General features: G+C 41.2%; 1 protein-coding gene and 1 long non-coding RNA gene across 9 annotated transcripts; one reads left to right on the top strand and one right to left on the bottom strand.

Annotated features, from left to right (window-relative positions):
• Window positions 1-34,899: 34,899 nt before the first annotated feature.
• LOC119031266 (zinc finger protein 862-like) lies at window positions 34,900-44,534 on the top strand. Of its 8 annotated transcripts, XM_037119625.1 has the most exons (14): window positions 35,471-35,509; window positions 36,945-37,016; window positions 39,925-40,015; window positions 40,111-40,197; window positions 40,522-40,692; window positions 40,814-40,989; window positions 41,077-41,252; window positions 41,525-41,694; window positions 41,788-42,026; window positions 42,132-42,389; window positions 42,530-42,739; window positions 43,083-43,316; window positions 43,735-43,887; window positions 44,044-44,534. In XM_037119625.1, the coding sequence occupies exons 2-14, from the start codon at window positions 36,948-36,950 to the stop codon at window positions 44,215-44,217; spliced, it is 2,208 nt and encodes a 735-aa protein (XP_036975520.1). In that variant the 5' UTR covers window positions 35,471-35,509; window positions 36,945-36,947; the 3' UTR covers window positions 44,218-44,534. The 8 variants fall into 8 exon arrangements, with proteins under 8 accessions (XP_036975521.1, XP_036975525.1, XP_036975520.1 ...); XM_037119626.1 differs by lacking the exons at window positions 35,471-35,509; window positions 36,945-37,016 and adding an exon at window positions 34,900-34,968; XM_037119630.1 differs by lacking the exon at window positions 36,945-37,016 and having other exon boundaries at window positions 35,427-35,509.
• Window positions 37,051-39,507, bottom strand: LOC119031267. The gene is made up of 3 exons (XR_005078560.1): window positions 39,444-39,507; window positions 37,997-38,149; window positions 37,051-37,842 (listed from the first exon to the last, which is right to left on the bottom strand). It is a non-coding gene; the product is annotated as an uncharacterized LOC119031267 (long non-coding RNA).
• Window positions 44,535-53,410: the final 8,876 nt, after the last annotated feature.

Genomic DNA, 53,410 nt, shown 5'->3' on the forward strand with positions numbered 1-53,410 from the left:
ATGTTCGATAAGTCTCTCTTTCTCTCGATAGATAGATAGATAGATAGATAGATAGATAGATAGATAGATAGATAGATAGATAGATAGATAGATAGATAGATAGATAGATAGATAGATAGATGGGAGGATTTCTCAGCACCGCTAGATCAGCAAGCAGCAGGTGTTTTGAGTTTGTTATGAGTTTGTCACACCACAGAAACATGTGTCATTGACCACTGAGCCAAATTTGAATGATTAAAAAAAATCTCTAAGTATATAAAATTAGGTCTCAAAATCATTGAAAAACAAGCACTTCTCTCTGCTGTGAAATGCTGGGGACGTGTCGGTTAGAGGCGCTGGAACCACGCCCACGCGCAGGAGGGAAGCCTCTTCTGTGTACTTACTTTCCGTACTTCTTTCATACAGTTGCTTTTCAGATAGTTACTGTATTACCTAAAGCTCCCCAGTGACTCCATCTGCCCAATTTTTATCAGTTGTGAGGGATAAAACCAGCTGTGGAGTAGCTTTAGTTATGAAATAACTGAATCACATATGCTGCATGTGCACAGAAAATGATAACTCACAAATTGACTCCATCTGAGCTAGCTGCTCCTGTCACTCTCCCGGTGGCTGGCACATAATGCCGGTGGCCATGATGGTGGCACCCGCTGTCGGCGCGACGGAGAGGGTCGGTGGCGGGCACATATTGACAGTGGCCGTGATGGTGGCACCTGCTGTCAGTGGGACAGAGAGGGTCGGCGGCGGGCACATATTGCCAGTGGCCGTGATGGAAGCACCCACTGTCGGTGTGACGGAGAGGGCCGGCGGCGGGCACATGTTGCCGGTGGCCGTGATGCTGGCAGACGCTGTCAGTGTGACGGAGAGGGTCGGCGGTGGGCATATATTGCCAGTGGCTGTGATGGAAGCACCCACTGTCGGTGCGACGGAGAGGGCCGGCGGCGGGCACATGTTGCCGGTGGCCATGATGGAAGCACCCACTGTCGGTGCGACGGAGAGGGCCGGCGGCGGGCACATGTTGCCGGTGGCCATGATGGAAGCACCCACTGTCGGCGTGACACAGGGGGTTGACAGTGGGCACATATTGCCAGTGGCCTTGATGGAAGTAGCTCCTCTTGACAAAATTGATCCACTGTTTCCTTATGTTGTAGTCCATACTAAACTTAAATAAGCTAACGGCACCATTATTCTGCACACTGTGGCATCCAGGAAAGATGCACGAGCGACGTGGAGGAGACATGACTGGTTAGCTGACTGGCTGACTGGTTAGCTAGATGCAAGCTATCGTAAGAGATGCTATCCGATACTGGAGAGCGAGCAGAAAACCACTGATGCTAATGTGCGCTGAACGTATTTATACTGTTTCCACAGCAGGGTGGGGTTTATGCTAATCATAGCCGCATTACGTAATGTGGCTATGATTTCTGACCCGCCCATTAAATCCTGAACACAGAAATTTTGAAACACAGTTTGTGAACCTAGCTCCACAACTGAATTCTAAATGGTTGAAAGGCTTTTTACATGTTTTAAAGAAATACATTTATGACCTATTTCATGTGTTTAGGAGAAAATGGCTGAATTTGCTTTACACAGACTTTAAGGAGTGTAGTGTGGTTCAGGCCGAGAACCTCTCAAGATGCCTCAAAACTTCCGTTTGGTTGCTGACTTGAGTTGCAAACACATGCACAGATTTGACCTCAGGGTCACCAACTAACAGCTCCGAAGAAGGTTTGAGCATAGGGAGCAACTCTTGCTCCAGAAGGACCCGATAACCAGCCTGATGACGTATAATATCTATAGGACCAAGACCCCTGGAGGTGAGGTCTGCAGGATTTTGTGTTGTATCAACGTAGCGCCAGTCATTTGGAGCTGAACTCTATTTGCAACAAACACATGAAATCTTCATGCTTCATTGTTTATGTATGAAGACATGATCTGAGAGTCTGTCCACAAGTACTCTTTATCAGTTTCCATCTGAAGTTCTTCCTTTAACGAAGCACTCATTCTGGCTGAAGTCACTGCAGCTGAGAGTTCTCTAATCTTGGGATGCGTGCTATCTTTGCAAGTGCAACCCATGCCTTTGCCATGACCGGACTACAATGGATCTCATTCTGATTGCTTTTGTACCTCAGGCAAGAGCAAGAACCACATCTGGTGGTGCTTGCATCAGAAAAATGATGCAATTCAATACTCACAACCTTCCCAAAAGTTTCAGGGTGGTAACATCAGGGAAAAGTGATATCCTTTGATGCATGAAGGCCATTTTTCCACTCTTCCCACTGTGAACGTAACTGCTCAGGAACTGGATCGTCCCATCCAATGCCTTTGTGGCACAGCTCCTAAAGAATCTGCTTTCCACTTAGGGTGATGGAGGCAATAAAGCCAAGTGGGTCATACATGGAGATGGCTTAGGAAAGGCCACTGAGGTGCTGTAGCTTTTGTTGGGATGTGGGACTTGTCAACTGGGATGAAGTTACATGTGTAAGCGTGCTGAATTTTTACGTATGATTCAGCCTGAAGACTTCAAACTTGAAGACCACTGGCTATTTTGCTGGTTGTGTTTGTGTCTTGTGCTTACCTTCAGCTGGACGGGATGAGTACTTACATTTAACTCTGAAATTAAGATTTCCAAAATGAAGTTGAAGTCACTTTGTGTATTGAGAAGTGTGTAGGTAAGCATTTCTCTATGGGGCTCTGTTGCTGAGGACACCAAGACTGAAACAATGCTGGATGTACCAGAGACATTTTGTGTCAAAGCATGGGACATGGCTATATGGACCTAACTATCAACATGATCTCCTGAGGCAGTAGGTCTTGTGTTTCCCTAGTGCAAACAGGTGGGATGACACTGACCATAGGTGTCACAGGTGTGTCGCTTTCTACAATCCTTGCTGCCATGGCCTTTCCTAAGGCATCCAAAGCACAGATGATGTTCAAATACAAAGGCTCTTTTCTTGTCCATTGGCTTTGCTGCAAAGTATGGACATTTAGCAACTCCATGTACTTCATTTTTGCAAAATAAACAAGGTGGCTACGGCTTTTCTTGTGTCACCAGGTTGAAGTCTTCTAATTGAGTACTTGTGTTCAATATTTTAGCTCTCTTTGGAAATGTCCATCTGTTGTTTTCATATTAATCAAAAAAGGGGAGGCAATGGGATTACACGCAATTCAGGCTCCTCTTTTCATGAAAGCTTGGGTAATTACCAGATTGATCTGGCTCCTCAACAACAATCCAACTCCATCTACGCACCATCCACTCAGGCAGCTTCTTCAGATGTTTGTGCTTTTCTTCACAGTCATTGGGAATCGATAGACCTTCAATAGCTTCTGCATAGCCTTGGAGAAAATCTGCAAACTCTCTCAGTGATTTGGGATCATTAGCGATTATTTCGCGCCATTTCATCAATCTCTCTTTGAAGGCTCTTTGAACAATGAATGGACTTCCACACCTGTCATCCAAAGCCCAAGCTCTCTGATATGCATCCTCTGAGTTCCGATGGAAAAACCCATCCACCGCCTTACGTATCTCCTGCCAGATAACTTTTCAAATAAAACATTTTCTCACTTACTGGGAGAGGCTTCTGGTCAATCAAGACCTTTACAGGTCCTATATTATACTGATTTTCATCAATTTCACACAGCTGTCAGAGGTCCAACAACACTGTATTTTATACACTGTACAGTTTTTATATGCATTGTCCCAAACCCATGGTCCTAAATTTCAGCTGTCTAAAAGTCACTCAAGTGAGCTCTACTGACAGCAGGCTGTTTCTGTGCCTGCACCATTAAATGCTAATGAGCTCCATCTGTCAACGCCTACTTGCCTGCTACAGGCCCCTCTCTGGGAGTCGATGGCGCTTATGCTAGCGGTAGCATGCGCTAACATTATGGCGGATGCATATATATGTATCGCTATGGCTCACTGAGATGCTTTCGTTCAACCATACCAGTTTGGCCCAGAATCGGACCCAGAAAGAGAGGCTTCTGAAGAAGTACAGACTCTGTGGCTGCGGCAGGACGTTTCAGAATTGTTGGTATGTCTAAATACTGTTTGTTTGTTAGTTTGTTAATATGTGTTGTTACAGTTACTACCATGTAGCTAATGGCTAACAGCTAGCGAAAGCTGTGTTTGTCTCCAACACAATCTCCAAACTTGTGGACACTGTTCGCATCGTCTCTGTCTCCAGTCTGCACGTTTCAAGCCAGATGTGAGAGGATGCTGGCGTGAATATTGCTGCTTCTCAATCCGTGACAAAACAGCTTTCCTCTGTTGAAAGAAGAAAGCCAAGTTGTCTTTACAAGCTCTGAGGTTGTGCTACTATCTTTGAAGTCTGCACACCTGAAGAATTGGCTCCGTGGACTCACTTTTCTCCGCTGATCAGCTGTTAGCCTCAACGATCAGCTGTTAGCATAGCAACGCTAACTTATAAGCAGACATACTCAATGCTCTGTGGACTGTCCATCGCTGCTCCACTGGTCCTCCCTCCACCACAACCTCTGGGTTGTTCACCGCTGCTGGCATAAAGTCTTTACTTTAGCTCGTACGCCTTTGGCAGTTGATTTCCAAGTTTCATAGGCTTTGCAGAATGTCCTTTACTTCTTCTTTGCTTCCTGGTTTTGAAGCTCTTGCAGCTTTGTGTTAAAGTTTGCTCCCATAAACTGGACCTTATTTGTTTAGCCTCTAGGGTATTCTTTATTTCCTCAGCAGATGCTAACAGCGGCCTATGAGACATACAGTATGAAGTGTTCTGGTTGGGATGCCTATACGGGAGGCTGAAGTGGCAGCTCTGATCCTGAAGGAGTGTCCGGAGTAGTTATCAGGTAAAATACCAGACAACGAGAGCACGTGGCGAAAGTGATTGTGGAACCAGAATCAAGTAGCCACTTGTCTGGATTCGGAGATGAAGAGAGGATCCGTCATTGTTATGCTCTGAGATTTGCGGAATTGCAAGTTAGCGAGGGTTTCGAAAGGATTCATTGGTGATTGGACCTTGAAGAGGAAGACGGGTGTAGGCGAACCAGATTGATTGGTTTTAGTTCGATTTAAATAGAATACCATGGTGTTGTCTGAAAAGTGAGACAAGTCTGAAATGCATGCATGGTGGCTTGAGTCGAAGTGAATGGTTGAGGTGGTGAATTCGGAGAATCTGAGGAACCCGAAAAAAGCAAGCAAGAACATGGCTTCCAGGGTTCGGGCAACTTGAGGAGTGCGATACCCAGAACGGATGGTGTGGAGGCAGATTAACGGCAAGTAAGCAGCAAGAGGAAGACGGCAAGGGCTTTTGGTTGGCTCTTGACGTAGGTGTCCTTTCAGAAGGGAAGTTATCTGGGGATGGCTGGAGGCCAGGCCCTAACTGCCGGTTATTAGCTTGGAAAAGGAGCTGATACTGCCAAGGTAAGCTTTGATGGTGGGTGTTTTAATTGTTGTGATGGAATGGATGTAAGTGATGAAAGAAGTCAAGGTGATGAGATCGACTGACGGCTAGGTTATGTTTTATGGTCATGGAAGTAATGGAAGCTTTTCCAATCTGTCCAGTAGGAAGAGAGGGTTGAGTGTGATAGGCTGTTGATGATGGAGCTCTGGGAGTCACCAATCAGGGGTATTAGTGCAGGATTTACAAGTTGAATGTCAGTGCTGAATATGGAGGAACTGGAGTTGGGAAGGTATCTGCGTGAGGTGCCAAGCTTCTGAACTTCTGAAACGTGAAACAGGCAAGAGAGTCAGCAATGATGTTGGCGTAACCGGGAATGTGAGCTGCGTGGAGAACATATTGGTGTGTAATGGAGTGCCAGATTAGGCATCATGTGAATGGCATGATGGATGAGGCGTTGGAGCGTCCTTTGTTAATTATATCTACGACTGCAAGGTTGTCTGAGTATATGAGGATGGACTTGCGGGACCATTCATGTCCCCACAGGATAGCAGCAGCTAGTATGGAGTAGATTTCGAAGACTGCAGAGGAAGCAACCGAGCATTCATCTGAGAGCTCTGGGGGCCATTCTGCTGCAAACCATCTTCCATTGTAGAAACCCCCAAAACTGACAGAAGGAGCAGCATTGGTGTACAAATGGATGTTGTGCGGGTGAGTCAGTTGGTCGTCGTAAAAGAGAGTGATTCCATTCCAATTTGTGAGAAGACTGAGCCATAGACGGAGTTTGGCATGGCTTGAGCTATCCAGGGAGATGGAAGCTTTTCGAGTGAAGCCTGGAACTTGTTTGTGTTGAGGGTGATTCAGAGAAACTCGAGGGATGTGGAGAGGCCCTCTGTTTTCTCTGCAGACAATGGAAAGATAGATGATGATGATGCGTTTCTTTCCGCAGTATTTCCTGGTTGCAATTCTGAGGGGGCTGATGTGGAAGTTAGGAAATGGAGGACGGGTGAACGGTCCGATCATGAAACCTTCCTTAACTTCCTTAGCAAGCACGCGGTTGACTGACTCTGGCTCAGTTATGGCCTACTGAAGATTTTTTATTTTGAAAGAGATGGATGGTTGTGTGGAAAGTCCGGGGTGGAAACTTTCTTCAAATCCACTGATAAGAAACTGAACAAAAGCTGGATCAGGGTGGTTACGAAGTGCCTCTGCTAAAACTGCAATGTTAATGGGTGTTAATAAGCGCTCACCTAGCTTCAGCGAGGTAGGGTTGTATGGGCATGCAGGGCCGGCATGGCCCCCGCCACATATAGAGCAGACATGGAGAAAGCTGCACTGGGACATGGTACACCGAGTATTGTTGAAGTTGTTGCAGATCGAAAGACCTCCTTGGTGCATGATGGGCCTGCCTTTCTTATCTATGCCATTGGTTGCAGGAAAGATGACAGAAGGGGCAGATGACACCTGTTTTGGAGGTATGGGTGCTGGTGGAACTGCCGTTGACAGACGAGAAAAGGCTGAAGCTCTTGTTCGGTTTTGATGCAGCTCAGTGTTGGTGGGGATGGAGCAGCAAGAGGCTGGGTGGGATGGGGTGCCACAAAGGGAGCATGTTAGGGCTGCACAGGCGGTGAAGATACAACAGTAAATTTCTTTGTTGAGAGTGCCCCAGTATGTGGCCTCATTGAACTGTGTAAGGCAGGCTGCAGCTTTGGAGGCGAAGTGTGTATGGTATTGGTAGAAACCATTAACACCAGAACAGAGGGTCAGCTTGAGAGCGATGGACAAGTAATCATCCCATACCCATATTCATACCCATATTTATTATATATATTTAAAATCTGTATATAAACATTTATTTACTGTCCATTCTTGCACTATATCTTGTAAATATGTATATACTTCGATTCTATTTTCTTTCCTTTTTAAATTATATTGTCTATTTTGTATTGTCTATTTTGCTATTGTTCTTGTTCTTGTAATATTCTGAAGCTGCTATGACAAAAAAAAGTCCCCATGTGCGGGACATTAAATGATTGCTGAAAATCCTGATGGGAGCTGGAGGGTCCTGAAATCCATCTGGGTGCTCCCTCTGCAGTGGCGTGATGACGAGAGTGATGACATCACCCGGAAGAGAGCTGGTGTTGATGGAACAAGCTGACGTGAGTGTTTGAGGGTGTTCTGAGGGTTTCTAAGGCTTGCTAAGGCCAGATATGAATGGTTGTTAAGCCATCTGGGGAGAGTAATTAATGAGTAAGTAATGTCTTAGGCCACCTCTTCTGTTCAAAGATTGTCGTTCCAGTTTGACATAGATGAATTCCTTTACTCATCTTTCAAACCATCTGTCTTCTCTGGCCAAGATGCTTATGTTGTTGTCCTCAAAGGAATGATTTTTCTCCTTCAAATGTAAGTGGACAACAGAGTCTTTCCACTTATGACATTGTCCACATCACTATCACAACAATACAAAAGCAACATCATGAGGCCTTCATTGTGATTTCTGGAGACTTCAATCACGCTTCACTAGACTCTGCCCCCTCTGACTTTGTCAGTTTATAAATTGTTCCACCAGAAAAAACACAACAGTTGTCCCTCAGCATGCCAATGTGAGAGCAAATCAGCTCAACTTCTTCTTCAACATTCCTGCTCTTGCTGCTGAAGCCTGCCAAGCTACCACCCCATGACCCCCAACCTGATGTCTGCCTTGTTCTCACATCACTATCACTTCAGATCAGGTTAGAGGACAGCTGGTGAGCCTCCATCCTTGCAAGACAACTGGCCTGGACAGGGTGTGTGATGGGAGCCCCATCAGCATCTCAAACTGAGTCCACAAACATAAGGGGTCTGTGTAGTTATACTGTATGTTGTTAATACATTAATGGAAACCGTTCAGCTTTACATTGTTTTTTCTGATTTGTTTGACCAGATTTCTGATCAGATTTGACACCTTCACTAGCATGGCTTACATCTGCTTATATAAGGGTCCACAAGTCCCAGCACCATCAAAGCAGAGTCAGCACTTTAACCTCACAGGCATAGTTTCATTCCAGTTTATGTACATGAATAAGGAGCCAAAGCCACAAACATGTATCTCTGTTCATCACCAATGACTGTTCAGTAGGTTCCCAATGAATACCAACCTTGATTTGATAGATAGAACACGCCTGGTCAGGTCAAACATTAATACTGACTCTTTTCTTGCGGCAAATAACAAAGAAAAAAGGCGTCTACATGATCAAATGTGGGTTGAAAATCCTCCTGAAATAGCAGGGAGCTGAACAAAGACAGGCTCATTAAAAATGTATCAAGGGTAGAACAGCCCCTGTGTTTCTTCTTGCTCAGGGATTCTTCATGGCTCAATAAAGGCTGAGAACATTATCATCACACCCAACCTTGCCTTTCATTCTCTACTTCATTACCACTATTGTTTCTAACTCCTTGGGGGATGAATTTTGCCAACTACTTTCTTTCATATCCAATACTATACACCCAACAAGCCCTAAACAAACATAAAGAAAGAAACCAACCACTTGCAACTGCTCTATTAAAATCCATGCTTTACACATGTATGTCTACCATACTAGCTGGATTATACTGTACTAATGGCATAACATAACTGAAAATGTTCAAACATGTCATCAACCTCTAATTTAGCTTTACTCAGCTTCGAATATGAGATATGCAAAAACATTTTGATATTTATCACTGATGATTAGTGTGCATTAACACAATAGTGTTGAAGCTGTGATTTTATAACAACTGCTGTCAAATGTCATCAGTTTGCTCCCGTGGGTTTGAGTTGGCACATGTCAATAATTAATTAGACAAGCTCTAGAAATCTTCCCAAAAGCACATCTTAAGGTAGTCTACATTTGCTATGTGGTTCAGACACTCCTCTTTTAACATTTTGTTTGTTTTTGTTTAGTCCTGTAACCTACTATGCAAACTGCACTGGATGCAAAATGATTCTGCTCATCTGCCTGTATGGTTTTGGCCAGCAAAACTCAAAGATTTTAAATTAATGGTTTAGATTTTCATTACATAAATATGAACTTGATGATGTTTGATGTGGAAATATTACTGTGAAATAAATATTTAAATGGCACTGACTTCAATTCAATACCCTGGTAAAACTTTCACAAAAGACATACTTTAAATATAAATTATTAATTGCAACTAAATGCTTCACTAGGTCTCGATCACCAAATGGGTTTATTAATATGTATAATATAAACAATATCACAACTGTCTGTCACCGTACAAACTCAGATACTAAAATATCATTGCACTGGCCCATATTCACATTTAGCAATGATGTTAAATGTGTGAGGCTTCCTCACCTTTTCCAAAAATATCTGTTTTTGCCCATCCACACTGAAAACAGCATTTCAGAATAACTTAATTCTGAAAGGAGTGTTGGCAGTGATCTAAAACAATGTTTACATGTGTACAAAATGCCAATATGCATAGAAACGCATGTTCTTTGTTCAAAAAACACCAACTGACATGAGGACAGGGCCCAAGACTATAGATGCATACGTTTTATACATTATTTAACTTGATTTGATTTGTTAATTCCTAATGTCAGGATATTTTGTAGCCATCTTTGTGTTAACAAAACCAGGTATTTTAAGACAAAAATATATATTTTCCTAACCCCAAGCAAGTGTTTTTTGTGCCTAAACCTAAGCAGACCTTAACCTTAACATTAAAACATAAAAACTGAAATGCAAAGAAATTTTAAACATAGCCCTATGATATGTTTTGTGGGCATGCTGGTAGTATCTGTATGAAACTTACAAACATATGAAATGTACAAATCTGAGATCCACTAGGGGTGTAAAGATTCACTGTTAGGAATCTCATGTCATTATATATGCAAGTATGTGGATATGCAGGCCCTTCATTGACATAAACTAGTGCACTGCCCGTAAGAAACATGTATTCCTAAATACATAAAATCTGAGTGGGAAAAAGTTTGATTTTTTCATGTGAAAACCACAAATATGTTTAATGAACCATTTTTATTACTTATAATGCAAATATAAATTGTTGTTTGCTAAATTTGTGCATCAGTTTCTGAAATTTACAAAGTTTTATGTAATTATTTACATCTAAATGCAGGTACTGCCTGCCCTACATTTAGCTGTCTCATCCTTGTTTTGACTCACACAAACACAAAAAAACGACTACACTACACAGTAAACCCACTATACCAAACACTACATAACACACTAACTATACACTCCAAACACGCTTAATGTCACAAATCTCTCAACTCTCAAAAATCGCTACCTATCACTGTCTCTCTCACTGTCACCGCTGCTGTCAATCTTTCGCGCCGTCCCTCCCACAACTCCCTCCTGTTCTTCAGCAACCAAATCACACGGTTTGCCATATAATTTTGTGATTGGTTGGTGAGGTGCCTTTTTCCACCAATAAGATTGTCTTCTCTTGCTTGCAAGCACTTGCTGCTTGAGAACACTTTCGTGACAAAAGCCTGTTTTTACTGTTTCTTCCTGCACCAGACACAAAGCAAACGTGACGGCAATGTTCGCGAAAAAGCATGGCGGACGTTATTTATCGTGAATCTGATTTTGGACGTGCCAGCCCATCCATCGAGTCAGGAGGTGTGGTGTTGGGGTGGGCTAGCAGCTAGCTACACGCGAACATCCACAGAGTCCAGTTTATTGTCCTCGCATATCCGGATCTCCTCAGACCCGAACAGACTCAGTCCAGACTAGTTTAGTCTCATTAATCCACAACAGTCAGTTCAGATGCACAGAACGGGACTGAACCGCCGGCAAAATCTCGGTCCAGCTCGCCCCACTGCAGGTAGAAATCCGCTTGTTTCTTAAGGTGTGTCATGGGGAAGAGCTCCGCAGTGATTAGCTATGTTGCGCACGTGGCTATGGTGTGCAGTGATTGGCTCTGGTGTGGTGGCTATGGTTGACAATGCTAGCGGAATTCGTAAAGCATTTATGAAATAATTTATTAACGATATCATTGTAGTCCAAACAAATCTGACATTGCACACCCTTAAACCACACAGCAACCATGTTGAAAATCTCAGGTCAGTCTAATCCTGATCCTGCATAGATATTTGTGGCACACACACACAGACAGACAGACAGACAGAGATTCCTTGCTTTTATAGAGAGATGTACGATGTATGAATTGGTCGACTGCCCAATCTTAAAGTTGATTATTGGTTGACTTAGGCACAACATAGCTGCTAAGTCTGCAAAGCATCCTGTAGGGTAAGGCTTACAGGGAGACTCTCACATAACTCTTATGTTAGTGCACTGCCTCCGCTGCCATTGGATCTATGCTTGGGAGGGATAAACAAAAACATCATGTCTACCAATGGCGACACGGTTCACTGTATACCATCAAGTTCAGAAGACATTTGGATTATAAAAGAAAGAAGAAAAACTAGACAAAGGTAATTTGTGAGTTCCTATATTTAGTTCACCAGTACCAGGATTGTAACACTTACCTGGAGAGATGGTGTGACTAAACGCGAGCCATGAGGAGGAATTATGTGGACACTAGTACAGCTTGCGCAAACCAGAAAACACAAGACAAAGACACCGACATGAGATCACTTTCTCCACCCTAACTGCCAGTGAGGCTAACTGGGTGTTACAGTGACAGTGTTACCTGTCCTTTTTGTCAACCTGACCTCAGGGAGGTTTCAAACTGACATTTGTCTGCCATTTTTCCCCATGCCATAAAGTAACAAAAACTCTTGAGGTACCGTGGTCCTCTGAAGTATATCAGACATACTTTATAAAAGACTAGGAAACCACACATGCTTCTACTTTTTAGAAGCTCACTGTGATGACTACATCAAACCAATAAGAACTGTATTAGATTAAATCGTATTGCATCAAATCGTACCAAATCACCCTGTGTTGAAAATGGATGAATATGTGTATAATTGTGTCGGAGCTCCTGTATCTTGATGGGAGATGTATTTACAAGGGAGCGTGGGGGATGAATTGTGCCACCTATTTTCTTTCATATCCAAAACTATAAATCCAACAAGCCCTACACAAACATATAGACACCCCACCCTCTTGAAAATGCTCTACTAAAATGCATTCTTTACACATGGATGAATACGATACTAGCTGGGAGACTAGCTGGGAGATACTTTGCAAGGGATTCTAAGTGCTGTATCATAGACAGCTGGGCTTGTTTCAGTTCCTTGAAGATGTTTCACCTCTCATCCAAGAAGCAGAACAAGGTGAAACGTCCTCAAGGAACTGAAACAAGACCAGTTGCCTGCAGTACAGCACTTAGATTTACCACGACCTGGATGACTGAGAATCTTCATCAACTATTCACAAACGAGAGATGCACACCCCTTATGTCCATGATTTGCAGAAATAAGCAATGCAGGAGTTATACTGGCTATTAAGTTGTTTCAGAGATGATCAGTTGACACTGACAGCTGTTGATTGGAGACTGGTTCACTCCAAGAGTTGACATGGCTCTGGGGCAAATTTTCAAGACTACAAGTATTACACTTCATCTGATGGGTGTGAAAACTGGCGTAGTGTTATTTTTACACACCATGAGTTAAATTAATTCTGACCATTTTTTCTTTGCACAACCCTTACGCCTCTTATTATTGCCTTTATGTAGACCAACAACCCAAAGCACTCATACTTCTCTCCTCCTTCCTCCCAGTTTCCACTTGCAGGATGACCTTAGCTCTACACTTTATGGCCCCATGTGTGAAGCCTTCAATTTAATCGGTTAAGAAGCAGCATCATGAAGTACATCCCCAACAGGTTTATTGCAAGGGCCGGGACAATATGCTTGTCTCTTGACTTGATACTATCACAAGGGGTGCCAATTTGATACTTATTGTAATTCTTGAGAATTGGGATTCTATAGTACAGTTTACTGTACATAGTACAGTAGGATTCTTGATTGACTAAAGTGGTACATTGAGCTGTTCCTTAAGAAAATTATAAATAAAATAAGATGTTACAAAAAATGAACAGAACCCCTGTAAACTGCACACAGCACAAATGTGAGCCTTTTACAATTTGCAAGTGCTCCGGAGTTATGGTGTAATCTTTGTACAAATAGTGAACCAGTCAATACTTATAGAGGGGCTGTAGCTCAGGAGGTAGAGTGGGTTGCCTAATTGTAAGGTTGGTGAGTGGATTCCTCTGCTCCCCCTGCAAGAAACTGAATTACTCCTGATGAGAAGGTTTGTAATTTTTATGGCAGCCTCTGCCATCAGTGTCTGAATGTGTGTGTGCCATATGTGTGTGAATGGGCTAGTGTTGTAGTGTTTTAAAGCTATCCGAGCAGTCATTAGACTGTGTCGGGGTACAAAGGTAGAGCAGGTGGTTATTAGCAAATAATAATTACTAATAGTAATTATTCAAATTAATAATCTACATTATTAATTAAGTCATTAAAATAGAGCACCATCCTGGAATTAGGGACAAACAACCAGACTAAAACAGTCTCAAAAGAAGGGCTCACTTTAAATGTAAATATTTTTAAAATATTTAGACTTAAAAGGAATAGCAAAGAAAATGAATCTGAGCACTGACCATCACTACCAGCAGTTACCACAAAGCATATGCACAAATAAAAAAGAAAACTGCTCTGTTCAATATAATAGAATTTATTGAGAGCAAATCAATTATCAATAAAACTTAAATCAGCAAAATCTATAACTCAACTGCAGCTGCTGAATTGTGAAACTAAAACACTAAGACAACTTCAAGCAACAAACAACAAACAAGCATGCAGTGTGTGTCAGAGAGACGATGGGTGCTTCTCATTTCACCTAAATTTCATCCATGTTTCCCTCACGTGTGTCCTTTCCTTGTGTCATAGTCCCTCCCACTGAGGATTGGTGGAGACACATGAGAAATCCATGGGAGGAGAGAGGTCAGGAGACAGAGGAAATCTGTTTTAAAAGAAATTAGAGGTCCCTTATTCTGCAGCATCACATGAAGCAACGTCCCTTGCTGATGAAGGCTGCAGCTAATCACAGCTGGATCAGCTGTCAGCAAAGGGTGTTGTTTGAGTGTCTAACAAAATTCACTGCAAATGATACCTTCTCTTTGGTGTTGGCTGAATTTGAAGGATGCTTGGCATATCTGGCCAGGATCCCACAGCTCTGCTGATTATAGTAGACATCTTGGAACTCTTTCTCTTTTGGGCGCAGCATATGGTGAACAGTACATCATAAGGGGTAATAAATCCAAAGAATTGGTGTGACATCCTGAATAAGTGTTCTTTTGACCTCATGATTCTGTTGGTTGACCAACTTAAGAAAGGTCTGGATGAACTGCACAAATTAATTGATGAAAGAAACTAGATTTGTCCCAAACAATCAGAAAATATGGAAAATTCATTGATCTTATTAAGCTAATCAAAACATGCAGGAGAAGCTTTCCAGAGAGACTAAATTAACTTAAATTAGAAAATTCAACGGAAATAAAAAGGATACAAATGAGGGTAACTTCTATCACTGATTTTTTTAACCAACCAAGCCATCAACGAGCCAGACACTTGAGCCAGAAGAAGGGGTCGAGACGGAGGAAGGATTGTGCAAGACACAGGAAAAGGAGAAAGACCCTGGTCCTGGCCTCGGGCCCTGAAATGGAGGAAATTACTGTCTTTAATCTGATTAGTAAGTCATTAAATGAATTGCATCTCTCTGTGTTAGACAAAGGGTTAGGGTATGGTACCAACTAACCAATTCAAAGACATTTAAGTTTAAGTAAAGTTTAAGTTTTGCAGGAACATATGTTAAAAGGATTTTTTCAAACAAATCTATATCAGAGCAACTACAAAGGGCACATGTTCTAGTATTTAGTAGAACACTCATTTTAGTGGCAAAAGTATATTTGATGAATCTATTATCATAAAACAGGCAGACAAAGTAGGTAAGTTGGCTATGAATCTGTGAATTCAAATGAATCTCTAATTCAATACTCTGATGAGACTTTTATAATGTATGCCCAGGTGACTCTAGACGGTTTTAGGGTTTAACATGTTATTATTCCTGCTTTTTATACTTTACCATCATAAAAAAATCATAAAAGTCTTGAAAATCCTTTTTGGTTGACCCATTGATGTCATTGGTTCTCTTACCTCTAGTTTGTATATTTTTGTAGATTGTTTCAGCAGACCATTAGTTGAGAACCTACCTCCATTTAGTAAGGACACAAAACACATAGTAACCAATATAGAATCTATTGGCCCTATCTCTAATGAGGAGGAATACCTTGTGTCCTATGATGTGAATCCTATGTATACATCCATCACACCTGATGGAGGTATTGGGGCCTCAGAATACTTCCTCTCTAAACAGGATATCATTGGTAGTCCCTCTCAGAACTGTCTTTTGGAACTGACCAATTGTGTTAAAACACAATTAAACTATCAGATGTCTCAAGATGCATTTTATATTTAGAAACATAGAGTAGCCAACCTATGGGTAGTGCTTTTTCACCCCGATTCTGTATTCTTTATATAGTTTTATTTGAGGAGAAGTTTATTTATTCTGATCATAATTCAAAGGAGAATATATTTTTATGGAAGAGGTATCAGGATGATGTGGTCTGTTTGCTAGAAATGCACTACTATAGAAAATTAAAAAAAAACACCTAACCCTGAAAAAATCTAACAAAACTTTTCTCAGCTGTTTGTTGTAGTATTGGGTGTCCTTAATAATATACTAAAGTTTACCAAAGTTTCAGCAGTGTTATTTTCAAGATGGCATCCAAGATGGCTAGGAAGCCCTTAAAATGTCCTAACTCCTAATTATTTGACCTAGCCAAGTAATCTTGGTGTCTAACCCCATGTTTTCTGGGTCTATGAATCCACTGGACTTGTCTAAATTGACATGATTACATACTTGTGGAATACATGATTTTGTGAGATTACTGTAAGGTTTTATCTTTGTTTGGGGTGAACCAGAGATGTAGACGATTTAGCCTATGTCATGTAACTCCTACTCAGTAGTTTTTGGACACACACCCTTTTTTTTGCTAAAGCACAGACTTAACATTCAACGTAAAATTGCATCCAAAAGTAACTTAAATTGGATTTGTATAACTTATAAATCATAAACAACACTTAATTATCCCGAACAGAGGCCTGTGTGTGAACCCTCTAAAATGGTCAGTCATTTCAATGTGAATAAGGTAATACATATGTAATGCATCCTCTATCGATGTTTTTGAGTCTGAAGGTGGCATTATAAACCCAACAAAACAGCAATTTTCAGCAATTCAGAGGATGGTGGAAGAGAATACTGACAAGTGATATTGCTTGCCTCATTAAAATTACAGCACAAATGTCTTGTCTCTCAGACAAATGCTTAGTGTCATTTTATGCAAGCCAGCTGACAGTCTAGCCTGGGCCCGGTACGAGATAATCGTAGATGGGCCACCTCGCACCCAGATCTCTCCTTTTCCCTTGCACTTCCTTTCCTCTGCTCTTCCTCTCCTCTGCTCTTCCTCTCCTGTTCCTCTCCTCTGTTCTTCCTCTCCTCTCCACTTCTCTCCTCTGCTCTTCTTCTCATCTGCTCTTCTTCTCCTGTTCCTCTTCCTGCCAGTCATGACCAGTAAGACTGCTCCCCCAGAAAGCCTCAAGCAGATGAGCCACTGTAATTGCACAACTGCCTACTGAACACAACGGTGCAGTTGCAGGGCATATGGACTACCATGCATGCCTGCTTGTGGACCATGTCAAGCTGGGAATTGTGAGAATCACTACAATCAACCTCAATGGGAGGAAGAGTGTGACGACTGATGGTAAATCTAGTGAAGGTCACAGTGCAAAAAACAACTGAAGAAAATAGAACACGATATGTATAAATAAGAAAAGGATAAAAAAAAATGTAAAAAAAAAATGGTCATGAACCACAGAAACCACCAACACTAGGCAAAATTATATGAGAAAGGAGAAATATGCAATTACTTAAGGGAAATTGTACTTATTTTTCACATGAATATGCTTGTAGCCAAATACTTTAATATATAATTGTACTTGTAGTCATTTATCTATCATGCACATATGCTAATTAGAATATGACATGACCAAAACATGTATCAGGCACCAGTGTTCCTGGTCCAGGAGGAATACAAAGGAGTAATGGTCATTTTAAGGACCTGATGGCCGCCATGGATGCACATTTTCTGCTAAATGGCAGGATGGACAACTACACTGCAGACTGTTTTTGTACTTCAGGCACTTGTTAGCTGACACCAGCTAAAGCAGGTTAAATTAACTCAATTGTGAGGCAAAGACTGTTGCTTTCTTGCCTCCGAAAAGTGCAAAATTGGCCTAATATTGTTGTAAATGACATTTTCCTGCCAGGTAAGTGAGAGCAATGGAAATACAATGAGGGTCGTTTTTCTCTGATGTTGTCAAGAAGTCATAGCCAATTGACAGGTTCATACTTTTATTATGGGGTCCTATAGCATAGGTCTACATACTTGAATTTTTAAAAAACACTATATTTTTCTCATATGGTGCATTGCTGCAGCAGCCCCTTCTACACAGCATCTTGAACATTCTGTTTTAGCTACAGAATGAGACATCTTACCTTTGTTCAATCTTGGTTTTCTATTTTTTAACTGTAACTGTCAATCTTCTTTATGCACTAGACATTGTGCAGCTGCAGATTTCCTTATGGATTAAAAATGACAACTATTTGTTCATTTATTATTTAATTTTATTACACTTTGATGAAATTTGCTAAAAACTTTTTTTGCAATTCACACATTAGAATATATTCATACAAAATGTTTTCTGAAAGCATGCCTCATACTCTCAGAACTCTACACAATCAAAACACACACACACAACAGGCAAACCCCCTCAATTCTCCTGCAAAATGAAACTTTACATTCAATACAATGTTATTTCTTCTCAAAATGGTATTTTGTTTTCAAATGACACACACAAACCATCATATGAATAGACATTTATAAGAACCAGTTGAACACTGATGTGCTCAATGTAAAACACCATGATGAATGGAAAACACTTCTTCTCCGTTCATCATAATGACTTTTTTGTTCAGTGTTACACTTACTACAGACAGTACATACATAAGTGTGTTGTAAAACTATGCTGCATCCTCTCTTCTGTTTCAGTCTGGCCACAGCACCTCATCCACATCAGAAGAGCGCACCTGTTGCCCTTTTATACTCAAGCTCTGATTGCTAATTGTAAAACTGCGTGACAGGTGTTTGCCCTTGTGATGAGTCAGTGTGCATAGTAGGGCAATTAACTTTAGAATTTTGAATGACAAGGTGTTCTTTGTGAAAACAAGAGATTTTCTTCCTGAAAACTGTGCCAAATGTAGAGAATTGTGTGTGTTCTGAAAAAAATGTGTTTTAGAACTGCAATTTGAGTGTGAAGCACGAATTGTGCTTGTAGCTTAGCAGAATTGGTTCAGGGGGCTAAAGGGTACTAGTATTTGTGTGTAAACAACTGAGAAAAACTGTAACTTCAACTTGTTGGCTTGACTGTTAAGCATCCTGTTATACTGTCTTCTAGAGTGTCCTGCTTTTGTTCTGTCTGTCAAAGCAATTTGTAAACTCTGTTTTAAATGTGCTGTATTATTATTATTATTATTATTATTATTATTATTATTATTATTATTATTATTATTATTATTTTAAAAGTGTTGCTAACAAAGATTTCACTGACAGCTCTGCTTCACATCAGGGGTTAGGAAGCGGCCACTTGTGAAGTTTTCACATCATGGCATTGATGCACACAGTCCAGGTCAGAACAGTGTCAATCCATCTCTAGATCCTTTCCCTCACTTTGAAATTGGGTTAGCAGAGGCTTTTTGCCTTCCCTTTCCTGACCTGTCTTGTCAGATTAACTTAAATGTGGGAGGCTGAGATAGAGTCTGAGGGCTGTCACATGTTCACACAGTCTGTAAGTATGTGTGTGTGTGTGTGTGTGTGTGTGTGTGTGTGTGTGTGTGTGTGTGTGTGAGAAAAGCACAAGTTGTCTGCTACCCAATCGATGATCTGTGTTTGAGAAGAAAAGAGTTGGCATGAGGACCGGATGAGTCAGTAATGAAACCATGTACAGACGACACCCACATGTTGATTCCCCTGCTTGCCCTAAACCTGACCTAATGTATACATTTGAACAAATGTATGTTCTGAGGGATTGATAAAGGTCACCATTAAATTTCAACCAAACACCAAAGTTGCAAAGTCACTGAGATAATTTTTTCTGAGAGCACTCAACACTGAATCTGTTGACGTCCTCTTCACTCTTGACGAGCATTAAGAACTGACCAGGAAATTGTTAATCAATCTCACTTTGACAGTACCAGTGTTTATCTAAATGATGGAAAATTAAATTCTTACTTTTCCATTAGTTGACAGACATAAACCCTTTGAAAAGTGGGGATCTGAATGACTCTCGACCTGGCATTCAAAGGTAATCCTGTGCTGCTCAACACTGAACTTTCTCTCATACCTAAGAAAATATTATGTTATATATCTGTGAATATGAATTAATAAACTGTTGAATTTGATTCTTCTCACACAAGACAATGTTTTTATGAGCACTTTTGTAAATCACAAGTTCTGCATCTTACCTGTGCACTATTATACACCATGAATTTATATCATTCTCAGTTGCTTTGTAGTCATCTGTCTTCATCAAGCCATTTCACCAGCCTCACACAAGTAGCACACTGCCACCTAGTGTTGTTTGTGCAGCTCTATTGATGTGTCCCAATCTGTGCGCCTGCCGTCATAAAAAAAAAAAAAAAAAAAATGACATTGGACGCCTGCCAGTGAACTGTTGAAATATAACACTATATATATATATATATATATATATATATATATATATATATATATATATATATAGATAGATAGATAGATAGATAGATAGATAGATAGATAGATAGATAGATAGATAGTGTATACTGTGTATACAAAAAAAGAAAAATTCATGGCCATTCTCGGCTTACGTATGAGGGGCAGGGACACACTCTGTGCTCCTCCTCATGCTCACTGAGCACCTCCTGTCTGCTAGGAGAGTGCTCTGCCAAGGACTGTATCATTTCATGTAAATACAGGGGGCTAGTCAACATGGATTTTTACTTTTTGCCAAAAACAAGTAAAGGCAAAGAGATTTTTAATCAAATATCTGTAATATTAATTATATTTATTAATTATAATATATTAATTATGGTGGCTTAATTATTTTATCTGTTTTTTCTTCAACATAGATTTTGGGGGCCACTGTTAGTTAGGAGCCCTTAGAACCATAGCAATCCTAACAGCACATTATTCTATCCACTATGTAGCTGTTCACATTTGGTATTGAACGAACGGCTTCAAACCACACCTGGTATTAGATGAATGTTGACATGCATGTCGAGTGACCCCATGTTATCAGATCTCACTTATCCACTCTATATGCAAATGTACACCCACATAATTGAAACAAAGGGATATTGCTTTCTCCACAAAGAAAGAAATATCTTCATGTATAACATTATCTGGATCAAGCAGTAATGTAAAAATCAGTAAATAAGGTGCATTGGTAAGACACAGTCTATTTGGGGGATTCTCATGCTGTTATAAAGGTTTGTTTTATTAAAGACTGGATTATTTAAATGTACCAGTAGCTATTCACTCATAAACACACATTTCATAGTAATATAAAAACTTTCAATGTATATATCTATTTTTTGGAAACAACCAAAACACACCTACTACATCAGAAACAGCATATAGGGTCACTGGTAGGCCAATAACATGTTTTCCTTAACTGAGTCTCAAATATATGACATCATGACAGTTAAGCCTAGGCCAAGAGTTTTGATTCAACCTTTTTAAAGGAATAAGGCATCTGAGTCACGTAGGACCACTGAGGGTGATGGTTGCCTAGAACTTTTCTCCCGACAAAATCTCCTAATTTTCATGAACCCCATATTACCCCATATTTTACGTTAAAACGATGTGTTAAGTATAGCACAACAAAGGTCAAGTGTTTAGGCGTGTCTATTTCACGTTTATTTTCTACCCTCATGGCATCTTCTTTGAAGAATAAAACAGCTAAGCAAGGAATAAACTATGCTAGTATGGCTAGTGGCACTACATCCAAGACAGGAACCAACACTGCTGGTGACCCCAGGCTACAAAAGATGCTCTAACAGGAATTAATACTTTGGAAAAAAAAAAACTATGCATGCAATGGCTCAGGTTAGCAGTAAACTTAAGGGGCTCCAAGAGGATATTTCCAGCATTAAGACAGCACAAGCTAAAACTAGCCTAGACATTTTGGCCATATATGAAAGACAGCATGAGGTAGACGGTCGAATTATGGACATGGAAACTGAGAATGCCAGGCTGGTCTCTGAATTACAGAAAAGAGCAAAGCATTGTGAGGAGATGGAAAGAGCCATCCAAAATGCAGAGAATAGAGATAGACAAGTGATCTTGCGGCTGGTTGGAATAAAAGAAAGTGAGGGTGAAAATTTGAGGGAGCAAACTAAGCAGCTCATAAATGACACTGAGCGGGTGAGCTACAGCGGGTTTATCGACCAGGGCCACCATTGACGGAGGAGGATTCCCCTCCGTGACCGGCCGTTATTAGATTTCATTCTCTATTGGAAAGGGATCGAGTGATGGCTGCTGTTAAGGGGAAATACAAGAGCAAGACACTGCTGGAATGGGAAGGTTCCAAGATTGCATTCTTTCCAGACGTGTCAAAAGCTGTTGCTGAGAAGAGGAGGAAATTCACTCATGTTTGGACATTTATTTTACACTGACCTACCCAGCAAAACTTTTCTTCACTTGGTAGGGAAAGAAATTGACTTTTCGAAGACCACAAGAAAGTGCTGCAATTCCTTGACGAGGGGATGGAGGACTCTGAATGACTGTGGGTAGGCTGCTTTTCTTAATACAGATGCAGATGTCAGAAATGACAGGTATTTCAGTAGCCTACTAGGGCTAAATATTACTGCATCAGTGTTAGCTGTTGATTGCAGGAGACAATTTGGCATGAGAACAAACCTCTCTGTTTCTTTTTCTTTTTAACTCAAGCCATTTTCAGAATAATTATAAAATAAAGGCTGCAATTATCATTTGTAATTAATCAAGAATATAGCCAACTAATGATTATGCCTATCCGTGGCCTATACCCTATTTCAGGAGATAACATCTGGTTTCGCTTTACCACTTATGTTAATATAGCGCTTAAAATGTTATATTGAGAATGAGAGGACTGAATGGCAGTCATTGGGTAAGTGCCTCATGGACTGGATCAAGAGAGGCGTTTTCCCCATGAAGCTGTATGGACAGATTTTGTGGGGGAATGTGGGCAAAGATAGGTTGTTGGTTATATCATTTCCCTTAGGTTCGAGGGGTTGGTCATGTTGAATTGTGCAGCTGTCTGACCCTGACAGTGTGTGGGCATTCTTTGCTATTTTTGAATATGTTATTATCATTATTTTCCCTTTTTTATCTTTTCCTTGTCCTTACAAGTGGGTGGTGGTAACATGCCATGATGGCGAATAACGGCAGGGGAACAGTAATGGCCAAGAGTTATTTCCTGGAATATAAATGGGGCACAGAATCCCAATAAGTTGAAAAAGTGTCTTCTCTGCCTGAAATCAAGACAGGCAGACAGGTTGCTTCTGCAAGATGATATTAAGAAATCGGAGGGAATGAAACTCCAAAAGGGCTGGGAAAGAGGTGTTGCAGAACTTGTATATAAGAAATTGAAATAACACAAAGATGAAGAAGGGAGGGTTGTCTGTATTGAATCAGTAATTAATGGAAAGAAAATTAACCTATGCAATATCCATGCCCCTAATGAGGATGGTCCAGATTTTCTTCACAAAATCAATAGGCTTCTAGGGACATTTGAAGATGGATATACAATAATTGGAGGGGACTTTAATCAGACCACAGACACTGTATTGGATCGATCTAAGTATTCTTATGCACCATCTAAGGGTTGAGAAGCATTAGGTCATCTACAGGATTGGGTCTGGAGATTGATAAATCCTAGTAAGAGAGAATGTAACTTTTACTCACATAATCATAAGTCACACAGTAGAATTGATTATTTCATTTTTTTCTAAAGACCTGATTGAATCAGTAATGGATACTATAATAGGTGTCATAGCATTAACTGACCATGCAACTGTAGAGCTGTAACTCTATTAGTGTGGAAAAAAATCAAGAATAATAGATGGAGACTCTATATATCTCTTCTACAAAATGCTGTGTTTAAACAGACAATTTCAGAAGATCTCACAAACTACTTTTAGATTAACATTGGTGCTACCCCAAAAATAGGCACAGTATGGGAGGTTTCAAAGGCATTTATCAGAGGCAAAATTATTGCTGAGTCATCAAAAAGGAAGAAACAAGATAGGGAGACAATCAGTAGGCTGGAGAATATGATAAAACAAAAAGAGAGAGAAGTGTCAGAAAACTTTAAGGTTTGCTGAAACAAATGAATTAAAGTATAGTCTGAATTTAATATACAGCAAGAAGGCTGAGTATGCTATGTCAGACTTAAGGCCAACTTCAACGAAAGTGGAGAGAAGGCTGGGAAACTTTTGGCTAGACAACTGAAAAAGCAGGAGACTGCAAGCAGAATTCCTGGTATTAAAACTAGTAATGGAAAGATAGATATTTCAGCCAAGGAAATTAACCAGGTGTTTATGGAGTTTTACAGTAATCTCTATACATCTGATACAGTTTCTAGCCCTGAAAAAAGTGAGAACATGGTTTTCCAAGATCCAAGAGTTTGTCGCCAGAATAGGTACAGCAATTGGAAGCTCAGAGAGGAGGAGGTTAGGAAAGCCATTAAGTCAATGCAGTAAAGCAAGGCTCCAGGATTAGATGGTTTTCCTGTTGAGTAATGCAAGCTGTACATTGATATCTTAGCGCCTGTCTTGAAAAAAGTGTATTCAGAGTCATTATCACTTAGCCAGCTGCCAAACACACTGAATAATTTCTATTATTCTTAAGAAGGACAAGGACCCTCTAGATCAGGCTACAAGATTAATTGGCATAAGTCTGAAGTAATGCCGGGGTCCAGAACCTGTCTCCCAACAATAAATTACACACCTCGGTTCAAATGGATAGATTCAGGGATGCGATATCTTGGGATACAATATCTTGGGATGCAATATCTTGGGATTTGTCTTACTCCAGCTATAAATGACATGATACAGACACATTTTTTTCCTTTGCTTCAGATTGTAAAGGCTAATCTGGATAAGTGGAAACTGATCAACCTTAGCCTATGGGGAAAAGTAACCACCACTGAAATAATTGCTCCACAGTGTGGTGACAGTTCAAATCTGAGATGGTTGGATATATTAACTAGACAATTCCCCGCCAGGGAATCGCGAGAGTGGGCTGTGCGCTTTGCCCCGTGACGAAAAAGCAAACATGGTATCGGCAAAATTTCTCCACCATCAAGCGGGAAAGGCCTTAAAGAACACAGTCACCAAGTTTTGTGGTCCCACTTTGGGAAATGTGGTAAGAGGAGCAAGTTGGAGAAGGGTGCAGTTTTGCAAATCCTCTTCCTGATTTACAATGGAGTTAATGGGACAGTTGAGACCTACCCTTGTTGGTTAGAGGCCGATAATTCAAAAACCATGAATCCCCCCCAGAAAATAGACACATTGGGAGAAAGAAGACAAGTGTGGCTACAACTCTGGAATATTTCACTGTTTTTGAGTGAAATTTGTGGCTGGGAGCGTCATGTAAAGAGAAAATTTCACTCACCATCATTCAAGGGCCAGCATTCAAAAACTACACAGTATAGGAAAAAAGTTGAAGACACCTCTAATACACAGGATTTGTATCTATATTTTAAAGTTTGAATGGTGTTTCTAGGTGAATGTATGCCAGAGCAGGAGATGTCTGAAAAGCATTGAAGATTTGTGACTTTTTTTACCTTGTCCCATTCATTCCTTATGGGAAATGTCTTACGACGCGAAAAATTGATATTCTGAAAAACTGAATGATAGCATACCGAGTCAGATCGAGATCTGCACGTTGTGATGTACTGTTTGTTTGTGTGCATTCAGCGGTGTGGGAAGAGTTAGCGACAGAAAAAAGGGCTCTGAATGTACAGTGGATTGTAAAATAAAAAGAGAGATAGAGAAAGAGACAGACAGATAGAGAGAGAGAGACAGACAGATAGAGACAGACAGATAGAGAGACAGAGACAGACAGACCGAGAAAGACAGACAGATAGAGAGAGAGAGAGAGAAAGACAGAGACAGACAGACAGAGAGAGAGAGAGAGAGAGAGACAGACAGACAGACAGATAGATGGAGAGAGAGAGAGAGACAGACAGAGACAGACAGACAGACAGAGAGAGAGAGAGACAGACAGACAGACAGATAGAGACAGACAGATAGAGAGACAGAAACAGACAGATACAGAGAGAGAGAGAGACAGGTAGAGAGAGAGAGATAGACAGGTAGAGAGAGAGAGAGACAGGTAGAGAGACAGACAGACAGACAGATAAAGAGAGAGAGAGACAGAGATAGACAGGTAGAGAGAGAGAGACAGACAGACAGACAGACAGATAAAGAGAGAGAGATAGACAGGTAGAGAGAGAGAGAGACAGGTAGAGAGACAGACAGACAGACAGATAAAGAGAGAGAGAGACAGAGATAGACAGGTAGAGAGAGAGAGACAGACAGACAGACAGACAGACAGACAGACAGACAGACAGACAGATAAAGAGAGAGAGAGACAGATAGAGACAGACAGATAGAGAGACAGAGACAGACAGATACAGAGAGACAGACAGACAGACCGAGAAAGACAGACAGATAGATAGAGAGAGAGAGAGATAGAATAGACAGGTAGAGAGAGAGAGATAGACTGATAGAGAGAGAGAGAGATAGACAGAGAGAGAGACAGACAGATAGAGAGAGAGAGACAGACACACAGAGAGACAGACAGAGAGAGAGAGAGAGAGAGAGAGAGAGAGACAGAGAGATATATATATATATAGAGAGAGAGACAGACAGACAGATAGAGAGAGAGAGACAGACAGACAGATAGAGAGAGACAGACAGACAGACAGACAGTTAGAGAGAGATATATGTATAGACAGACAGATAGAGAGAGAGAGACAGACAGACTGTCTGTGCTGGCCCAGCTGATCTCGGTTGCCACGGTGATCGTGCTGACCCCCCCTGCTAACGGACTGGGACAGCTGATTTCTCAGCCCTTTCAGCCTCACATGCAGGACGTCAAACTGGTGCTATATCTTCAAAAGCATACATGATAGCACCAATTTTTTTTCACGATCAAGCCAGAAAGGCCTTAAAGAACACGCTCACCAAGTTTCGTGGTCCTCGTGTAGAATTGTGGTAACGGGAGTGAGTTGAAAAAGGGTGCAGTTTCGAAAATCCTCTTCGCGATTAACATTGAAGTGAATGGAGGAGGTGAGAGCTACTCTGGTCGGTCAGAGGCAGATAATTCAAAAACCGTAAATCCGACCGAAAAAGCGGACACATTGTGAAAGAGAAGACAAGTGTCTTATCACTGTTTTTGAGCGTAATTTGTGGCCGGGATCGTCATGGAAAGAGAACATTTCTGAGTTTTTTTTTGAGGCTCTCTCACTCTGTTAGTTGGTCTGCTGCGCGAACATTCCGCCATACACACTCATTAAAAACCCTGAATTTTTCCAAAATCACTCATCATCGTTAAGGGGTCAGAGTTCAAAAACTATACATCATAGGAAAAAAGTTCAAATACAACTTAAATAGACAAGACCTGTGCCTACGTTTTAAAGTTTGAATGGTGTTTCTAGGCGAACGTATGCCAGAGCAGGAGATGTTTGAAAAACGTTGCAGGTTTGCGACGTTTTTGACCCCGTCCCATTCATTCCTTATGGGAAATTTTTCGCAGTTTTAATATTTTGACAATCTGAATGATAGCATACCGAGTCAGATCGAGACGCACGTTTTGATATATTTTTTTGTTTGTGTGCGACAAATGGTGCGAGACGAGTTAAGTGCCAAAATCGGAAGGAGGATGAATAATAACTAGACAATTCCCCGCCGGGGAATCGCGAGAGTGGGCTGTGCGCTTTGCCCCGTGTCGAAAAAACTATGAAAGCTAAGGCAAAAGTATGATATCACGTTGATAATTTGGAGTTTTATCTATATTTTATAGTTTGAATGGTGTGTCTAGGTCAACGTATGCCAGAGCAGGAGATGTTTGAAAAATGTTGAAGATTTGCGACTTTTTTGACCTCGTCCCATTCATTCCTTACGGGAAATGTTTGGCAGTTTTTCGCGTCTTACAATCTTGGAGGAAAAAAAACTTAAATATTTGTAGACCTGAAAACTCCTGCCGTAGGTTGTTCACTATGTGACATCCTTGAAGGTTGTGATACTGGACTGCTTTTACCTATTCTGTCTCCTAAGATCATAGATGGGTGCTCAAAGTTCAAGTGTGGACTGAGATTAGTACTTATCCTAGAAGAAAAGGGACAAACTTCACAGGATATTAATGTATTGAGACTTGTTCTGTGCCGACTGACTGGATCAGATCAAACTGGGAGATGATAGCTCAGTCTTTGATTCCCTTTAATCCTGCACAGGTGTGAAGACTGGAGGCATGGAGGGATCACTGACCGAGCCCCTGAGCCAGAGACCTGTTTGAAGTTAACACAAAACTCGATTAAAAGTCCTGATCTCATTTTCTTCACATCAGAGTTCAAATCCAATCTAATATTAACAGTCACACTGAATCAGTTTGGCAGCAGAATAACTGGTTTTAAAAGGTAGCGTCTGCACCTGAAGATTTATTTGATGATTCGATGTGATATATTTTAGCGTTCTGTAATGTTCAGTGAATCTGCGGAGAGGAGCGTCAGTGTTGATCTGTTGTGGTACAGGAGCAGTGGTCTCTTCAGGTCCTCCTTTATCTCTGCTGCTGGGTTGTTCAACCTCTCCATGCAGTTCTCGGATGGAAAGAAAAGAAGTTTGTGTCGCTTGTTACAAGCTGTCAAAGTTAAAACTGTAGTCTGTAACTATTTTCTGTTACATTTGCTAAAATTGTCATAATGATCTGACAGTAGCACAAGATACAGGTTAGATGTGTAAAAATCCACTGTCCTTGGCTCCATCCGGTGGTGATTTGCAAGAATCCACTGCTCCCGGATCAACACAACCAATCAGAGCCAAAGGGAGTGTCTGAGAATTGTCAATCATTCTCTAGCACATGCATGTTGTCAGCAGTGTCTGCTCTTACCTGGTCAGATATGATCAAGCCCAAACTGTAAACAATGACAGACAACAACAACAACAGAGCTGAAAAATGTCCCACCATTGCCCACGTCAAAGTGAAGATTTAAGAAGACTGACGAAGAAAAGCAGCAGCAGAGAGAAGACAAGGATAAATATCGAAGCAAAGCAAAGCGGAGTTAGTTGCTTTTCTGCTGGACAAGTAAGGACCCCTGCTTGATATATGTTTAATTCTATGTTTTAACCACAAGGCTTTGGTGTCGGTGGTTACAGTAATACTCGCAATAGTGCATATGGCCGTACGATGTTGCAGTCAAGCTATGTAGCTTGTTGGTAAATCTAGCTTGTTAGCTTGTATGCTAACCCCAGTGTTTAGCATTGTGTTTATGGCTACTGGTTAGCTCATGCTTCAGAAAGACAACATGGCGCTGCACTGTGGTAACTCTGTTTCCCGCCATGTGAGGAATATTGTTTGTTACCCGGGTCACTACAGTGACTCGGCAGCAGGCACCTGTCACTGTAATTTAGTTGTATTGGTCAGAAATGGAACAATCGGGGCTTATGCTGTTATTTTGAATGTGACATCTTGGTTATCTGGTGTCTGACCTGGGAACTGTATCATTCAAGTAATCTGCAATAATCCCCGCTGAGTCCATGTTTTTCTTGTAACTCCAGACTGCAGCTTTAAGTCATGTGACGGCAATGTAGTCTGTTTATAACCTAACATCTAGCAATTTAATTTACACTTCGAAAATCTCAAAAGAGGTAGATTTATGAAGATTATCTTGATGAACAAAATTTGTAAATATCTAAAATGTATGTTTTCCACCGAGATTAGCTTTTTGTCGATGGAACCAGGGGGATGCTAACTTCCTGGTTAGCCTACAATAATACATCATCCCTGCAACACTCTATTGGCAACTTTGACACATGACTACATTATTAAACATCATGTATTCATGGGTCAGGATGTTATCATGCTATCCTCTTTAAATGGCCCTTCAACATACTGCAATCACTGCATCTTACATTTTACTAACATCCTTTTTAGTGAAAAGCGATTAAACAATCTTGAATAGGGTCATTAAAAACCATACAGTCCTTTGGATAAATAAGTGGTGGGCACTCATCACAACTGTAGATTTTGATTTTGAATCACTGTTTATTAATATTTGTATTCTGTTGGTCTATTATTAAAAGTTTCTGATTGTTTATTTCCTATAGAATGTGGGGGAAAAAGTTTTTTTTAAAAAGTTTTTTTTTTTCATTTTTAAGTTTTTTTTAAAGCTACATCATCGCCTCCTGCTCCACTGGTTTCTATACATTGACAGAGGCCATTGGAGTAGGAAGTAGCCTGGACATCAAGGTAGCCTCCTGCTACCAATTAGCTTTTAAGGGCATTAAAGCCCCCACTGGCTTCATGGTTGCGAGGAAAGTGGGAGAAACCGGAGCATCCCGGAATAAAACCCATGTCAATACAGAAGATACATAAAAAATTCAGAGAAGTTCAGGCCTCTGGCTGTTATGGGCCAGTTTCCAGCCGTATAATTTCCTATGGAAAGTGGGAGAAGAAGCTGTTATTTTTAGTTTTGTATAACGTTTTTTTAAGCTAACCTGGACATCAAGGTCGCCTCCTGCTCCACTGGTCTCTATACATTGACAGAGGCCAGTGGAGTAGGAAGTAGCCTGGATATCAAGGTAGCCTCCTGCTACCAATTAGCTTTTAAGGGCATTAAAGCCCCCATTGGCTTTATGGTTGCGAGGAAAGTGGGAGAAACCGGAGCATCCCGGAGTAAAACCCATGTCATTACAGAAGATACATCAAAAATTAAGAGAAGCTCAGGCCTCTGGCCGTTACAGGCCAGTTTCCAGTTGTCTATTTCCTATGGAAAGTGGGAGAAGAAGTTGTTATTTTTAGTTTTGTGTGACGTTTTTTTAAAGCTAACCTGGACATCAAGGTAGCCCCCTGCAACCAATTAGCTTTTGAGGGCTTTAAAGCCCCCATCAGCTTCATGGTTGCAAGCAAAGTGGGAAAAACCGGAGCATCCCGGAGTAAAACCCATGTCATTACAGAAGATACATCAACGTTCAGAGAGCCTCAGGTCTCTGGCCATTATGGGCCAGTTTCCAGTTGTCTATTTCCTATGGAAAGTGGGATAAAATGTGTTATTTTTAGTTTTGTGAAAAGGTTTTTTAAGCTAACCTTGACATCATGGTAGCCTCCTGCTACCAATTAGCTTTTGAGGGCTTTAAAGCCCCCATCAGCTTCATGGTTGCAAGGAAAGTGGGAGAAACCGGAGCATCCCGGAGTAAACCCCATGTCACCACAGAAAGTAGGAAAAGAAGTTGTTTTTTTTAAGCTAACCTGGACATCAAGGTCGCCTCCTGCTCCACTGGGCTCTATACATTGACAGAGGCCAGTGGAGTAGGAAGTAGCCTGGACATCAAGGTAGCCTCCTGCTACCAATTAGCTTTTAAGGGCATTGAAGCCCCCATTGGCTTCATGGTTGCGAGGAAAGTGGGAGAAACTGGAGCATCCTGGAGTAAAACCCATGTCACGTCAGGTCTCAGGCTGTTAACGGGCCACAGAACCTGCAGATGACGTTATGTTGTTTTGGTGGTGTTGTCAGATGATCTTTGAAGGTGGGGGCAATTTCTCTCTGCCTAACCCCGTGTTTTACACAGGTTGAAAATTGTCAGTAGGCAGGACACCAATCTTTCGTCTACCTCTGAAGGATTTGGAGATGAATTCGCCCACAGAGGAGAAGAACCTGCTGATGGCGCAAGGTTGTTTTGGTGGTGTCGTCAAGTGATCTTTAAATATCAGTGCAATGCAACTATCAAGTCTTGGGTCGTCCATATTCAGTGCAAGCAATAGTGTCTCTGCACTGCCTGAAATTAAACACAGTTCTTTAAAAATTGCCTTTCTGAGGTTTTTTAACGATTTGATGTATAAATCTGCACCTTCAACCTTAGCCCATATGGTTTTAAATAAACGCTGAATGATGTCCTCTTTTTTTTCAGGAATCACATGGACTTTGACGAATGTGTCCCAAACCACCATCTCAACGAGCAGTCGGACAGACAATTTGTTTTGTACCACCTTTGGTGTCTCCTCAACTCTGGAGGCTGTCTTGGGAGACTTTGGCACCTGGTACATTAAAGTCCGTGTCACACTTTGACTGTGGCTGTCACTCTGAGTATACAGCCACCAGCTCATTAGGGCTAGAAAATTCCTCACTTGCATCTCTATGTCAGCATACATGACAGAGCGTGAAATGGCAACCTCTCTGTTCGAGCAGGTTTGTGCCCCAGGTGTTTGTATTTCTTGGAAAACCTCGGGGGTGTCTCCATTTGTGAGGTGACTGTAGAGGACATCACTCAGTTCCCGTGTGACCTCCTGGGATTCACCACTGGAGATCTTTTCGAACCAAGGAATCGAAACCAGCTCATCCGCATCATTTTCACACTGGTCTGTCTCAATTAAAGAGTCAATACTATCTATGAGCGACTGCAACGACTGACTGCTGTCATCGTCCGTGTCCTGAAGGAACTGTGCCTTTAGGTTTGCTGCGATGCGACAAATGCCGGCCCTGGCAAGACTCTTAGCAAGAAAGGTTTTTATCTTGCTACACACTATTTTCAGTTTTTGCTGCTGTTTGGGTTTTGGACTGGAACTTGCAAAGCCTGTCTCTTCCAAACTTGCAGTCTTTTCAACAATCAGCTCAGCGATGTCATCTGCAACAGCCATAATCTGCTCAGAGCTTTCGGATTGCAGCGTCTCACATGCCGACACGTCATCCAAAACAGGTTCTGCAATGTCATCCAGCTCTTTCCTAATTATTCTCATGGCAACTTTAGATGTTGCTCTCACAAAGCTGTCCTCTGATGAGATATTCTCTTGGCCGTCTGATTCCACTGTTTCAAGTGATGACTGACTGACTGACGCAGATTTAAGTTTTTCATCCTTCTTCCGTCCACCTAACACAGGACTGGAAGAAAACTTAATCTTGGCTGCGAATGCCATTAATACTCTGCTGGCATGTTCAACCATAGTGTTAAGTCTGCTGGGGGGAGTGATGTGCTCCCTGCTGTCCGCACTAGAGGAGAGAGCAGAGTTGACGGACTCTGAGATCTCTTTGTCCACCAAGTCTGACAACAACGCTTTCGAGCTGGCAGACTGGACTGGATCTGAAACACCCAGAGTCTCAGCGAAAGTCTGAGTAAGTCCGTCGGTAACATTGTACACATCTAGTGTGTGACTGTCCAAAGTCACATCTGCACGTCTCCTAAGATGGGCCAGCAACTCTTTACACACAGATGTTTTTATGTGTAAAAGCAGGTCTGCCAGCATAATCTTTGTGGCCCCATCAGGAGTACCAAAACTCAGCATTCGCCATCTTTCTGGTGTCATCCTTTGAAAAAAGGATTCAACCTGTGGTCGAAAAGTATCAGTGCCAAATGGCTCCTGTGTCTGAGTTGTGTCCTGTGTGGCTGTTGTTTCCATGCTGCCCGTAGCTGGAGTCTGATCGATCATCTTTGAATCGTCTCTCAGTAACTTAACGTAGTTTCCACGTACTAGTCTGAGTTTTAACACTAGCAGAAAATAAGTCTACCACAAAATGTGTGTGATTGGTCTCCCAATGACAAAGCGTAGTTTCCACGTACTGGTCTGAGCAGTAATGAGGTCTACAACCAAATGTGCGTGTGTTGAAACCTGGTCTAATATTTTAGGTCAGACATCAAAGACATTCTGTTCACGTGTCATACATCAAAGCCATTCTAGAACCTTAGGTCATACATCAGAGACGTTCTAGAACCTTAGGTCATACATCAGAGACGTTCTAGAACCTTAGTCCCTCCCCCACACAGCAGCATAGCAACTGTTGCTAGGCACAACAGCCATTTTTCTTTTGTCATGCATGTGAGGTTTCAAAATGGCTGTTACACAAATACATTGTGAATTTACATGTCTAATGTAACAAACATGAAAAATAGTCAAAATTTCGACTTTTAACAGAATTTGTTTTAAAACATAAACGCATTTAAGACCTTCACAAATTCACTGCTAAACTGTCTTAACTCATGAAACATTTTGGAGATTTGTTTTCAGGAGCCTTTTGTTATCAGTTGCAGTCTTCAGATAGTGAGTTCAGAGAAGGAGGATGCTGCAAGTGTCTTATCTTCCCTCTCTGAATTTTTAGTTAGGTTTGTGCGCATCCGTACGTTGGGCAGTAATGTTAGAATACTTAAGAGGCAAAACAGAATGGCTGAGAGCAGAAAACAAGTCTGTGAAACCAGTTAGCGGATCACTGACTGGTGTGTGGATGCTGTCATGGGATCACATCCTTTAAGTACACTGACTGTATATATTCATATGTTTAGATGAGTGATAACAGATGCAGCTCACCTGGTTGTGTTCTTATGTGTCTCCATCAGATCCACAAACAACATGCAGCAGATTAATGAGAGAAATAAACACACTCAGTCAGACAGCTCCCTTAGAAAATAATCACTATAATACTCTGTTATATTTTGGTTTGGTTTCCCTCATCAAGACCTGTATGTTTATCACAGGAGATCAGGGACGAGCACATATATAGATTAATTCATGTAAAATTAATAAACGAAAGTACTTATAGAAAGCTAACTACTTAGCTGTGTATCCTGTGTGGCTGTGAGTGAAATGCATTTGCCATTTCTTTTGTGACTTCCTGTGCAATGTCGGGGGGCTGCATGCAAGTGTCCAGGGAGACCTGGTCTCAGCTCTTCCTGTTCTTCCTCATCTGCCTCTAACTGTCCCGGCTCGTTTTGGCTTTTAAAAATTTCTTCTAAATCAACATCCCTATCTTCTTCTGGGATGCTGGGCTCCTCTTCTTGTCTGAGCTCCTCTTCTTCGATGGGCTCCTCTTCTTCGAGCAGACAGTCAAAAGTTGCAGTCTCATCGATAAACACGTCTTTATATTCTGAATGTGTCTCTTTCAATTTCGCAAGGCCAGCTAGCACATTCTTCATATTAACGTTGTAAAAGTGCTGGTAACCTTTGTATTTGATGTGCCTTTCCATTTCACTTGAATCAGCTGCGCTTCTGCTCTGGGCCTTGGGAGACTGTTGACGGTCGCTTCCACCTCTGATGGAACGCACACAACAGCTCCGTGGACAGCTCTCTGTTGGCCTTTTGGCAGAGCAACAATTTTTGCAAATGGCAAGATTTTTGCAATCAGCTGCCTCTCAAGCACATTAAGTGCAGCCAATTCTGGGGGGATGGGCGCCAACTCCAAATTGTTTATGACTGCCATGGGTGGTATGCATCCTCTGGTAAAGTGGCTGTCGCAGGTGTAGCATATCCACTCATGCAGCCTCTCTTGTGGCACAGAGCAAGGGGTAGAGCAGTCACTGTCACAAAAGTGAACATAGTTTCCTGTAAAGCATGCTGCTGCCACTTTTGCGTGTTTACAATATTTTTGTCTTTTGCATTCTTTGACCTGATTAGGAAACATGGTTCTGTTACAAACCAGTGTTTCCCATTAATTACTTAGACTCTGGCGGCCCGCCATGGTCTAATTTGTCCCGCCACAGTCTCGGAGTGAACCGAAAAAAATCTTACACTTCTCATAATAACATAAAAGATCTGTAACGTGTTTCGCGCTGCAGCTTTGCCAAAACATCTCTCACTCTCTGTCTGTCGGCTCTGCCCCGCTCTGCCCCCACCCCGCTGTACATGGCGCGCACACACTCACTCACACACACACGCACGCAGGCACGCACGCACTGGAATATATCGCGTTACCTTACGGCATTGTGAAGCAGAACCGAAGAGTACGTAAAGAAGGCATTTTAGGACACCACATCGTTTGAGGTAAGAAACTTTAACAAACTTTACAATATCCACTAGTTTAGAAACAATGTTATCCTGATCTATGTACTACAACAAAAAGATAACGTTACGATGTAAGCTGTCAGTCTTGATTATGTCGATTGATATATCCGGATGCTTTCCGTGAAAAAGTATGTAACTTAACGCTAACCTATATCGAACTAGTTAACGTTAATGTTATTGCCAGAGACGGTTCAGAAAGTATAAATGTATATAGAGAATCTTTGTTATTACCAGCGGCTCTGACAACCAACACTAGAACGGCCAAGATGGTTATTTTGACCATTTTCAAATTCATACGTGCAATAACTGTGTTGAATGAAAAAAAAAAAACGCAATACTGCCCGTACATAATTGTTCCTAAAAGTGTCTTGATTTTTAGTTGTTATATAAATTACAAAAAAGACAATGAAAATATGATGTGTTTTATTCTGGCCAGAAGTGGACTTATTTACCGCACATCATTTCGCGGGTTTCATTGTTTCATTTTTCGCGGGGTTTGCTGCTTTCATTGTCTCTTTTGTCGCTAACTTTGTTAACGGTCTCCAGCTGTGCTTCCTTGCGAATGTACTTGAGTTACTTGAGCAGCAGCTGGCAGAGGAGCTGAGGGCAGAATATATGGAGGGGAAAGGGGCCGCGGCCGTCGGCACAAGGTGGGCAGCATCGGGGCAACTACCGCAGCGGCAGACACGGACACGGAGGCAGTGCCGGTCCGAAAGAGCTGCAAACAGAACCAAATGTCGGACACTTGAAATGCCACAAGCCCGAACTGCGAGGAGAGCGGAGATAATCTGCGGAGACTGTGACCAGTGATAACAACGGCTTTTTTTTTTTTTTGTACTAGATCAGGTCGTTTACAGTTTTTTCGATTATATTTATATATATATATATATATATATATATATATATATATATATATATATATATAATATACTAATATACTAAAATAAATTGTTTCAAATACTTTACTTTTAATGATTAATTGTCTTGTTCTGAGATTTCTCTATTAAAATCGTGTGTAAATATATGCAATAATTACGATGATATGAATATTGATAAATGTATACTCAAATGTGTTAAAATGTACGTTTTGGTGTTATTTCGTTTTTTAAACACAATGAATGCATTCATCACTCAATTGGGTATTTACATGAGAGATTACAGAGTTTAAAATCTAGGAGTCAAAATGAACACTTATGGCCGTTCTAGTAGTGTTGGAATTCCGTCCGTTCTAATGTGTACTTAAGGCTTCGTTGTGGACGAGAGCCCTGTGAGCCATGTAGGCCTAACTAACGTATTTTCAGCATCTGAGGAGCAAGTTACCTCACCATATAGCATCAGGCTATTTTTGTTAATAAAGTTGAAGTCACATTAACGTTACTGTTTTAATCTTAATGTTTGTACCCTTGATTTTCAGATCATGAGTATTTTTAAATACTTCCAGAAGAGAGAGAGAAATCCACCAGATGAGGAAGAATCTCCTCCAGAGGTAGCAAGCTAGGATATCTAATATTAACATAAGTGGCAAATCAACAGCCAAACAGATTACGGTATTCGCAACCGTTGAGGCCTATTCAGACACAACTGGACAATGGCCCCATTGCGCTCTGAAACACACGACAGCATTTTGCTGCACCGAGCAAAGCGTGGGCCAGGTTGAACTTTGCAGTGTTTCCCACAGGATTTAATGAGACTATGGTGGGTGAATGTTGGACCCTCTAGGGGGGTCCGGGGGCATGCTCCCCCGGAAGATTTTTTTCTACCATTTTAAAGTTGAATGCATCAATCTGGTGCACTTTGAAAGCAAAATTAAGAGGCTAGATCTATGAGGAACTGTGTGCTCTTGTACACAATTTAATCACAAACACATTGGTTATATAGATACTAATAGTGAAAACACAAAATCAAATATCGCATACATCTGAGCCATCAAAGAAATAAAGCAAAAGTGTTTACCTTTACCAGATAAAATAATAAATAATTAAACTGTAAGCTAAATTGTAATAAAAAATAAAATGGATTCGGAGGGTGCATCAACATTTTGGCAGGCAAAAACATTTTGGCCTCTTTTGCTTCCATAACTTGTCTTCTTTCAGACTAGTTGAAAGAAAACATCCAAAATACACATTTATACAACACTCCTATTTGCAAACTTTGCACCCTGAATTTGGACATTGAATTTTGCTGGGTTTTGAAAAAAACACTTCTAATGCCCTTTGGTAGTCAAATTTCTCTGGACACGGCCCATTGATGGAGACCCTCAGGCAGGCAGCCAGGTGCTCTCCTTGCAGCCTGTTGCGAAGCTCTGATTTGACCTGAAAATGAAGGTAACTACAATTAGCCAAATGAATGAAAATATTTTAAGGACACTGCTCTTTTAGTTAAAGAGTATGCAGTTTATCATGTAAGTGCAATGGGTTAAGTTTGACACACATCTCAGCAACATATTACCATGCCCTCTGTCCTTACCCTGTTCATTGTGGAGAAGTCTCTCTCACAGTTGACACTTGACACCGGAATGACAAGTGCAATTGCTGCCAATCGGCTGAGTAATGGGTATATCTGTCCCCATTCATCGCACTCACTGGCTAGCAGGGTCATTATTTCAGCCTGGTTCTTGTCCTAGAGGAATAATTTTAAAAAGATGTTAATTTATATCTAAATTGATAAAGGTGTGTCTGCAGGTTAAACTGAATAATTTTTAAGACTTGAAAGTCTTGGTGAGGTAACTTGCTCCTCAGATGCTGAAAATACGTTAGTTAGGCCTACATGGCTCGCAGGGCTCTCGTCCACAACGAAGCCTTAAGTAGACATTAGAACGGACGGAATTCCACTACTAGAACGGCCATAAGTGTTCATTTTGACTCCTAGATTTTAAACTCTGTAATCTCTCATGTAAATACCCAATTGAGTGATGAATGCATTCATTGTGTTTAAAAAACGAAATAACACCAAAACGTACATTTTAACACATTTGAGTATACATTTATCAATATTCATATCATCGTAATTATTGCATATATTTACACACGATTTTAATAGAGAAATCTCAGAACAAGACAATTAATCATTAAAAGTAACGTATTTGAAACAATTTATTTTAATACTTAATATATTATAAAATATATATATATATAATAATCGAAAAAAACTGGAAACGACCTGATCTAGTACAAGAAAAACAAAACAAAAAAAAAGCCGTTGTTATCACTGGTCACAGTCTCCGCAGATTATCTCCGCTCTCCTCGCAGTTACCACACGCGGGCTTGTGCCATTTCAAGTGTCCGACGTTTGGTTGTGTTTGCAGCTCCCCTCCATATATTCTGCCCTCTGCTCCTCTGCCAGCTGCTGCTCAAGTAACTCAAGTAAATTCGCAAAGAAGCACAGCTGGAGACCGTTAACAAAGTTAGAGACAAAAGAGACTGCGGTAAATGCGATGTGCGGTAAATAAGTCCACTTCTGGCCGCAATAAAACATATCACATTTTCATTGTCTTTTGTATGATTTATATAAAAACTAAAAATCAAGACACTTTTAGGAACAATTATGTACGGGCAGTATTGCGGGGTTTTTTTTTCATTCAACACAGTTATTGCACACATGAATATGAAAACGGTCGAAATAACCGTCTTGGCCGTTCTAGTTTTGGTTGTCAGAGTCGCTGGTAATAACAACGATTCTCTATATACATTTATACTTTCTGAACCGTCTCTGGCAATAACATTAACGTTAACTAGTTCGATATAGGTTAGCGTTAAGTTACATACTTTTTCACGGAAAGCATCCGGATATATCAGTCGACATAATCGAGACTGACAGCTTACATCGTAACGTTATCTTTTTGCTGTAGTACATAGATCAGGATAACATTGTTTCTAAACTAGTGGATATTGTAAAGTTTGTTAAAGTTTCTTACCTCAAACGATGTGGTGTCCTAAAATGCCTTCTTTACGTACTCTTCACCTCTGCTTCACAATGCCGTAAGGTAACGCGATATATTCCAGTGCGTACGTGCCTGCGTGATGCGTGCGTGTGTAAGTGAGTGTGCGCGCGCCATGTACAGCGGGGTGGGGGCAGAGCGGGGCAGAGCCGACAGACAGAGAGTGAGAGCTCCTTTGCCAAAGCCGCAGCGCAAAACACGTGTTACAGATCTTTTATGTTATTATGAGAAGTGTAAGATTTTTTTCAGTTCACTCTGAGACTGTGGCGGAATAAATTAGACCATAGCGGGCCGCCAGAGTCTAAGTAATTAATGGGAAACACTGACTTTGGGTACAGAGCCAAACCAAAACCCAGCTGCAAATGCAGCTGAAACCTCTTTGTGTCTGAAAGGGCCATTAGGCATTAGTCAAGAAATAAACTGTTGTAACAGTGGAACGTTACTTGTTTGTTCATAGCACAAGAGACAGCTTCTCCAGAAAGCAGCAGGACAGGTAGTTCATGTAGGGACAGCAGGGGAGACAGCCTCTCCTGAGGGAGGGACAGCAGGTAAGTTTAACAGCAGAGAAAGGGTCAGTAGGTCAGAGTAGTTTCAGTAGTTGTTGGTCTATGTGGGAAATATTTATGTTATTTATGTCACGTAGGTGCAGGCAAACACCGGAAATCAGGGTGGAATCCTGAATGGCTGCAATTGCCCCAGTTTAAACACTGGCTTTATGTTACTCCACATGGTAAGGTTAATATTTGCATTTAGTACTAGAGGCATTACATATGAATTTACATTTCTGAATTGGCCTCTCATATATTTCAAATGTGTGTACATCAGAATGTATAGAACAACATATTAAAAATTAAGCAATATAAAAAAGCAATACTGAGATAATTATTCATTTGAATTTTTAATTAATAATGCAGGGTACATTATGGATGTAAAAATTAGATCTGAGAGGTCAAGTTGGAAATAGAATCCAAATTGGCAAAGAATGCCCCATTATTAATACCATTATTGCAGTGAGTGGTTTGCAGACTTAATGGATTGTTCTTCTACTTTTTAGGGATGTTCTGTCATGTTTGCCGGCAGCACAGGCCTGCTGTGAAAAATGGTCCTAAACTGAGACCATTTGTGGAGGTTGGGGCTGTCCATTACAGAAAGGATTATCTCGAGCACCACATCAATACTGAGCACCACCAACACAGCATTAAATGCCACAACTCGATTGTATCAGGTAATTTCCAAGCCTTACTCCAGTCACATCATCAACCTATTAAAATCACAATCCCATAACTTTCTGGGTAGTATTCAGGGAGGCTGGAATTAGTAGTAACTTAATCTTTTTTTTTGTGCAGGATACTCTGTCATGCATGCCTTCGAGCCTATCATCATTATGGAGCACGAAGCTGTAATTGGGGGGTTCAAGTGCCTGTATTGGTTGGTCAAAAATGAAATAGCCCACCACACCAACTATGGCAAGCTGCTAAGCTTGGCCCAGCTCCTGGGCTGTGACTACTTCCTCAAGCTTAAAGTAAATACTTGTGCAAATATTGCAAACTTGAATTCATTCAGCCCTGATGTAAATCTCAATCCCATTTTTTCATTTTCTGATTTCAAGATTGATCGCAGAAATAACTACCGCTCTCATCGCATAATTGATGAGATGCTAGAAATTGTTTCCACGGTCATCGAGGAGCCTCTCATGGAGCAGATGAGAGCATCCCAAGCAATCAGCCTTGAGCTTGATGAAAGCACAGATGTTTCCCTGATTCGTCAGCTTGATCTGCACATCAGGTATGACCATACATTTACTAGACCTCACTTACACAGTTTTGTATAAATTTTCTACGTGAATTATGCATACTTCTGGTTTCATACCCTGGTTCTACTGTAGTTGCAGTAATAGAAGCTAGTGAAGGCATAAATAACGTTATCAGGGATGTGATTTTTCCTGCTTTATCAGGAATACATTTTCCATTTAATCAAGATTCCTGTTTTCCTTCTTTTTTTAGTTTTCTTCAGAACCCTTATCATGCTATACTTAACACGGTTTTTATTTCATTCAGATACCTGGATAAAGAGGGACTGGTTTTTAACCAGTTCCTCGACATCGTGACAGTCTGTGATGGCAAGGCTGATACCATTGTCACTGCTGTGAAAGCTGTCCTGCAGAACAAGCAGGTGCCAACAGAGAAACTCTGCGGGCTTAGCACTGATGGGGCAGCAGTTATGACAGGTATGATCCTTTCACTATTCCACGTTAGTGTGTTTTTAAGAAAGAAATGTACATGTAATTTGCCTTGTTGTGTTATTTGACATGTAAACACAGGGCGTGTAAATGGGGTTGCTAAGCAGCTGACCGACAGCTTCCCCATGATCGTTGCTGTGGCCTGTGCTGCCCACCGCCTTGCCCTGGCCTGTAAGGACGCATCAAATGATGTAAAATACATGGGGACCTTCCGGGACCACCTGCAGGAACTACACTTGTTTTTTCATCACAGTGCAAATCGGACAGCAGCACTTAAGGCAGCAGCTACCACCCTGGGACTGTCTGACTTGAAGATAAAGGTATATTATTTATTACATATGATTCACAGTTGGTATTTACCATCTAATCAGCACTAACCAGTATTGTAAGCCTATACTAACATAACACTGGTTTATTATTTCCAGGAGGTGAAAGACACACGGTGGCTATCTCAGCACCTGGCCATTGAGGTACTCCAAACAAATCTCAAAGCTGTGCTTGCCACATTGGCAGAGGAGGCAGAGATTAAACGATGCCCAATTGCCAAGGGCCTGTACACCTTTTGTGCGACCTACAGGTTTGTGGCATCGGTGTACCTCCAGGCTGACATATTGCCACATCTTGCAAGGCTTTCAAAAGTCTTCCAACAGGCAAATGTCAACTTCCTTCACATCAAGGAGCAGGTGTGTCATGATTAGTTTATAATATTAGAGAGTTTATGTTATGTCTTTTTATGAAACTGTTGGTTACCATTAGAGACATTATACTGTAAGGTTATATTTACAGCAATCTGATGCCAACAATAAAATCTCTTCAACTTTAGGTTCCCATAACAATTGAGACCCTCAGACGCATCAAGGATGCAGGTGAGACTCCGCTCCCTGGGTCCTTCCTGTCCCGTCTCCACCAAGACCTTGATGACCCCCTGGCACTTGGAGCCTTCATGATCCATCATGAGGAGGAGAGGAACAGGAGAGGACACGGTGTTGAGGACTTGCCACGGGAGGAGCATTGGACAAAATTTGTGAAAGAGGTAAGTGTTTTAGGGTTTTTTTGCCCCTAGATTTGAAGTGTGTTGGATCTTAGATTGAAGGTGCTCTTTGGTTTGGGGTTCCATAGTTTCAAAAAGCAAAAGAGAATCCATGGCACTTTTCCAATGAATTAAAATGCCTTCATTTAAATGGCATGTTAAAACCAGTTTTCAGCCAGCATGCCTTCATAAGGGAGTAGTACTCTCACTCGCATCGGAGTCTGGTGTTAAACTTGTTCATTTGAACATGCCATTTTCAATGAGGGCATTAAATCCTTGGATTGCCTTAGATTGTCTACTGTTTGAAGAATTAGGGGGTTTTACTTTTCTTTTCCAGTAATTGTAGGTTGCCAGTCCTTACATCAGTGGCCTGCTACACCACCTAGAAAGGAGATTCCAGAATCTCCATATCATTGGGGCCTTCAGCATTTTCGGACCACAGGCAGCTGCCCTAGCTGATGAAGAGCAAAACAACCACCTTCAGACCCTGGCAAAAAGGTTTCTTCCTGGAAAGGAGACCTTGATATTCCAGGAGTGGCAGTCCTTCAAAGAACACATGCGTGGAGGAGGGGCATTCAAGGTGGATGAATGATACTGATATACAGCACAATGATACTCAACATAAACATTATATCTTATTTTATGTATTAATTTATCTTTTTGTCAGAATTTGTCATTTAAAGCAGGATCAAAAGTTTTGATACCCTACAAATCCCCAAATCTACCTAATTCTTTTCACTAAACTGAACCTAATACACTTACCTTTACACTCACCTGTTAGGAAATTTCCTATTGTAAATGAAGCCAACTCACTTTACACTTACCTGTCATACTTAACCCTGTAAAGACAAATCCAAGCAAATCCCAGTACTCTGTCTCATATTTCTTTATATTTGGTCTTTAAAGACTTACAAGTCTTAAAAATTATTCAATTTAACCTGCAGACACCTTTATCAATTTAGATATAAATTAACATCTTTTTAAAATTATTCCTCTAGGACAAGAACCAGGCTGAGATAATGACTCTGCTAGCCAGTGAGTGCGATGAATGGGGACAGATATACCCATTACTCAGCCGATTGGCAGCAATTGCACTTGTCATTCCGGTGTCAAGTGTCAACTGTGAGAGAGACTTCTCCACAATGAACAGGGTAAGGACAGAGGGCATGGTAATATGTTGCTGATATGTGTGTCAAACTTTTAACCCATTGCACTTACATGATATACTACATACTCTTTAACTAAAAGAGCAGTGTCCTTAAAATATTTTCATTCATTTGGCTAATTGTAGTTACCTTCATTTTCAGGTCAAATCAGACCTTCGCAACAGGCTGCAAGAAGAGCACCTGGCTGCCTGCCTGAGGGTCTCCATCAATGGGCCGTGTCCAGAGGAATTTAATTACCAAAGAGCATTAGAACTGTTTTTTTCAAAACCCAGGAAAATTCAATGTCCAAATTCGGGGTGCAAAGTTTGCAAATAGGAGTGTTGTGTATGTGTATGTATGTATGTGTCTTTTGGATGTCTTCTTTCAACTAGTCTGAAAGAAGACATGTTATGGAAGCAAAAAAGCCCAAAATGTTTTTGCCTGCCAAAATGTTGATGTACCCTCCGAATCCATTTTATTTTTCATTACAATTTAGCTTACAGTTTAATTATTTTTTATTTTATTTGGTAAAGATAAACACTTTTGCTTTATTTCTTTGATGGCTCAGATGTATGCTATATTTGATTTTGTGTTTTCACCATTAGTGTCTATATAACCGATATGTTTGTGATTAAAGCACACAGTTCCTCATAGATCTAGCCTCTTAATTTTGCTTTCAAAGTGCACCAGATTGATGCATTCAACTTTAAAATGGTAAAAAAAAATCTTCCGGGGGAGCATGCCCCCGGAGCCCCCTAGAGGGTCCAACATCCACCCACCATAGTCTCATTAAATCCTGTGGGAAACACTGCAAACGGTATAAATGTATGTGGGTCCATGTCTAATGGACTCACGAAAGACAGCTATGGCTGCTTCCATCACCGGATCAATAAGGGGCTGGGGGCGGTGGGGCACAATTTGTCTGTATTTTCTCCTGATTCTAAGCGCTCTCTGCATCTTGTAAAATATGCTAAAGGCAGCATTTGTGGCCAATTTGGTTCCTCTCTGCTGGTTACAACGTTGATTAAAATGACGTCTAAATTCTGGATCACTGTGATATCTAAGATTGAAATCTTGCTTTTTCTTTTGGCTATAGCTTTGATCTGTGTTATACCTCTGAGACATGCCAAATTTTTGTCTGCTCCGAAACGCTGCATCTGACTGGTATCTATCTGTAATGTGTTTCTTTAGTCTGGTGCAGAACGTGGCATCTTCCTTGTATTTCTTTGTAATGTAAGTCTTACGTTGTTGCCTGAAAGTAGCATCTTCCCTGTATCTTCGGACGACTTCTTTCTTCTTATCTTGAACACTGTCATAGCAACGTTTGAAGGACAGTAATCACTGTTTCTGATGGCGACTGTCTTGGGCATATCTTCTCCTTTGTGCTTGGAGCTTTTTTTCTCCTAAATTCTGGACAGCTGCTGTATTTTTTCCTTTCATATTGGGTGTTTTTCCTTTTTTCTTCTTCACCAGAGAGCAATGAGTTTTGGTTTTTGCTGGCTTTCCGCATCGCTCTTCGTCGCTGGTGCTTTGGCAATTTTGTGAAATGTTCTTTTGCTGGTGGTGCAGGAGCCGTCATATGGACACGCTCTGCTGCTGGTGGTGCAGGAGCCATCTTATGGACACGCTCTGCTGCTGGTGGTGCAGGAGCCATCTTATGGACACGCTCTGCTGCTGGTGGTGCAGGAGCCGTCTTACAGACACGCTCTGCTGCTGGTGGGAGAGCTGTTCTGGATACACTGTGTGCCAGAGATGCCTGAGGGCGTTCTCTTGAACCAATGGCTTCAAATGACACCGGAACAAACTCATAACTGGCAGAAGGTCCACAATTTGCAAAGAGTTTGTGCAGGTGGTCAGCCAAGTCACTGATTTCCGAGAAGGTCTTCATAATTGCAGTTCCATGGGGGTGAGGTAAGCCCATCACATTTCGTGAGTGTGAATCAAACACACCATACCTGCCTGATTGGTCACGGAAAACTGCAATACACTCTGGACTTACTATGATTAAAGCCAGATTAACTTCACCTGACAGACACTAACTGTGTGGCAAGGGGCAGATACCAAGCCTGGCTTCCACTGGCTTTCATAAGTCCACACCTGATTTCAGGCATGTGGACGTTGCACACATCTGTGTCAGTCAGGACTTGTTTGGGCAGTTCTTCCACAGCGAGATTGTCACTGCGGAATCTTTTTTCCCGGATAAGCTGTTGTTTTACACCTACATAAAGTGAATCTCCCTTTGCCAGCACACTATCGAGGGCAGCAGTGTTGAACCGACAGCCCTCGTTCTGATAAGCCAGAAAAGTCAGGGACATGCAGGTACACTGGTGGTTCCTGGAGAACTTCCTGTACCTCATGTCACTCAGACTATGACTAGCCCTAATACTAGCACTAACTGGCACCTGAAATATAAGATAAATTATAATCATTATAATAAAAGGACTACTTATTAGCATAACCGTAAGCATAGTAAGGCTAACAATCTTACACATTACTTGACTTGAACACATTAACACAGATTATTCCATTTTTCAAATTTAAATGTTTTGAGACCATCATCAACCTTTGTCATCTTGACCAAAGTCTGAAGGAGGCTTTAAAGGACCTTTAAATCTCACACATCCCCAGTACTTGTGTCACATCTTTTACACATGAAAATTTATACTACAATGGCAGTGTATTAAAACATATCGCTTACACTTTCCCTTGAACAAACGCTTGTTCACGCCCACAATAAACCTGAATGTAAATGTCTTTACCTCTTTGGAAGGGGAATGAGAGGTGGAGAGTCCATCATCGATGATCCAGGGCCAGCAGGTCGATGAAGGTGTCCAGACAGTCTGTGATAAGTCATAACACCAGTTAATATTTGGACATGAGGCAACACAATGCAGCAAGTTGATACAAGTTTTCCAAATGTATTTCAATTACTCACTGACATTTGTGAACTGCAGAGAAAGATATGGGTATCAGAGATGTTAAATGAACCAGTTCAATGTAGTTACAGCTGATTTTACAATAAGCATTCTGTGTGTGTCAGTTGTGGAGGTAATACCTTAGCTTTAACGGTCTGGGACAGTCCAGCCGGTGAAGGGGTCTTCAGCCTGGCCATCTTAAAAACAAATACCAACAATTCAGTAAAATGAAGACTTCGATGACATTATGAACTTTATTCAATAGAAATAATCTTTACCTTTGCAACCGGTGAACAGCAGGGGGTCGCCGGATCACCCAAACTACAGGACAACCTGACTTGAGGGGATCCAACCAGCTGCTGACACATGAGAACAAATATGTTAAACTTCACGCGTCTCAGTGAACACACTGTGTGTTCTGAGAGAGATTGTGTCTTGTATCAGAGAGTAACATACGTTGGTCACTGAAGTTTGGGTGCGGGGGGGGTGTTCCATCCGTGGTCCTGGACCGAGGAACCGGGTTGGAGGGGCCATTGTCCTCCAGTCTCCATGACAGCCTGGCTGGAGGGGATCCAACCTGCTGTTGACAGATGAGAACAAATATGTTAAAATTCAGACAGAGTGGACAATGTAGTTATGTCTCCATGAAGACACCATTTCAACTGTAAACATTGACTATGTGCGTCAGTTGTGTAACATACGTTGTTCACAGGAGACTGGTGGCGGGGGGGGCGTCTCTCCGTGGTCCTATGACGCCTGGCTGCCGCTGGGGAGGCCACCTGCACCGTCAAATAAAACATAGAACCAGTAACTGTAGGGAACAAGGAGAAACTTTATAATACAGCTGAGAAGCGATGTCACACAATTTACCTTCTTGCGCGCTGGAGGAGATGGGACGTCCACCACATCAGACAGCTGAGAAGGAGACACTTCCTCCATAGCACAAAGGGTCGTGCTACTGAACCACCGTGGGTTCAGTGGAAGGAAGGACTCTTCCTCCTGTGGAAGACTAAAACACCACAAAGACAAATTAATATTTGTCGGGTCAAATACACAAAGTTTAAATACTAACCAGTTAACTTGTTGTGAAAAAAACAACAAAAAAAAAAGAAAGAAAAATAACTCACCTGTTGCTGAGCCACGCTGGCCGGACCAGGAACCTGCGGCTGGGAAAGCACATCACATATTTGATTAAATAGGTGCTTTTTAGTTATGACTGTGAACCCATGAACCAAAATGTACACAAACACATGTAAAGACACATAATATAATAATTAATAAAAAAGAAAAACCCTACTAACCTTGCTGCTCTGACCAACGACCTTCCGCTGGAAGGGGTCAGGAGACAGAGGAGCACGTACCTCTCCCTTCACAACCAGCTTAGGAGAAACCTTCCTAAGCGACTGTGAAGGAGTAGGAGACACCGGGGGAGGTGGAGGTGGTGGTGGCGTCTCGAGGAACTGCTCCGTGGAGGCCCACAGCAGCTGGGTGAGGATCCCCATCCCCTCATGGGCGCTCAGGTGAACCTGCAGACATGACAATACAAATCCATTTACAGACAGTTTAACTTTAAAGGTCGCTCGTGTCGACTGTTTCATATCGACACACAAGAAATAGCAAATTAGACCTTTCCTATCACACAGATACTCTACTTACGCCGTCTCTGCTCCACAGATCCAAGCGCGTACGGGGGAAGTACTCCTCCGCAGAGAAGTACCTCAAACCTAAAAACATTTTTAAAAAAGTCATTACAATATTCACACATGTATGACTATGTTCATCACAGACATTTTTAAGTACATTTCTTTTACTTGTTTTAATTGACAAGATATTTGTTACTTACCCATACGAGCTGTCACGCGATGGTACGCGTGGCGAAGGGCCCTCTGGTGGTCCTCATCCTCGTTCAGGCGGGGGGGGGAAGTCCACCACAAAGACCTGTAGGAAACAAAATTTTAGAAAACACCAACTGACAGTTTCATTCAAAATCACACACACCATATTTAGTACACATTTTTTGAAAGCTCATACAATTAATCTTATTAAAGTAGTCAATGTACTACTAGTGTTGTTTAACTACTAAGAATACAGGACAAGTGAGACATGAAATAAATGCTTACCTCCGGCCAGCGGCTCCTCACAGCAGTGAGGAATCGGGCATGGTCAAAATTTTAGAGAACACCAATGACAGTTTCATTCAAAATCACACACACCACATTTAGTACACATTTTTTGAAAGCTCATACAATTAAAAGTAGTCAATGTACTTCTAGTGTTGTTTAACTACTGAGAATACAGGACAAGCAAGACATGAAATAAAAGCCTACCTCCGACCAGCGGCGCCTCACAGCAGTGAGGAATCGGGCGTAGTCGACGGCTGCCTCGTCGACGGTCCTGCTCGCGGTCAGGTTGTTGCTAGGAGCAAGAACACAAACAGCATCAGGGGATCGAGGAACCTTTGCATGTAGGACCTCAGTGCGCAGCTGAGCAGCATGGGCCCCAGGGGTCGACATGATACCAAAAGAAAACTTCCCTTCTGGCATCTTGGCGAAATCGTCTACGATGGCCCGGAGATGGGAGTCCCTGACAATCAGAACACACTGCAACAACAAAGAAAATTTCATTAGCATGAAAATCATTAATCCCTCTCAAGATCAATTACTTCCTTCATAAACTGGACAATAATAGCACCTGCTTGCCAGGAGACTTAGGTGGGATGACCAACTGGTGGCTCCGTCCAGTGAGCTTCGAAGTTGGCCACGTCTTCACCTGATGGCAGTAACCGGTACCGCGGTCTGTTTGGTAAAGTACAAAACAGATAAAAGGTTAAACTGATGAAGGAAAGGCTACTAGGAAATATCAACAATCACTTGTTTATACCAGTAAAAAGTACAGGAAAACCTGTTTAAAAAGTTCAATATTGATGATGAATTAATTTATCGATCATTTAGGGATAAAACAAGTAGATACTTACATGCACGAACTTGCACATCCTCCGGGCTCCAGAAAGGCTTGGCTGGGGGTGAAGATCCAACTGCCTGATGACAGATTAAAGACAAAAAAAAAAATTAATTAACGATAATCATAGCAACAAGCATAAGATGAAGACATACAAGTTAAAACAAAATATAATAAAACATGTCTCATTGTGCGTGTGTGTGAGGTAGGAACATACGTTGCTGACTGGAGCTCAGGAGCAGGGGGGGTGGGTCTCCCTGGTCCTCTTGGTCCTTGACCCTCTGGAAGGCTCCTCTCCAGCCAGGGGGGACACCATCGGATGAAACATTAACATCAAAAGACATGACAGACATTCAGAACCCAGGAGTTAAGGAGAAAGCAATAGATGTAACATTTCTACAGCCATTTTCATGCAGACAGTTGTCACTGCGACACAGAGGCTTATCTACTGTGTAAGTACCTCCGGGGGGGTGGGGGAAGACCTCAGCTCTTCCAGGTTGAGCTTCTTCCAGCGCTGCTTCAACACCACAGACCGCCTCGACTTCCTTGGCATCCTGTTGGTAAAAGTTAACAACAAGAGAAAAACAACAAGAGAAATGCTTGTCAAACTGACCTAAACCATCTAATGTAAACTAAACTAATCTAAGACAACCCAATATAATCTTATATGTAGAATGAAATTTGAGAAAATGATGAAGATGTGGTGATTGTGTGTGTGTAGGTGATGTGGTGATACTGCTCTGTGAAGGTTGAGGGCAATGGATGAAGGATGATGGTCACTCTCAGCACAGGAACCCTTTCATCTTATCAAAGACAATAGGCAATAAAAAGATAAATGTCTCTCAAATGTTACGAGTCAGTGTTAGCAACAAGTTAATATCATAACAGACAAAAGTTAAACATCTGTACTTGTCATAATTTGTGTGTTTTTGGGCACAGTATTTTTAAAAATAATTCTATATTATAATTTATAATTACAATAAATGATAATTAAAATACTATGTCAATTTTATAGCACACAGTATCAAATCATTTATTCCTAAGAACAAAGAATTTCTATGACATGATAAATATAACACAAGATAATAACTTCAAATGTACAGGATTTTATCAACATCTGAATGCACATTTATTACCAAAAGCAAAAATAGTCATGTATGAAAATGCTTCCTTTTCTATTTAATCAGGGTAGATTGTAAACGTGTATGGTACATCTAAAGTATGATATTTATCTAACTACAGAGAAAGGCATTTAATCACATCTTATCACAAACAGGAGAAATGTGTTTTTCAGTAGACAGAAGGGAGTATTAAATACTAGTCACAATCTACACAATTAGATACCAAATACAGCTTTTAGCTTGTGTTAATATTCTCGTATGAAAACAGAAAAACAACAAAAAATAAAAACCCAAATAATGGAGTGTAATATCTCCTACTACAAATCTGACCCGTGTTAAGGATCTAAACATGACAGTACAGTTCGCACCCGGAGAGAAAAATTGCTACCGTTTGCGCCACGAGAGAACAATGGCCAATGTTCACGCAGTTAGCATCTAGCTAATGGCTACCGTTCGCGCTGCGAGAGAACAAAAGGCAAAGTCTCACGCAGTTAGCATCTAGCTAATAGCTACCGTTCGCGCCGCGAGAGAACAAAGACAAGGTTCGCGCAGTTAGCATCTTGCGCGGCCTAACGTTTTAGATTTTTGGCTCAGTGATCTTATATATAAACAGATCGACCTTATAAAGCAACACATGACCATAAACAATTAATCCTCCCAAAATCAGGACAGTAATGTTTACATTCAATTACCTCACTTTTGTTAAAGGTGTGAGGAGTGCACAGTTAGCTTTTCGCTCCGGTTAATGTTTCTTTATAGAAAAAGCAAAGTCACCGCTGTTGGCTTAGATCGCGGCCTAATGTTTTACATACCAGAGTCGAGTAGCACCGTTAACTCGTCTTAATATTGTTGTATTGAAACAGACTGACGGAGCCCCGTTACTGTTACCGAGACAGACATATTATATACTTATGGACCCCTATAGCTTTGCTAACCGCTGTTGGCCTGGAGCTACGGGGCTCCGGGTAGCGGAGCTAACAGCTAACGTTAGCTATCTGTGCACTTGACACTCCGCTGTTGGCCCGGAGCTACTGGCCTCCGAGTAGCGGGGCTAACAGCTAACGGAGCTCCATCAGTCTATTTCAATACAACAATATTAAGACGAGCGAACGGTGCTACTCGGCTCTGGTATATAAAACGCCGCGCTCGAAGCCAACAGCGGTGACTTTGAACCAAGTATCTCCATTATTTATATTTATTTTTATGAATGTATTATAATATAATACAGTAACAAAACATCAATGTTAATTAGAATACTTGATTAATAATGATATTAATTGATTGATGTTGAATTATTATATCATATATTATTGAATAACATAAAACAATATATGTTTTATTTATTCTATTTGCATATTATAATAAAATACAGTAATGAAAATGTTACTATGAATTAATAATATTGATAATATTGATACATTAAAAGTGCTTTTCAACACAAATGTACAGACAGCATTCCATTTTAAATTTTAAATAATCCACGTTAAATGAATGAAAAATTAATCATTAGATATAGTTTAAATGTTGGGAAATATACTGTGTGTGTGTTTGTGTCCATTTGTGTGTGTGTGTGTGTGTGTGTCTTAAACTGACTCATTCATTAATCTGTCACTCTCTCTTCTTATTAGTGGTGCTGTGCTCCGCACAGCCCTCTATGGACCCCTATGGCTTTGCTATGGAGGGGTCCCATTTCCTCGTTATTTCAAATTTACTGAGCTTGTCCGTAAGGCCTCTGCTTTCTATGAAATTATGGCAGAGAGTATGTATGGTCATTATAATCATTTAAGGCAAATCTGGGAGAGGGACCTGAACTCAAACATTCAGGAGGAGGCATGGGAAGCGGTGGTCTTCAATGCAGGGTGGCCTGTGAGGGATGCACTTAGTAAATTTACACACTATAAGGTTATCCACAGATATTATTATACACCAGTCTAACTTCATAGAATTGGGTTGATGAAGGACCATCTGTGCTGAATATGTATGAATGAATGGCACAGGCTCCTACCTCCACCTTCTGCGGGAATGCCCTCTGATCGTTCCTTTTTGAAAACAAATAATTACAACTATTGGAGAATGGTTAGATATGCCATTACCAAAGTCTCCCCAGCTATATCTATTAGGAGACATGTCCCTTTTACCTCCAGGGGTGTCTAAAGCAGAATTTGCCTTGCTCTAGCTGGGTTTATTTCAGCTGTAAGAACAATCTTAAGACACTAGAAGAGCCAAGTAAGGCCTGGTTTCACAGACTGGCTAAAGCTGATGATAGACACAGCCTCCTTTGAAGATGTTATTGCACGATTGAATGATGGTAGGCGTTAAGTCTACCAGGTCTGGTCCCACTTCCTACATTTTATTCAACTTGAACTGACTAGTGCCCCATAATGAAAGTATTATCATGCGAAATTCCCCCCACACTCCATTAATTTTGTATTTTATTTTATTTAAGATGTATTATTTTATCTATTTTTTTTTTATTGTGATGTAATTGTATTGCTGGTTTTCTGTTTTTATTGCTCAGATGGGTGTGTAGTGTGT

Source organism: Acanthopagrus latus, chromosome 13, assembly GCF_904848185.1.
Source record: "Acanthopagrus latus isolate v.2019 chromosome 13, fAcaLat1.1, whole genome shotgun sequence".
Taxonomy (NCBI): Eukaryota; Metazoa; Chordata; class Actinopteri; order Spariformes; family Sparidae; genus Acanthopagrus; species Acanthopagrus latus.

Coding starts and splice junctions, on each gene's coding strand:
- LOC119031266 (XM_037119623.1), top strand. CDS start 39,550: ATGCGTGCGTGTGTAAGTGAGTGTGCGCGCGCCATGTACAGCGGGGTG. Junction 42,390..42,529: donor TCCTTCACATCAAGGAGCAG/GTGTGTCATGAT, acceptor CTTCAACTTTAG/GTTCCCATAACAATTGAGAC. Junction 43,888..44,043: donor ACTTCTCCACAATGAACAGG/GTAAGGACAGAG, acceptor CTTCATTTTCAG/GTCAAATCAGACCTTCGCAA.